The 58,035-nt window shown below is 40.9% G+C and overlaps 3 protein-coding genes across 3 annotated transcripts; 1 reads left to right on the top strand and 2 right to left on the bottom strand.

The window, feature by feature from the left end:
• Positions 1-6,317: 6,317 nt before the first annotated feature.
• Positions 6,318-11,664, bottom strand: LOC123636450 (gastrokine-1-like). The gene is made up of 6 exons (XM_045548881.1): positions 11,502-11,664; positions 9,912-9,962; positions 9,686-9,823; positions 8,253-8,363; positions 7,218-7,365; positions 6,318-6,568 (listed from the first exon to the last, which is right to left on the bottom strand). The coding sequence occupies exons 1-6, from the start codon at positions 11,511-11,513 to the stop codon at positions 6,474-6,476; spliced, it is 555 nt and encodes a 184-aa protein (XP_045404837.1). The 5' UTR covers positions 11,514-11,664; the 3' UTR covers positions 6,318-6,473.
• Positions 11,665-29,006: 17,342 nt separating this feature from the next.
• On the top strand, positions 29,007-35,486 carry GKN2 (gastrokine 2). The gene is made up of 6 exons (XM_045550622.1): positions 29,007-29,018; positions 31,029-31,082; positions 31,526-31,663; positions 33,553-33,663; positions 34,309-34,468; positions 35,404-35,486. Exons 1-6 carry the CDS (start codon positions 29,007-29,009, stop codon positions 35,484-35,486), a joined length of 558 nt encoding a protein of 185 aa, XP_045406578.1.
• Positions 35,487-43,116: 7,630 nt separating this feature from the next.
• LOC123637434 (gastrokine-3-like) lies at positions 43,117-55,449 on the bottom strand. Its single transcript, XM_045550621.1, has 8 exons — positions 55,216-55,449; positions 54,680-54,758; positions 48,903-48,994; positions 47,315-47,365; positions 47,019-47,153; positions 45,217-45,324; positions 44,099-44,240; positions 43,117-43,211 (listed from the first exon to the last, which is right to left on the bottom strand). Exons 1-8 carry the CDS (start codon positions 55,447-55,449, stop codon positions 43,117-43,119), a joined length of 936 nt encoding a protein of 311 aa, XP_045406577.1.
• Positions 55,450-58,035: the final 2,586 nt, after the last annotated feature.

Here is a 58,035-nt window from a genome sequence, read left to right as displayed (position 1 = left end):
AGGCGAAGGTCACATCACATGAGAGGATACATGGTATTAACCTGACTTAATAATAATGATGTTCACCTTATCACTTGGTTAAGGTGGTATCAGCCAGGTTGCCCCACTGTAAAGTCACTATTTTTTTCCCTTCTTATTTTCTATTTGTTAGAAGAAAGTCACTGAGGCCAACCCACATGTAAGGGGAAGGAAATAAACTCCATCTTCTGTAATTTTACATTCTACTTTGAATCTTGGAGCTGACACACATTCTTTTTAAATATCTTTGGAATGTTTTCAAGCATTGATCTGGGCTTAAAAACAAAAAGCTCTGGAAATTCCAGTTAGCAGAAATTTTATAGTCCACATTTGTTAACTACAATGAAATAAAATAATAAATTAATAATAAAGGAACAAATAACATAAAAGACATAGAAATTCAAGCCACTGTCCTACAATATTTTTTGTCAATGAGGAAATAAAACATGTAGTTATTGGCTATTTAAATAAATAATGGTAATGTCAAGAATATATGTCAAAAAGTAAGGAATGAAAAGTTATACACAAAAGAAATTATGATGGTAAATGTTTTTATTATTTAAAAAAATGGAATTACAAACACAAATTAAACAACTCAATAAACTAGAGAAAGAGTAACAAAATAACCTCAAGGAGAGTAAGAATTAATAAACAATATTAAGGACAGCATTCACTTATGAATTATAAAATAAAAAAGCAGAATTGATAAGCAAGCTCTAAAACTATTTTGTTAAAATGGTTCATTACAAATATAAATATTTTAAAGTTTATCTTATTCTTTCTCTTTTCCCAAGTTAAGGTATTCTAACAAATATTAGGTAAATTAGACAAAATAAATCTTCCAATATGTTTATAACAAACCGGTGGAATTCTGTTTAATGGTGAAAAAAAAATAGAGGTGTCTGTTGAGGGTATCTGCTATCACTTTTATGTTTTCATTGTTTTTAATTTTTTAACCAATACAATTGGACCAAAAAGAAAGTGAGAGAAAGGAAGAAAGAATATACAGCATATATTGTAGAAAGGAAGTACATGATCAAATCTGTAGACATTATTATCTCTACAGGAATCAACTGCAAGTTGAGAGTCCCCAAGCCGCCCTCCTGTCTGACCACTGGCTCCAAATTCAGCCTAGTTTGTATGTTTGGGTAGGAATCATTTAAATGTAAGGTTTGGCATACTTTCTCTTCTGCTTTAATTTGGTTGTACATCTTGATATTCTTGATGGGTTATTTCTAACTTGCGAATATTTGGGAAATGTAAAACTCAGTTAACAGTTATACGTATCCATCGATTTAAAAGCTCCTTGGAAAAATTGACTATAGATTAAAATTTATTAGTTGAATGTTCTGGAAGGATCCAACTGCTGGAGGTTTGGTTTAAACTATTTAGTTATGTCAGAAGTATAATTGGGAGGAGACCAGAAAGATACTGTCATAATGGGCAAGGACTCATCTAAAATATTTTTTGTTAACGTTTCCCTCTAAGAGTCAGGCCTGTAATGGGATATTATCTGCTCTTCTTTGGTGTCTCTTGGGGTCATGAAGTCAGTAAAACTTCTGATGACCCTGCAAGCTAGCCAACTCGGTGTGCTCTCTGCACCTCCTCTGACCACCATGGGCCAAGTGCACAAGGCGAGCCATGGCCTAGTGTTAGTTACTCAGGTTATCCCCAAAGCCAAACAAGACTCCAGCTGGGAAGCTGTGCACAGCAGGCATCCAAGCAGTGATTTAGAATCTTGCGGAGAGCAGGGCTTGGCACTGGCACAGACCAGGAACAGTGGCTTCTCTCTGCAGACCTCTCACATCCTGGTGCTGAATGAACTCATTTTCACTTACACCACTCTTCTGGGGATATGGGTCAAAGGCTGAATGTTTGGAACCACCCAACATTGAGTTGAGCCAGAGATGAGAGAGGCCTCTGCCTCACGTTGGAATGAAAGAGCAGTTTCATTCCATCCACGTAGGTTTCCTTTCTTACTGCCTTCATAACGTGTTCTTACTTATTGTGCTTTTAACTTTTTAAAATTGTAATTAAGTATTGAGTAAGTACAAAGACATTTTAAAATACAAGTGAAGTGTAATGAATAATGTTCTAGCACACAGCCTTCCCTCAAGCTAGTCTAAGAAATAGATAGAGAGAGAGAACATCACTGACACCTTGGAAGTCTTCCCTGTGTTCCCCCAGGAGTCCCTCCAACTCAGGGGCAAACAATCACACCCAATTTTGTATTACCATTACCTTCTGTTAGTCATTGTTTTACAACATATGTATGTATTTCTAAAATATATGTGTCATTTAGTTTTGCATGTTTTTGAACTTTATATAAATATAGTATGTTTTCTTCTACAATTTGCTTTTGGGACCCGACTTTATTTTCCAGAGAGTCATCCATATTGCTGTGCATGGCTGGGAGTAATTTGGTTTTCTTTCTTTTTTTTTTTTTTTGATATTTAATGTTCCTACTAATAAATATGATATATTTATCTATTACACTGTTGGCAAACTTTTGGATTGTTTCCAGTTTTTTATGCTGCTCCAAATACTATTGCTATGAACATTTTTGGACTTGCTTCTGGATGTCCATGTGCTAGAGCTTCTCTAGGATATATACCTAACAGTGCAATTGTTGGGGCATAGGATAGTCACAGCTTCAACCTTATTAGACAATGCTGAATGGTTTCCCAAAGCAGTTGTATCAATTTACACTCGCCTTGGCCATGTTTTGGCTACTGCACATCCCTGATATTAGACTTTTTCATTTGCCACTTAGATGGGTATGAAATGATTTCCATTATGGTTTCAATTTGTATTTTTGTTATTACTAATGAAGTTGAGATCTTTTCACACCTAGATTTACCACTCAGCTTTCCTCTTCTGCTAGAAACCTATACATGTCCATTTTTCCATGTACCTTTTCCTCATTGATATGTAAGAGTTCTTTATATCAATTTTGTACTAACACTTTATCCAGTTTATGTGTTGCATATATTTCTACTAATTTGTGGCTTGTCTTTTCCCTGTGCTTTTGTCGTCTTTGGATAAACACACATTCTTATTTTTAAAGTAAAGAAATTTATTAATATTTTACTTTATGGCTGAGGCTTTTTACATGAGGTTTAGCAAATCCTCTCAGTAGTAATGAAGTTATTATTTTATATTATCTTCTAGATCTTTTTTCCCCTTCATATTTTGGTTTTTAATATAGTTGGAATTGATTTTTTAATAAGGTGTGAGGTATGGATCTGTTTCATTTTTCAGTTTCTTTTTATTTCATTTGGCAACCTTATTGTTCTAACACCTTTTATTTAAAAGCCCATGTTCTCCCTAATGACCTGGAATACAACCTACATCCTATTTCAGTCATCTATAGATGTGTGAATCTATTTCTGGGCTTTCCATTTTGTTCCACTGATGCATTCGTATATCTCAAAACTCATATCACATTGTCTTAATTACTAGATGTTTATAATAACTATGATAGGTCAAGCTCACCCACTTCATTGTTCTCCAGCAGTAACTTAACTATTTTTGGCTCTTTCACGAAGGGTCTGAAATTTTACCCTACTAGAAAGCTAAAAATTTAGACTGCTATAGTTTCATGGATGTGAGACTTCTAGATCAGAGATAATGGACCTTATTTCTCATGACACAGCAAGCAGTGTGGGCAGGAGCATATTTGTGTCAGTGAACCTCGTCTGCAAGTCCCAGAGGAGTAATGCATGTGGACCCAGGTCGAAGCTTGCACATGGTGGGCTGCATTATGGAGAAGAAACCTGAGCCTAGGGAATGCTTCTAAAAACTACTAATTTTCTTCCAAAGCTCTTTGCCATGCAAAGAATCTTTGTAAAAATCATTGAAAACAAAGGGCAGTCAGTGTCTCTACTCACAAGATGTGTAGAATCATCAAGGACTCCTGAAGAACTGTCTCCCAGCTGGCCCCTTGATCTTCCATGTATATTTTAAATTTAGCTTCACACACACACACACACACACACACACACACACACACTCTCTCTCTCTCTCTCTCTCTCTCTCTCTCTCTCTCTCTCTCGGGAATTTGTTTTCAATTGTCTTGAATCTAGCATTGCTTATTTTGTGATTTATCTATTTTAATTTCTAGTCAATTTTACCTAAAGTTTGTCAATTTTATGCCTTCCCAAAGAACAAAATTTTGACTTTGTTGAGCCTTACTTCTTTGTTTTCTATTTTATTAATTTCTGATATTGTTAATATTCTTTCTTTCCCCCTACTTATTTTGGATATATTATGCTTTTCCCTCATTTTAAAAATTGAAGGCCTAACTCAATCTTCAGTCTTTCTTCTTTTATAAAATAAAGATTTTTAAGGCTATCAATTTTCCACTACACAATGCCATAGCAACCACTTACAGTGCTATGCAGAATTATATGCAGTGCTTTCATTATTGCACAGTTCTAAATGGGTTCTACTTTTAATCATGAATTTTTCTCTGGCTCTTGTGTTATTTAGAAGCATGCTACCCAATTTCAAAACAAATGGAGTTTTTTTTTGTTTTACTCAGAGGGGAATATTTATTCTATCTTTCTTAAAATGAGGTCAGAAAAATGTGTTCTTTTTAATATCAATCATTTGAAATTTTTTGAGATTTGATTTATGACTCAGCAAGTGACCAGTATTTATAAATGTCCCATACATGCTTAAGAGGAATATGTATTCTGCAGTGTTCTATATATGCTCATTAAAATAAGCTTGTTAATTGTGTTTAACGTTTCTTATACCCTTAACTTCTTCATCTATGTTATGGAAAGATATGTGTTAAAATCTTCAACTATTAATAAGAGGGTGAAATTGTTATATTATCCTTGCAAGTCTTACAATTTCTATGTCTTCTCAATACCTTTACTTTTTTTATCCTGAATTAGTGGCTGGACAAGTCTTCTAAGAAACATGAGATTTACCAGCTCCCTAAATTCAAGTACCTGACATTGTGTACAGTTTATGAGTCACAATTTTCTTCCTCACTCACAGTAGAGCAGTACCTAAGGCTGTAAATATTGATGGGTCTTTGATAAATTTCCACCTTTCATGACTTCAGAATATTTTGGCAGTTCTACTAACGTGGTAGCACTCTTCATGTGGACAGCAATGAAATTGCATCAGAATGAAGAAAATTATAACAATTTTCTCTCATAAGAACTGGTAAATATTGGCATTTTCCCAAATGGTGAGAATCAGTGTTTTTAGTTTTATTTGTGAGGACTATTTAGGGATATCTCATCTGAAGACAGGAATGGATTATATATCCTCTTATGGCACTTGAAAAAATTCAATAAAGTTGTATGGGAACAACTTTTAAAAATGAGCTGCAGTTATGTATTGTAGTACACAACATTTGGAGTCTATTTTCTCTGAGATCTTTCTCCTTCAGTGGAGACCCCTGTGCGGTACCTGTGCTATATTGTACCATGTGCCTTCACTGTCCTGGCCACCAATGACTGGGGATCATGGACTCTGGAACCCAAGAGGGTCAAGGAAAATTGGAATTGAGATTCAATGTTAGATATTACCTCTTGAACTGGAAAGATATGTAAACATGGGAGATGAGGCTAAAAATTTGGTTCAGCCATTCTCTGCCATGAGCACAGAAAAAAATCATGTGCAAGATGGAAAGAAGAGGGAAGTAGAATTCAGAGAGGAAGAGAGAAGAGATAACATGTGGCTTCCGGGAGAGAAAGAAGCAGACTTGTTTTTTTTTCTTTTTAGAGTTTCTGTTTTTTCATTTTTTTTTATATCAGCATATTATGGGGGTACAAAAGTTTAGGTTATGTATATTGCCCATGCACCTCCCCCCCCACCCCAGTCAGAGCTTCAAGCGTGTCCATTCCCCAGACGGTGTGCATCGTACTCATTAGACTTGGTTTTGGTGTCAATAGGGCTCCTGGTTCTAGTCTCTTTGATACTCAACTGCTTTTCTTGCTCTTGGATTGTTTTAGATACTCCTGTGTTTTTGTAATAACCCTCCCTCCCTTTCTGATTTAGGCTACTTTGAGTGAATTTCTTTCCTTGCTGATTTGAAACGTTACTGTGCACACCAAGTACAGAGCAGCCTTCAGAACATTAGGCTGGTCTTGGAACCATTCCCAGGGCTGTGGTTAGTAGTATCTGAAGCATCTGAAGGGGTTCTTTATGGGAGACAGGATTTGCATACAGGCGAACAGTTGGGTCTAATGCACTTCAACAACCTGCCACCACCACATTGCACTTTTAATCTTGTGCATTCCAAATGGAAATCATAAGAAATGTTAATGTAAACTGAATTCAGTGCTAAATGGGTTTATTGAAACTTAAAGAAACCAAACATAAAACAGCAGAAAAAAATTTCAGAATGATAAGATAAAAACCATTAGAACCCATATTTTTACTCATAGCATATTCTGATGACTAAATCCATAGTGGCTTTAAAAAGTTTTTTTTTAGTTCTCCACTGTTCCTCCACAGAAGGAAATGTTCAGAATCCAGAGAATATTAGCATGGAAGCACTTTCCTGATTCATAAAACAGGCTTGCCCCTGATAAAAAGAAAGGAAGTCTGTATCAATGTCTATTTAAGGACTCTTTTTGGTGAAGTGTGTCACACAAGTCCAAGCTACCTATGCACTAATTTCAAGATCTATCTATCAAGATGAAATCAATCAATTCAAAGACCTGCAAAATTGCTGTTAGCTTAAGTTTGTAGGTGGGCTCTTTGTTTTTGTGTAAGCTATTCTTTAAATGCCTAGAAATCGAGTGATTGTTTGAGCTATAGAAAGTCAATAGATTCTAGGGTATTACCCTTTCATTTAGCCATTCATGTATTCTTTTGAATATGCCTTGAGTTTACTCTAGATTCATTCTTGAAAGGCATAATCCCATAATGTTTCAAAGCACAGAATCCAGAACCAAAATGCTTGGGATAGACCCAGGCAAGGGTTTTGTGACTTCTCTCTGTGCCTCAGCTTTGTCATCCATAAAGTGGGAATAACAGTAGGACCTATAATAAAAGATTGCTGTGAAGAACAAAAGAGGTAACACACTTAAAGCAGTCAGAACAGTGCCTGGCACAGTTTTAGTCGTGGTGACCGTCCCCCATGTGATTGGTGCCCTCTGTGGACATGCCTGAGAATAGTCCGACAATTCCACCAGCACTAACTTGGAGTGCATGGTGGGGAGGCAACTCACCTTGCATCTCCTCTGCCAAGTATGTAGGAACCCCCCGGCACATGGTAGCAATGTTTTGTCCAAACTTATTCAGGTCATCAACTGGGTTAGGGTTCACTGAGTACGTCAGGCCCTTGGGAGGTGGTCCCTCTGGTCCTTTCTCCTGAAGCTGAGTGTGAAGAAGACAGGTAGAAAGGAAGAAAGAGAGAGAATGAATGCCAAGACCAGGGATTTGTTGATTAGAGGGAGTGCAAGTCCCATAGGAGGTGTTGCTTGGCTATCATTTTTCCATAATAAAGATGAAGAAAAGCCCTGTGTATCTCAGAATTTCTAAGTGTCCTAAGGGATTTAGCCAGTTTGAAACCTCAGCTTCTCATAAAAACAGAACCATGAGGCTAAATTTATTCTGAAACTTGGACCTCATTTGGTCAACGTGTATTCCTTGGGTTGAGCTACATGATAATCATCTTCTGAGAATGCAGTTTATTTATTTTCTCTACCTTGTCAATGAAAAGTACCCATTTATCTGTTACAGGAATATGAACTCAGGCAAACATTTTAAAGAACTATGGATCCCCTCTTCCTACCCATCTCAACTAGGGTGGCCAGATAAAATATAGGACACCCAGCTACATTGGAATTTTAGATAAACAATAAATCATTTTTTAGCATACATATATGCCCAAAATTGCATAGCACATTCTTGTACTAAAACTATGATCCCTTGTTTACCTAAAAGTCAAACTTAACTGGTTAAACTTAACTTATTTGCTAAATCTGATAACCCTAACTAACCCTTGCAGAAAAATGTCAGTGGAGAAGCCACTGCGGGCTCCCATTGGTGTGATCAGAGCTTTGTTCCTCTAGGTGTTCTGCTCAGCTGCTGCAGGGGTAGGTGTGAGCCATGTGATGTGGTGGAAGCTGCCTCCCCTCTCCCGTTGTGCTGCACACTACAACATACCGTGGGCGAGAGGGAATGACTGTGATCTTCTCATTATTTACTGGAGGTCTGAAAACTTCTCCCCTCACCAAAAATAGAAAGACTTTTATTTTTACCTTCTTTTCTTTGGCCAGCGCATCTAGGGCTTCAATGGAGGGCACGGCGTCCTTGTTCAATTTGTGCACAATGCATGCCTTCTTCCGAAAGAGTCTAACTGCAGCAAAGCTCTTTTAAAGAAGATGGTAGATAGTTAGGTGTGTGTTCTTCCAGGAGCTTTTCTTATCAGAAGTCAATCCCACCAGCAGAGGGAAATGGAACTTCAAGATCAGGATGGAATGGGCTGGGATAAGAGCACTGGATCTAGTCCCACCTGGCAATCATACGCATTGCTAACGTTTGCAAGGACAGACTGCAAGTGCTGTGAGGGCAGCAACTCAGTATCTAACTCATTCGCCTTATCTTCACGTTCTATTGTGATAAGAACCTCTCTACAGATATCTGTTTTACTGAAACAAACTTTAAAAAGCTATCACATTTTAGTCTTCTTTGATTTTCACATTTCAATGAGGCAGGTAAGACAGAAATCAGTGTTCTAATTGATCGGATAAAACTGAAACAATAAAGAGTTTGATATTTAAAATTTTGCTATTTAAAAATATGGAGCTGGTGGCCGGGCGCGGTGGCTCACGCCTGTAATCCTAGCACTCTGGGAGGCCAAGGTGAGCCGATCATTTGAGCTGAGGAGTTTGAGACCAGTCTGAGCAACAGTGAGACCCCCGTCTCTACTAAAAAAAAAATAGAAAGAAATTAGCTGGACAAATAAAAATATGTAGAAAAAATTAGCCGGGCATGGTGGCACATGCCTGTAGTCCCAACTGCTTGGGAGGCTGAGGCAGGAGGATTGCTTGAGCCCAGGAGTTTGAGGTTGCTGTGAGCTAGGCTGACACCACGGCACTCTAGCCCAGGCAACAGAGTGAGACTCTGCCTCAAAAAAAAAAAAAAAAAAAAATTGGAGCTGGTAATTGCAGAGTCAGGTCTCCTAAGCAGTGCCAAGTATTACTTTTCTTTTCTTTTTCTCCCTTACCAATGACTATTGTCATTTACATTTCCTTTGGTCCTTTTGAATTACAGGTGAAATGTCAACTTCTATCTCTTTAGAAGGAAATTGAAGACAGAGTGAAGTGAACTATGCTTTGGAAGCAGTGATGCTGTATAGGTCTTTGATTATGATTGAGGGTGTTTGTAGGCAAGGCAAAAAAAAAAAGGACGTTCATATTTGCTTTACGTCTCCACAATCTCTTGAACATAGTGGATCCTGATAACTGTTCACTGATTTGAATGTTAACTAATCTGGCAACACTCATTAACAGTAGTTATATATAGGGAGTGAAATTGGGAGAGCAAAACAGGTACTTTTACTTATAACTATATGCTTATGTGTAGTTAGAATCTATTTTTTAAAAATTTTTATGATTAACTTGCTCTTTTTTGTTCAAAAAGACATCATATTTATAAAGAATGGAATGGAAATGGTATAGTGGCTACCTACATTTTCGTAATCCCAGAGGGTATTCCAGGAGTTCCATCCATTGTTATTGTCAACGTTGGCCACGTTGTGTTCATTGTTGATACTCACTGACTGCTGCCCACTTCCAGCGACGTTATTGTCATCATTGACGTTGATATTCTGAAGTTGATAAGGAATTAAGAGTGATTAACTACCACATTTCTTTGCAAATGCATTTTGGTAACAAACTTTAAAAGGTGAGACTTACGTAGTTAGCAAAGGTAGGAGCTAGGACTCCAAGAAGTCCAGCGAAGACAATCTGAAATCACAAGTAACATTGGCTACTATCACATGGCAGAACGATATCCACTCCTTTTTTCCTCTATTCAAACTTATAGAAAATATTTAATATTAAATAATTTTACCAATGCGTTGTGTTCCAGTTCAATGTGTTTTCTTCTTTTACTTTGTATTTTTTTAACCACAGGAAGTTTTAATGATAAATAGAATTGTTGACTAATCACAAGTAATTACTTTAATGTGATATATAGTTTTAGAATTGTTAATATAGATCTTATGAAAAACTGCTGAAGAATAAACTTTAAAATGAATAGTGTAGTGTGAATGAATAACATGACATGAAAGTGGTTATAAGTTGTGAAACTCACATCTGAAAGTGATGTAAGTTAATTTTCCTGCTTGATGTGGGATGTTTTCCTTTTAATAAAGTACATGGTTTAGTTATTTGTCACACACATATGATTGGCTATCAGGACACAGAGCTTTATGCAGGGTGCCCCATTCTGGGTAACTATTCTCATTTCTTTTGCCCGGGACAAAATAGTTTGAGAACTACACTGGAGGTTCAAGGTAATTTTTAACATTTGTTTAATTTTTTCCCCTGAAAATTTAACAAGGTATTAAAAATTAGTCTCCTAAAAAGTCAGAGGAGGAAGAAATTTTAGAGAACAACTAGTACAATGCAATCCTTTTACAGATGAGGAAACTGAGCTTCAGAGGTTAAGCCACTTGGCCAAGGTTGTACCTCTTGTTTATGCACAACTAGAAGAGAAATCAGACCTTCTAATTTATGTCTGGAGATCCCCCAGATTTTTTTAATCTTGCTGCTATTAAGAGGACTTATTTCTAGATAATTATTTTACATTTGAAATCTTATTATAAAACAGAGTCTGCTGTAATATATTCCAGTGTGTGGTATATTGAAACTTGAAAATATTCATCTGATTCTAGCCCCTTTGCATCCTGTTATAAAAAACCTAGTGCTACACTTCCTTTGGCAGGATTTTGTGGTCCACCTCCTACCCTCTGGAGCTTCTGCCTAGAACCGCAGGTAAAATACTGCACTCACTTCTTGCTTCAGATGCTTGCCTGAATAAACGGCCATGACAGGGCCCAAGGCAAAACTTTCTTTCATGGAGATGGGATTCACAGCAAAGAATGTGACAGTAAATCTCCTACCCACTCATTCTGACAATAAGCTTTTTATCTTCCCTGAACGTACTCAGGAATTTTGGTAAAGGGAGGAATTCAAGAATGAGGAAAGATCAGGCACTTTCTAGGGCTTGCCCTGTGTAGAGACCTGAATCAGGTGATTTGGAAAGTAATTTTGTTAAAGATAACACAGTATAAGATGCTCAGGCAGCTGTCTAATCCCAGTATAATTATCTTTCTCTATAGAGATGCTTATTAAATGCCGTATTCCATGAAAAAGAAAGAGAATTTTTTAAACAAAGTTATCTGTTATAGTGCTATTGCCACAAGAAGCAGACCCCTTATCTCAGAAAGTTAACAGTCTGCAAGTATATGGTAATACATTCAAAAGGAAAAGTCTACTCACTGTGAACTTCATCTTGTCTTCACAAAAGCAAACAAGAGCTTAGGAGAAGGCAGATGTAGACTTGGACAAGAAGACTTCTCCCATTTATACCTAACCGGCGGCTTTGCTCAGATGAGGTGTGGTCAGGTGGGGTCAAAGACTTATCTTTTCTCCACTCCCCATATCTGTGCCATGACCCCGGTGTGCCAGGAAGTTCTTCAGAATATCTACCTGGTTTTGCAAGGCACTTTGACATGGAGTTGATCTGACACATCACCTGTTGAAGTTAAATGTATCACAACAAACTCAGTATGATTTATGATAACTTCTCGTCCAATGAAAGGTGTGGGCGTGGGTACTTTATACATTGATATTGCTCAGATTCAGAAAAAGAATAATCCCTAAAACCAAACAAAACCATAGATGAAAAACTGTGTGTATACCAGGCCTTCCAGATAGCAGATCCTGTACGAATGTGAAAAAGGTTTCCTCTTTTTACCTTTACCTGAGCCCATTGTTCTGGTTTTGCGTAGGCTGAACATCTTCTGTGAGCGACTCCCACTAAACCTATCCTCTTTTCTGCAATCCTGAGCACTCTTAAGGACAGCACCCTACATCTGGTACTGTCCTTTCTTCAGCGCTACATCCAGTTAGTTACTAAACCACGTCATTTTATCTCAGAAATGCCTCTCAACTTTGACCTTGCCCACAGCTCCCTCAACAGGACTTCTACAACAGCTGAATAATTAATCACTCTGGTCACCAGTTTCTTATATTCCAGTGCATTCTCTCCAATTTCCCTAAGGTTGCCTTTCTAAAGTACATACATAGCCATGACTCTACCGTGCTTAGAAACTTTCACTGTCAGCCCACAAGATAAAGTTCACACTCGTTGGAGTGGCATCCAGGGTCCTTTATAATAAAGTTTCCAAAGACTCCTTAGGTGTAGCCATCACTTTATGCCATGCACCTATATTCAAGCTACGCCAGAGTTCTCACCATTCCTATGGCTTCACGCCTTTGTGCATGTCCATTCCCTCATCTTGGAGTGCCACCCCCTGCCTTTCTCTTGGTGAACTGCTATTCATTTTTCAAGATCCAGCTCAAATATTGCTGCCTTCATCATATCTCCCCCATTTGCTTTATGGAACTTTCTTTGTTTTATTCCTGGAGCTAGAAAAGAAATCTCTGTTCTTTTGTTTGCTTCTAATAGTTTAATTTTCAGAAATTATGTTAAAATAATAAAAAATATTTTAACCAAAAGCAGAATAGAAGCTGTCAATTGGGCAAAAAAGTAAATGCTCAAAACAGTCTTGGAGATGAAATAAAGTTTTAAGTTTTTTCCGTGCTCCCACCTACAAACTGAAGCTAGTAAATCAAATTTACTCAAGAGGAAAACTGTATCCCATTGATTGTTGATCTACAAAATTTCTGTCTGGAGACTTTGTGCCCACAATTGTCCTCCTGCGTATGGATTGGAAGCATAACATGGGGTTACATGGCTACACAGCTCGAGTCACTATCAATGCCTCTTCCAAAATGTTGGTAGGAGCGGATTAGACCAACTGTAGTAGGATATTCCTTATGTTTTTAATGTATCCACTAGTTTCTTTCAAAGTCACTCTTTGCCCACAAAAGGTCAATAAGCCTGGGGTAGGGGGCAGACATGTGTGAGGAAGTCTCCATCTGCCTTAGGACCTTTACTGAGAAGTCAAAAAGTGGACAGCACTGTCTCTACCTTTAGACGCATCTTTGGGCCATCATCATGGTGCACCTGTGCAGTGTCCAGCACAGCTTTTGCGTGTCATACCAAGGACTTGAGGTTCTACAGTGGACCTGTGAAATGCGCATCTGGAAGATGTTCATGACAAATAGATAAACAGATAGATAGATAGTTAGACAGAGTTCAGGGTCCAATAATCCCACTCTTAGAGACTGACAATTCACATTCACACATCAAATGGGCTAAGAAGTCTAGAGAGGAGAAATGGATGTCACGTTGCTTTATCCAGATTATTCTAAACTTAATTCACTGCAGAACCTGATTGTTTTTCCTTTTTCTTTTATTTATTTTTCCTAACACCTATTAACGTCCCTAGGGGGCACCTTCCTTAGGGAAACAACAATCATGCTGCCTCTTAGGGTGTACCCTGGACTGGAAAATCCATTTGGGTGGCTACTTGTTAGAAATAGGAGCCAGGAAATCTAGATTTTAGTCTTCCTTCTTGCAATGAGTCATTTTTCCCCCTTTAGGCTTTAGGTTTCCTATGGGTAAAAGAGAAAGAATTCCTCCTTTATACAATATTGTTACTTCAATGGCTCCCAGACCAGAAGAACCTCTTTCTCTGTGCTGTGTGGTATGTGTGTGTGTGTGTGGGGGGGGGTGGTAAACCCTCACCTCAATCTGGGTCTCATCCAAAGCCGACCAAAGTATGAGCAAGTCTCTTGCTCCCTCTTGCCCTGAGAGCTATGTCTTACATTTCATTCTTCCCATGAGAGGAAGACAGAACATGTCAATGATTTTTGTCACCTCTGTAGAACCTAAAATGTGCTGACACACATATCATGTTCAATAGGCCTGTTTAAAAAAATTCTAGTTGCATAGAGAAGATGTTCAAGCCAGAGGATAGAAGTGTATATATTTATTCATGTCTGCTTTTTGGTGCCAGCTGGAGAGGTGCTACCCTACACTGGCTGTGGTGACACATCCAGGGAGTCACAGGTGATGGTGTGACCTCAGTGGCTTGGGGTTAATATGGGGCAAACCAGCCCATGGGTAAACAGGGCCTGCCCTGACCACAGAGGGAGATGCTGGGCCGTGCCAAGACACATGCCCCTATCACCATTTTATCTCCCAGTGCACACACCCGAGCTTCACTCTGCTCCACGTCCTGTTGGGGCTAGCTCAGTGGAAATTCCTTTTGTGTGGACCCAATGAGATGAAATATGCTCATCCCAGGCATCTGGAAGGACATCTAGAGTTTTCCCACAGAAAGAAGACTTTTCACCTTCCTTCTTTTTTTTAAACTAATCTTTAATTTTTAATTATTAGGGATACATGATAGTTTTATTCAGGCATACAGTGTGTAATGATCAAATCAGGGTAATTGGGGTACCCATCTCCTCAAGCATTTACCACTTTTTTTGTGTTAGGAACATTCCAACTCCACTCTTTAGTTTTTTAAAAATATACAATAAGTTGTTGTTAACTATAGTCACCCTCTTATGCTACCAACTACTAGATCTTATTCCTTCTATGTAATGTATTTTTGTAGCCATAAACTATCCCCTCTTTTTCCTCCCCTGCCCACTTACCCTTTCCATCCCCTGGTGACCATCATTCTACTCTCTAACTCCATGAACTCAATTTTTTTTTTTTTTTTAGCTCCCCCATGTGACTTAAAACATGCTATATCTGTCTTTCTGTGCCTGGCTAATTTCACTTAACATAATGTCCTACTAGCTAATTTCCCTTAACGTAATGTCCACCCATGTTATTGCAAATGACAGGATTTCATCATTCTCTTATTGCGTGAATAATATTCCATTGTGTATATGTACCACAGTTTCTTTATCCATTCATCCATTGGTGGACACTTACATTGATTCCATATCTTGGCTATTGTGAATAATGCTGCATTGAAAATAGAAATGCAAATATCTCCTTGACATACTGATTTCATATTTTTTGGAGTGGGATTGCCAGCTCATATGGTAGTTCTAGTGTTAGTGTTTTGAGGAAGCTCCATGCCATTCTCCACAGTGGCTGCACTAATTTACATCCCCACCAACAGTGTATGAGGGTTCCCCTTTCTCCACATCCTCGCCAGCATCTGTTATTGCCTGTCTTTTGGATAAAAGCCATTTTAACTAGGGTGAGATGATATTGTAGTTTTGATTTTTTGTCTCTGACTAGAGGGGAATGGTTACCTACAGGGCACGTTTTTATCATTAAATATTCTTATTCAAGATTCCCTCTCCTATATGGACCTGTTAATGGAATGACCTTGTAGTCATTAACGCCCATGAAGCCCCTTAGTAATCTTGGCTTCCGTTTAATTCTTATCTGATTTTCTGATATTTAGGACTCAGCTGACCTTTAGCCTATTTGCCCTCAAACTATAATTTATTTGTTTGAGTGTGGAAGTCCCTTCCTGCAGAGATTCTCTCTCAGTTTCTTTGCCTTTCTTGTTGTTTTTCTGAGCAACCTGTACACTAGTTTGATGGTAACTTGCTGTGGCTCCCAAGCCAGGTGGTTTATTGTGAAGTCCAAATATACTTCATCTCTGGGAAACTTCTGCCTCCTCCTGTGGTCTTGGTTTACCAGCCTGTAGCTCAGACTCCAGCTATGGCGCCCGTGACTACAGCCTTGGCGCTTGCAGCAGTGATGCACTCCCATCAGGTCCCCCTTAGTACTTGTGACTGGGAATGACACATATAAAATCAATAGAAACAGGAACATATAAAATAACATTTTAATAGCTATTGCTGGAAAGCTTCTAATTTCAGAAAATCCAATCTTATTACACGGTTATTTTTGCATAGGAGAGAAATTCTTTCCGAATGACAGCAAAGACGAGGGAGCACTTTCCTGAGGCATAGCTGAGCTCTTTATTTTTGCTGTTTCCTCTGGGACCGTTGCCTTCCAAAATACATATATTTCTGCCTTTCTGTTGCTGCTTGTATGTATCTGTGCAATTGCACTTGCCAAACCTTCTGGATCCCTTTGGAAGCAAGCAAAGAGATACTATCCTTCAGATTAGTTGTTACCTTGAGTGTTTGAGTGTTGTAAAAAGGGCTTTAAAAAATCTTGCTCAAAGATCACCTGAGTAATTTCATCTTGTATATGACATATGTGAAAGTAGAGATGAAGAGAATGTTGATCAATAACTTCATTTTTCATCATCATGACCAACAATTGAGCCTGGTTAAGCACTTCTGTTCTGAAAAAGATTTGGAGAAAACATGCCCAGATGAGCACAGAAATCTCAAAGTGATAGCAACTTGTCACTTTATAATTACCTCATGGCTAAATCAGAAATAACAACAGAGTACCTCGTTCAGTGTTTCTATTGAAGCAGTTTAGAGATAACTGCAAAAATCATGCATGCTCAAGGTGCATTCGTTCAATCAGAGCAGTCAGTCCTGGAAAGGACTAAGCTGTTCACTGAAAGATGAGACCCAGATCCCACATGGTTAGGACTGCTGCTAGAGCCAGCAGAGCCACGCCTGGAGCCAGGGCCTGGTGAGGACCCTGTGGTCCCCACACCACACTGTCCTCCACTGCTACCTGGCAGCAGGGGCCAAAGTAAAGGACTTGCCCTAGGGCCAATGACGATGAACCACCAAGTTTTCTGCAGGGTGACTGATTCTCCATCTCAAAAAGAACATGCACACACAGGTGGAGTCTTTTCACATCCTCAGATGAAGACATTGGATCCTCAGAGATGCCTCAGGGAACATTGAGTTTACATCTTTCTTCAATTATTCTCTCTTCCTCTTTATAATCCAGTTGCCAATTCCTGGAAATGCTTAATAAAGCTTGTCCATCAGGACTTATTCTGGAGTGTACTTTTCCTTCAAAGGTCCCACTCGGTTTGAATAAAAGCCAACTCGCCTCATCCAGGCCAGGAAATTTGTTTCACTTGCTTCTCGGCAATGGGTCAGTGGGCCTACAACCCCCTATGCATTTTCTCATGTTGAAATAATCAGTTAACAGCAATTCATCATGCTCTAGCTAATGCAAAGCCTCAGTTAAGCACGAGAGCTACAGAAGATGTGAAGATGTAAAACAACCAGTGCTCGCACTCTGAGATCCTGAAATCTATGTGAGGCAGGATGGGCTTTATGGGGGCCAGTGCATGCAGAGGGCCTATGCTGGGAAGAGAGCTCCTTACTTGGGTTTAGTGCTTGTGGTTGCCATCTTGAAATTCTTAGCAATTTTATTTTTGAATTTGTGTTTCCTAAGTGGAGCCAATGGGACAATGGAGCACATGCTGGGAGCTTGGAGCCTCAGCTCCCATGTGGTTCTGCCTCCCCACTTCCCTGGATGGGCTCTCGAGCACCACTCCTCTACCTCTCTCTACTGGTGGGGCCTGGCTGCAGGCACAGGAAGCTCAAGGTTGGACACATACACCTGCATGCTGAGCTGTGGGGTGGGGGGGCCAGGATAACTTTGAGGGTCTGCACTTGCAAATATCTCTGTGCCTAAGGGAGTGAGACAATAAATAGCAAATAAAAAACACCATCACAGGTTAAAAGAAGGAGAAAACCTATGGATGGAACGAAAAAGCTGTTTCTTCTGCTTTTTTGAATAAGGGATCCCATATTTTCTTTTTGCACTGGGCATCGCCAGTTACACAGCTGGCCCTGATGGGAGCCAAGACACGCATATAGGATAGATAAAGTAAGAGAAGAAGAAGGTGCAAGGTTCTGAGAGGATTTGTAACGTGTCCAAGGACACGTGACAGGTAATGGATGGATGAATTCATACATTGCTCCTTCCTTTATGCCTTGCAGCTTCTCCAAATGAGTAACAGAGGCAAACGTTCAGGGGAATGTGGCTTCTCCAGGCTGGGGTGGTTACGGAGGATTCATGCAGCAGTTGGACCTTGGCTGAGTCCTGTGGGACAGATTGATGTAGATATACAGGAAGTAAAGGTCAGGCCACTCCAGCCTAGGGGAGCAGCAGAGCCAGGTGGTATGAACTAGGGGTTCAGTGGCCATGAGGAGACCACCTTATAGCATTCTTTATACTCTCAGATTCACCTTTATGGTTACTACATATCTCATTTAATCACAATGAGACAAAGAAAAATTGAGTATGAATTATCTAACTTATTAAGCACCTACAACTTGCTACACACTGAGCACAAGATATTATATGGATTTAATCTTCACCAATAGCAATGTGAACCTTCCCTTTCTCTTTGGCCCAACACTTCCCTGTGTGTTTGAAGGCTCATTTTTCTTCCCCACACCCATATGTTCCAACACCCTTGAGCTCCTCCCAGTAAATTAATATTTTAGGTGGTGGCCATGGGTGTTTCTCTCTAAAGGTGTAATTGACACACCTTTAAATTTGATGTAGTCTCTTCATAAAGGAAGATCAAGCACGTATAAAGGGAGGTATATAAACAAGTATGTATGTTTTAGAAATGTAAATATTCTTTATTGTTTAGAGTATCATGACTCACCTTGAAATAGATGGAATGTATATATAGATGACATGTGATGGCCTCCCTAGATATCTATTAGGCTGCGAGTTCCTTGCACAGAATGCATGCCATTGTGTCCAGCATACTTCCTGCCTCCTGATTGGCACTCAGTAAAGGATAACCTCAACTGAAATTCAGATACAAAATAGGTTCTACTAATGTTGGCTACTTACCTCAAATCTAGAAGAGGCCAGTTTCCCAGAAGAACCCCCTGCTTCTTGGTGGGAGTTAAAATAGAAAAGAATTTAAACTCAAAATGATTTCTTCCTGGTCCTGTAGTAGCATCAGTGGAGTTCAGCTTTCCTGTTTGTAGTTAACTTCTTCCCTCTTTTTTTTCGGCAACTGTTCAAATCTTTGCCAGTTTATCTAAGTCTTCTACATCACCACTATCTTTAACCTAACTGGCTATTACACTGAGAAAATAGAAGGTATCAGGCTTCTTGAACTGTCATCCCTCCACCTCTCAATCCCTATCTTCATCCAATCTTCATTCCCCCTCTTCTTGGAGGAATGTGTTGTTAATATATTGTTTCTAAGATTTGATTCACACGTATCATTCTACTATGAAGAAATAATCACTATTAACTTTTAGCATATTTCTTTTTATTTCTCTTGAAAGTTCTTTGATTCATGTGTTATTTAGAAATGTGCTACTTAGTCTCCAAATGTTTTGGGATTTTCCGGTTATCTTCCTGTCATTGATTTGTAATTTAGTTCCATTATGGTCTGAAAACATACTTTGTATGATTTCTATTCTTTGAAATTTGTAAGGTGTGTTTTGTGGCCCAGAATGTGGTCTATTTTGGTGAATGTTTTATAGGAGCTTGAGAAAAATTTGTATACTGTTGAATGAAGTTTTCTATAAATAGCAACTAGAATCAATTTATTGATGGTACTGTTCATTTTAACAATATCCTTACTGCTTTTTGGCATACTTCATCTATTCATGATTGAAAGAAGGATATTGAAGTCTCCTCTTATAATAGTGGGCTTATCCATTTCTCTTTGCAGTTCTATCTGTTTGTTAAAAAATAGACTTTCCTTTTTAGAGCAGTTTTATGTTCATAGCAACATGGATTGAAAGGTACAGAGATTTCCCAATTCTATCAGTTTTTGCCTCACATATTTTGATAGTGTATTGTTAGGTGCATACATTGTAAGGATTGTTATATCTTCTGGGAGAATTGATTCCTTTATACTTGTGATGCCCCTCTTTATTCGTGATAATTTTCCTTATTTTGAAGTCAGCTTTCTCTGAAACTAATACAGATGCTTCAGCTTTATTTTGATTAGCATTATGTAGTGTATCTTTCTCCACTCCTTTACTTTTAAGCTATCTGTATCTTTATAGTTAAAATGAGTTTCTTGAAGATAGTATATAGTTACGTCTTGTGTTGTTTTAATCCATTGACAATCTCTGTCTTACTTGGTGTATTTAGATCATTCACATTTCATGATTATTGACATAGTTGAACTGATATTTAACATGTCTGTAACTTTTCTACTCATTGTATTTTTTTGTTTCTGTTTTTTCCCCTCTTTTTTCCTTCTTTGGTTTTAATTGAGCATTTGATATGATTCCATTTTTCTCCTCTCTTAGTATATCAACTATATTTTTTAAAGAAGTTTTTTAGTGATTGTTCTGTTTGCATTATACATTCACAACTAATCTAAGTCTACTTTCAAGTAACACTGTACTGCTTCTCAAGCAGTGCAAGTACCTTTTAACAGAGTATTCCTAATTGTTCCCTGCTATCCTTGATAACATCGTTGTCATTCATTTCACTTATACTTATACTATAATCTCACAATACATTGTTATTATTATTAATTTGAATAAATATTTATTAAGAATAATAAAATAAAAGATTTTATTTTACCATAATTTATTTCTTCTTTCATGCTTTTTCTTTATTTATGTAGATCTGGGTTTCTGACCTATATCATTTGCCTTCTGCCTAAAAAACTTCTTTTGACATTTCTTGCAGAGCTGGTTTGCTGGCGATAAATTCCCTGAGTTTTTGTTTGTTTAAGAAAGTCTTTATATCTCTTTCATTTTTAAAGGATAATTTTTCCGGATATAGAATTTTAGGTTGGCAGGGATTTTTTAACACTTAAATATTTTATGCAACTTGCTTTTTGCTTCCATGATTTCTGAAGAGAAGTCAACTGTAACTATTTTCTTTTTTCCTTTATTGGTATATTTTTCCCCCTCTGGTTTCTTTCAAGATTTTTATTTGTCTTTGGTTTTCTGCAGTTTGGATATAATATGCCTAGGTTTAGATTTTTTGGTATTTATCCAGGTTGGTTTCATTGAACTTCCTGGATCTGTGGTTTGGTGTCTGTCATTAATTTTAAAATGCTCTTGGCTATTGTTACTTCAAAATTCTTCTGCTCTTTTTACTTTTTATTCTCCTTTTGATATTTCAATTATACATATTTTGGCCATTAAAAAATGTCTGATAGTTCTTGAGTATTCTGTTCCTTTAAATTATTTTTTCTCTTTGTATTTCAATTTGGGAAGTTTCTATTGACATAGCTTCAAGTTCACTAGTTCTTTCCTCCTCCATGTCCAGCCTATGAATGAACTCATCAAAGGCATTCTTCATTTCTGTTACCATGTTTTTGATTTCTAGCATTTCCTTTTGATTCTCTCTCTCTGCTTACATTACTCATCTGCTCTTGCATGTTGTCTACTTTTTCTATTAGAGCTCTTAGCATTGTAATCATAGTTATTTTAAATTCCCTATCTGATAATTCCAACATCATTGCCATATGGGTCTAGTTCTGATGCTTGCATTGTCTCTTCAGATTGTTTTTTCTTGCCTTTTAGCATGACTTGTAATTTTTTATTGAAAGTTGGACATGACATATTGGGTGATAGGACCTGAGGTAAATAGACCTTTTGCATAAGGTCTCATGTTAATCTGTTAGGAGCTGGATTGTGTTTACCATTTGTGTATAGATGTTAGGGACTTCACTTAGCATAATGCATATGAGATTCATCTGTATCATGGTGTATCATTTTTTATTGTTCACTAGTATTCTATTATATAAATGTACCACAATTTATCTATTTATTCACGAGTTAAAGGCATTTTCATTGTTTCTAGTTTTGGGTGCTTACAAAGAAAGCCACTACAAATATTCATTTACAGGTTCTAATGAGTTATTATTTCTTGCTTTGTGCTTGATTTAAGTTTAATTTGATATTTGTTTTCAAATTTCTTAAGGTAGATGCTTAGGTCATTCATCTGAGACCTTCATTTTTTTCTAAAATAAATATTTAATGCTAGAAATTTCTCTCTAAGCGCTGCTTAAGCTGCATCCCACAAATTTTCATATGTTATCTTTTCACTTCCATTGAATTAAAAATATTTACTAATTTCTCTGTGATTTCCTCTTTAGCCCTCATTTACTTCTAAAGAAGTCATAAATAAAATTACTTCTTTAGAAGAAATTTTTAAAAAAATTACTAAATAATTGGGATTTTTCTGGATACCTTAATCCCATTTCAATTTAATTTAATAATGCTATTTGAATTTCTAATTCCCTAATAACATACGAGACTAGATATGTTTTGTTTATAATAAATAGTGATAATGTTATTAGGTAAATTTTACTAAGTGCTTATTCTGTGTCAGCAACTGTTCTATCAATAAATACTTCACATATGTGAGTTCTTCAGTGTTCAAAAGGATTCTTTGAGGAGGCTCTTTGTTATCCTTTCTTTCCAGCTGAGACTACTGAGGCACACAATGAGAAACTAGAGAACTTGGAATTCAAATCCAGGTGAGATATTCCTGCGGCCTCAACTCTTTACCACTGCCCATTATTATTGCCCCTCCCTCTAATCAGGTTATTTGACTATAAAAAAATTGTATGTGTCCATTATTTTCTTGTGGATTTATTAAAACTTTTGGTAAGTTGAAAATATTATCTTTTATCTCTTACATGTATTAAAAGTTTTAAAAGTCATGACATATCCCTCCCCCTGTTCCTCCACTTTCACAAAGTTCCACTTTGATATGGTGTGGTCAGCCTAGGAATTCATTATCGTGTCATTTTCTGCTATACCCCAAGCAAGGGCTCAAAAACTGCTGTGGGGGTGAGGGAAGACCCTGGGATGGAGATATAGTTATGTGGGAAAAGCTAATGTAGACCCTACCATAAACAAAATTAATCTCAAATTAATTTTAAAAATAAATGTAAACAGTATATATGATGTAAAAGAATCTATTTTTAAAACTAGGAGAAAATACAGGTAAACTTTGATCTGATTTTGGCAATGCAAAGGCTTTTCTAACACTAAAAGTATTGGAATAAATCATAAGAAAAAGACATAAAAGCCTAACTGCATGAAATGTAAGAGATTGTTAAATTTTTAAAGCAAAACTTAAAAGCAGATGTGTCTTCTCTGTGAAGTCTGTCTAACCCCCACCTGCCAGCTGGATGATGCCAGGATAACCATGAAGCCACACACTGAAGATGGGGAAGCCACATAAGGAAGAAGCCAAAATCAAATCATTCCTTTGCAGAGAACTACTCACTATGAACATCATCTGCATGGATTTTATGCAAGTGAGAAATAAAAATTTATTTTGTCAAATCACTGAGATTTAGGCATTGCTTGTTACAGCAATTGGTGCCAATATTCTGACTAATAAAACTCATTGTGACAGGGACAGTGTGTGGTGGTAAGAAGAAGGAGTGGAGCTTGGGCTGATGGATCGAAAAGAAAGACACAAAATGGGAGAGGCATTACGGAGGAAAAATGGCAGAAGAATCAAGGATGACTTAGAGGTGAGCTCAAAGACCTGGAGAAACTGGCAATAGAAAATAGCAATTGTCCGGACAAAGAGCTGCTTTGGGGAAAGAATGCAACTACTTTTACATTAGGCAGAGTGAGCTTGATATATTATAATAGTATATGCAGATGTAAATGCCTGGCAAATAAAAAAGAGTTACAGAAGTGAAGTGAGAGAGAGAAGGAGAGAGAGAGCACACAACAGAAAGAAATATCTTAAAAACAGAGGATTCATAATTAAAAAGGTAATAGTGAAAATGGGGCTAAAATGGGTCTAGTTGTCAAGAAAGACAACTAACCAAATCAATAGTTGGAATGGATTTTACTATTGATTTGAAAAACAAGATAGTGAGAAAAAGACATAAATAAGAATATTTAAGATCCTCAAGGATATAAATGAGGGTATTGCATGTATAAGGAAGACTGAAAAATTATTAAACAAAACAGGCTGAAATAAAACAACATATTACTGTTAAAAAGAATGAATAAGAAACATCGTAATCACACTGGTATCAGATTTTACATCAGCAACTATACGTGCCAGAAGGTAATGGAGTAGTATCTTTGCAATACTAGAAAGAAAATAACTGTCAACTTGTAACTACTATTCAAAAGTGAGGGGAAAATTAAGACGTTTTCAAACATTAAAAAACCAAGATATTTTAGCATCAATAAGCTCCCAATGAAAGAACTATTAAAAGATATACTTAAGCAAAAAATAAAGTATTTGGAATATAAAAAATAAGAATTAGCACAGAAGTTGATAAAATATCTTAGCAAATTTAATTATGTATTGATAGTAACCTTAACTACTTTTGTGTTATTTTTTAAAGGTGAAAATAAAACTACACAATTATAACAATGTTGGGATAGAAAGCATGCCCAATAATTAGTCAAAGAGTACTGAGTTCCTTGTTTCTTTTGGGAAGATCAAAATACAGGATGTGTTTTGGATTTGTAGGAAATATGAATAATTAAATATGCATGTTAAAATTTCAACATGAGCACTAAATAACAAAAAAATTACATCTTTCAGAAAGATAAGTGAAAAAAGGATACAAAATCTTTATCAATACCAAAAAAGCAGAAAAAAAAGGAAAAAATGCAAAGAAAGAAAGCAGTAAGTATACAATAAAATAAGAGAGTAGAAAAAATCTAAAATATGTCAGTAAGCACAGTTGTAGGAAACAGATGACACCTATTCAAAGAATTTTTCAGACTGTAGAATAAAAAAACTTAGTAAACTGCTATAAGCTAGAGAAACATCTAAAGCAATACCACACAGAAATGTTAGAAATAAAATGAACAGATGAGTATATCACCCAGATAGAACCAAAAGAAAGCAAACTAAAGGCAAAAGCAAACAAACACAAATAGAGGCAAAGTGGGACACAGCACAAAGAAAGGAAAGACACGGTTCTCCAGGGCAATACGCTGATGATGGACTTGCATCGCCTGAAGAACATTGCTGTGAATAGCATGAAGCAAAAACTCATAAACGTTACATAGAAACTGACAAAAGCACAATCATAAATATTTTTAAAAATCATACCTCTAGTAAAATTAGTTAGATCAGGTAGATAAAAAATTAGGAAGAATGTAGAATATTTGAAAAAGTGAAATTAACAAGCTTGATCTAATGGAAAATCCATTTTAAATGTCATCATCAGGTAGAGAATATACATTTATTTTAAACATATATGGGATATTTATAAATGAAAAAGAAAGAGTAAGAGAGAGAGAAAGAGGGAGCAATTGAAAGAGAAAGAGAGAGAGAGGAAGCAGAAAAATCTTTATTCAAGAAACTGAAAAGGCCAGGCGCGGTGGCTCACGCCTGTAATCCTAGCCCTCTGGGAGGCCGAGGAGGGTGGATAGCTCGAGGTCAGGAGTTCGAGACCAGCCTGAGCGAGACCCCGTCTCTACTAAAAATAGAAAGAAATTATATGGACAACTAAAAATATATATAGAAAAAATTAGCTGGGCATGGTGGCGCATGCCTGTAGTCCTAGTTACTCGGGAGGCTGAGGCAGTAGGATCGCTTAAGCCCAGGAGTTTGAGGTTCCTGTGAGCTAGGCTGATGCCACGGCACTCACTCTAGCCCAGGCAACAAAGTGAGACTCTGTCTCAAAAAAAAAAAAAAAAAAAAAAGAAACTGAAAAATATTCACCTTGACAACTTGTGGGTTAAAGATAAAACTACAGTGCAAATTAAGAAATATTATGAACTGATCAAAATAGTTGTGGGATGAAAATAAAATGTACTTAGAGGTAAATATATATTTTTGAATAATGTCTTTAGAAATAGCAACAGAGATTAAACATAAATAAGTGGCATTCAGCTCAAGAAGTTAGAAAAATAAGAACAGAGTAATTCTCACAGAAGTGAACAGAAAAAACTAATAAGAGTAGAAGTCAGTACAATGGAAAACATACAAGCAATACAGAAAACTCACAAGAATGGTAAGACAATTTAAAAAACTAGCAAGACTGGGGAGATTTGCTCTGCCAGATATCAAAACTTACTTAAAAAGAGAGTGAAATTGGGACTGGGACATATTGTCATTTGGTTGGACAGATAGACCAATGGAATCAAGAGACACTAAGCAGACAAACGCACACAGAAACTATATGACAGTATAAATTAGGGGAAAAAGTTTGAACCATTCAGTAATAGATGCTGGGACAACTGGATGCCCAAATGGAAAAACAAACTGGATTGCAATCTAATACTATACTTAAAAATAATAGTAAAATAAAAAAAAATAATAGTAAAATTAAGTGTAGAAAGCAGGACTTTAAGAATACGTAGGAAAATACATTAAATGCCTTGGAAACATTTCTTAAGCAAGACTAAAAAGCACAAATTATACAAGAAAATATTGCTCATTTTGATACATTAAAACTGAAAACCTCTGCATAGCAAATGACAACATAAACAAGGTTATCTGATGAATTGTGGACTAGATTATTAGAAAATTCTTATTCAGAATATGACATCCTCCTACATATCAATAAGAAATGCATACCAATTAGAAAAATGGGAAAAGGGTATGGATATGAACCAGCAAATTATAGAGGAGGAAACCTGAATGTTCCAAGTTATGAGAAGATACTTGATTTCGGTAGTCATTAGGTAAATAAAAATTTGCACCATGCAAATGGTATAACACTTCATGCCCATCAAAAATTAAAAAGTTTAGCAACACCAAGTCTTGGCAAGATGTGCTTGCAATGCCAGGGCAAGTGTAGTTCAGGTCAACCCTTTTGGAAAATGATTTGGCATTATCTAGAATAATTGGTTCTACACACCCACTGTGACCCAAGCAAGGCATACACTCCAGGGCATTCTCGAACGTGCACAAAAACGTCTGTGTCAGCACTGTTTGTACGAGCAAAGCAATGACCCATGAAGTAGAGTGGGTAAAAAATATCAATACCTTCATTCCCTGAGTATTGCTTTAAAAGTTTCAGTGTTTTACCTACTAAAAAATATTGGACTCAAAGTCAAAAGGCGTGGGGGACAGTCTTATCTTTGCCACTATCTATGTCTTCACCTGTTTGGGTCTTGATTTCCTTGTGAGAGGTTTGGAGGGGACTTGAAATGGCTTTCAACCAGAAGAACCCATGGGAGTTTTAGAAGTCCACACGCCTGGACCCCTTTTCACACCTACTGCAGCAGAGCATCCAAAGTGTGGGCATGGTCAGCACTGGGTCCTTCCAGGTTAGTGATTTCACTTCTTCAGCAGGGAGGTGGGCAGCTTAGACATGAATTTCATTCATAACAACTTTTACAAACACAGGTTCTCATTCCCTCCCTTTCAGGTTTCACCCTTAAGTTGTGGGTAGACCTGAGAATTTCCAAGTCTTTCAGTCAAGGAGCATTCTGGAAGCAGACACCTGCTTGCTAATGGCCTCAACCCTGCGAGGCAAGAAGTTACACTTACCCAGCAGCTAGTCAGAGAGGCCATACAGTTCCTGTAGCAAAGAGTGTGGACTCTGGAATCAGACTGGGTTCAAATCCTACCCTCTGCCCTTAGAAGCTGTATAACCCCAGAGCTACTTAGCTTCCCTGCACCTTGGTTTTCCCATCTGTAAAATGGAACAGGATAGAAGGTAACTTATAAGGTTGCTATGAGAGATCAAATGTCATTATATGCAAAATGTTTAGAAAGTGCTGGAACATAATAAGTGCTCCATAAATGCTAGCTATTATCATTGCTAGACCTATAGACTCAGAAGTCCTGGGGACAGGAGGAGGGGGACAAAGTAGAGCATAAGGTCTAATACTTTCATCAACCCTAATGTTTATGATCGTTGCTGGCTTGCTTTTTTGAGTCTGGGGAATCAGATAAGGGAGGTAATTTGCAGATGTGCTACAAAACTACAATCCTTTCTGCTGCTGGTATCTCAGAAAGATTTAATGAAGCTGCAAATTTTACTTTCACCCCAGCAGAACAGCTGCAGTAGGGGAATTCCAGCGAACTAGGTAACCCCCAAATCTCCTATATGTCTACTTTTTGAAAGCCCTAAATTTTTTTAAAAGCTACTAGTTATAAAGTTGTTTCATCTGTAGAACAAAGACATTATTCATGTTATCTCTTTGCTTGCCATGGTGATTCTCACTACTTTACAATTTTACAATTTACAGGGTTTTTAAAAAAATTTCTCTACCTTCTGAGTTCGTGATCCCATCCTGACACTAACTAGCCATTTATTATTGTAGTGTTAAATAATTACAAGAATTAAACTTTATTCTCTCTCTCTCTTTTTCTTAAATCTGAGAATTTCTCAACATCCCTCAAGATAGAGATATATCTCAAGATAACTAGAGACATACAACACATAGTTTTCAAGGAGTTTTGAACAAGGCTTAATGTAAAAACTTGGTTAACCCTGGAAATTGGGCAGAGTGCTTTCTGACCATTGCTGCTCTCTGGAAATTGGCACCAGATCTAAAGGGAAGAACAAATAATGTCATAAGGTTGTTTGTTTTCAAAGCAGGGCTCCTAGCCATCATCCTCCCTGCCAGTCTCATGTCCATTCCTCAGGAGGAAGAATTCAGCAAACAGAACAGTGATGGACAGACGTGGAGTGGGGCCCAACTGGGGTCTTAAGGAAGGACTTTACCTTTAGGAGGAGATATTAGGAAAATGTCCTTCTCTGTCTATAAAATGTATGCCTAGAACAAGCATCTTACAGTATTTTTAAAGGGTGGAAATTGAAATCTCAAGTGCAGCACAGAACAGATAAGCAGGAAATATTTACAGAGTGACCAAGTGGTGAATTTTCACTACTGACTAATGAACTTCATTGCTATCAGGAATGTGGTTGGGTCTCAATCCTGATAAAGGAGTTTGTTGGGGTGTGTCAGAGATATAGACATGGTCTTTCCCAAAGTGATCATTTGGACAAGAGATTTCCACACCTTAATGCCAATATAAAAGCAACAGAAGCTGCACTAAGGCAGTTTCACTTGCTCCAGCACCTTCTTCCTTCAGGCAAAATGAAAATCCTTGTGAGTATTTGTTTATGCTTCTTGATATTCTTGTGGTGGCTGTTTGCAGAGAATGCTCATATCCAATATACCACGGCTTTCAGGGGTCTTAGGCAAACACTGTACATGCTTCTAAGCATCTGTGATTGAATTAATGATGTCTTTGGCAGGAATAGTGTTGAATACATCAGATATTTATTTGTCCATTGTCTAATTTTTGAGATATTTCCTAAAAAAAAACAAAAAATTATGGAGATATCTAGAGAATTTTGATTTGGTGAATATTTAATAATAATCCCTTATTATGAGCTTTGTAGGGAATGTAGGCAATTTAAAACAATTGGCATTTACTATCTAAGAGAGAAGTGGTGATTTTAAAAATAATATTATCAATGATAGTGATAATAGCAGCTATCACTTCTCACATGCATATTAAGCCCCAGGATAAGCATTGCACATGAAGAATCTCATCTATTCATTGTAACAACCATGAGCTGAGTAGTATTACCCACATTTTACAGACAAGGAGACTGAAGCACAGAGGAATGTGGTTTTCCCAAACCTGTTAATGTGGGATTTAGAATGTAATTTATCCATTTTAGTCCCCACTTACAGGAGCAATCATGGCAAAATTTAAGCAGCCAGAGTGTCTTCAGTGGCCACCGATGGTGTCTCAATTCTCTCTTAAGACAAAGCATTCCTTCCAAGACCACCCTACTCCTCCATCTGATCCCAACCTCCATAGCTACACCTTGCAGTGCCCCACGACAGAGGACTATGTTCTGATCCAGAATGGAACCTCCTCTCCCAGTCTCTGTCCTTTATTCTCACTCAGCTGCTCAGGGAGAAAGCAAAATGTTAAGTACCTTCCTATACGGTGTTAAGGGCTGTCAGCTTAAAGAGTTCCCTCTTCCAGAGGTCTCTTGATTTTTTAAAGAAAAAATAACCTTTAAGAGGAGAACCATAAACTTTTAACTGTGGTGTATTAATCAAGATGATGGATGGGAGATTATTTTGGGGAAGAAGAACACTCCCTGCGCTCTCTCTAATCATATCATTAAGGTGGTTAGCCCTTCATCCACTTGTTTAAATCTCTGTTTTAGACCAACGAACTAGAATATATAGGAGCATCAGAGGTTATGAGAGCTGGCCTAGGGCAAGAGAAGATGTGTTTCTATGCAAGTAGGCAGGCTGACTACCCATATCTAGGTCTTTGCTAAACGCTCCACCCCCAGTCACCAGAAGAGAAATGATGGGATGGAAAGGGAAGTAGAAAAGTCCCACTGACAGTTCTTAAAAATACTGGCCCTTCCCTCTATCAGTGGTTTTCAAAGATAGTACAGTATGCTGATGTTCAGAAGAGAGGGCACAAACTGGGGTTAGCATGTTGGATCAAACTCTCACGCAATGACAGCAGACTATCAGAACTCTGTCATGACCTACTGGCCTAGCCTTGGTCTGATCGTATCACCAGGGCATGTGTTGTGGAATATGGAGGGTTTCTTTGATGTCAGCCCTAACAGTTAATCATGTTCCCAAGCATTTTGTTTTCATAGTTTCCCTTAGAAATTCATTGTGTATTTATCACCCATGAATCCATTTAAAATGTGTATTATTACTCTCTCAGTCTTAAGGAATTAATTTTTGTTTAAACCAGAGGACATAATTTGACCACCATAATTTAAAGCCAGTATGAATCATGCCAGGGTATTTCCATAGTAAATGAGTCCTTCTTCACTGCTCACCTACACCCAGATTTGATGGTTATAGTGTTGGAAGTGTTGGGAACTGGGTAGCAAAGTTAGAACCTTGTGTCTGACAAATAGTGTGAACTCAACAAATGCCCGTTAAATGAGTGAATGTGTGTGTTCACACTTTGGAAATGGACTGTTGGCCATCCATGACCACTCGCCAGTGTCTCTGGGTATATGTTTTCTGAGATATTTGTGCTTTTCCTGTCCAGTGTACCCTCCTGTCCCCACTCCCAATGACTACCCTATAGGGAGTGGATGTGGCTGGTCTGCTTTTCAGGTGGCATTTCTGGTGGTGCTGGCTGTCTTTGGAATACAATCTCATGGATATGAGGTGAGTTGGTTGCTTATGGACATTATTTCTTAGTGATGTTAGTAGAGGAAAAAGAAGCTATAAGATAATCTGAAGGACAGAGGAAAGAAAGCTCATATGTCCTATTTTGGATGGAATCTCAAAAACAATCAGTAATGGAAATAATGGGGCTGGCTATTTCTCTCCAATTGCAATAACTTCACAAATGTAACCCATTACTTTAAAATGTGGTCATTCTCATTTCTCCTGTGATGTCATTGCTTCTCCCATATACAGTATAGTAAACTGAGAGGAAAAGCTTTGCATTCTTATTGTATCATGGGCTTTTGGACTGGGATCCCAGAGGGGAGGTTTTAGCCTCCAATCCCTTGCTCATAGCAGGAAAGCTTTATTTTGTTGAAAAGGTTGCCTTTCAAATGCATAAGATTTATGGAATAACCATTATGTCTTTGTTGTCAATCTAGGTTTTTAACATCATCAGCTCAAGCAGCAACGGTGGCAATGTTCAGGAGACAGTGTCCATTGACAACGAAAAAAATTTCGCCATTGTTAACATCCATGCGGGATCATGCTCTTCTACCACAATTTTTGACTATAAACATGTAAGCAGTAAATTAATTTTCATATTTTTCAAGACTGGTTTTCTAAAGGGCAGAGGGACAGCTGTTTGTTATATGTTTGAATTCTAAGATCCATCCCTGCAATTCCTTAAGAATTTCCTCACTTCCACTTTGCCCTTTAATAATCAAGCAATCAATTAGAAAGCAAACAAACAAAACTATGTCTAAGAAAAAGGTATGACAGGAAACATAAGCCTTTGCTGGACCTTTCCAGGGGGAAATTGGAAGGAAGAGTGGTGATATTGCCCCACTGCAGGCTCGGAAAGTGCACAGAAGAGTGACCAAGGCCCAGAGTGATGCCTGGCACTCTCAAAAACATGTGCTGAATGAATAAATAAATGAATTAGGGCTTCTAATGAAAAACACCATGCAAAAAAAGAACAACCACAAAGCAACCACAAAATAGCAGAAATCCCGAGCAACTACACACATTGAATTATGTATATAGTATAGGCAATAAATCATGTTTTTTCTGTAAGAAGGAAAGTGAGTTAACTAAAAGCACTGAACTGTTTCCAAGTTTTAGTTATTGATATTAACAACAAGTCTCAGAAACCGGTGCCAAAGACTTGTCCTGCATTGATTTATTTATTTGTTTTCAATTTGTTCCATCAACACTAACTGTGAACCTGACTTTACCTAGGCTCAGAGCTATGCACTGCAGGTATAAGTAGGTTGTAACCCATCTTACTGGACATTTGAACATGGTTTTCTTTTCCTTTTCTTCTAGAAACCTCCTCACATGCTTCTTCCCTACTGTTGTTGGCAGTTCCATGACACATTTGAAAGTTTAGAGTCTTTAAAACATAAGGTTTAAAAGGAAGTGGTACTAAAATCATTTTTAAGTGGTTGACATGGAAATCCCAAAAGTGTCTTTAAAATACAGAGTGGTGAGGAGTTGCTTTAAGCTTCCTCCTTTATCAACAAGTTCAGTTTCAGTCTATTTTTGAATTTTAGGAACTGGTAATTTGTGAAAATTAAAAAATAGGAACTAGCAGGGTTTCCATTAGATACAATCTTATAGGGTATATAATTATTTGAAACTCTGCAGAGACAATTTCTACTCTGGACGAAGATTCGATGGTCTTAGGTCCCTTCTGGCCCCAAAGTGCTCACCCTCCATTGCTCTTCCAATCCTGCCTCCCTCCAATCCATCCATATCCAGCCAGTTTGGGTTTGAAGTAGAGAAAGGACAGAGAAAGCTGGAGAAGGAGAGAAGATGGTAAAGGAGTGGAGAATACATGAAACATGCATGAATGCGTGTTGGGGGGTGAAGTGGTTTTGAGGATGCTTAGGGGAGTTTCTAAAGCATCACTGTCTAACAGAACATTCCACAATGGTGGAAGTGTTCTATATCTGTACTTCCAGCAGGGAAGCCCCTAGCCACTTGTGGCTACTGAACACTCAATATGTGTGATAAAGGAAGTACATTTAAATTTTATCTAATTTGATTTTAAATTTAAATAGCCACATGTGGCTAGTAACTATCATATTGGACAGCATATTTCTAAAGAATATTGTGTTTACTCCCAATTGAGGAGAGGCAGAACGAAACCAGTGGAAAGAGAGGGTGAGCTGCTTCTTCTTAATCTTTCATACCCCAAATTGCAGACCCCGGTTCCATAACAGGAAAAGTAGAATACAAGTCATGGGTTTGCACAATTTCAAAGGGGTAGAAATGACAAGTGAAAAAGTAAAAATGCTATGTAAAAGAAGTCAAGCAGATAGAATTGATTACAGATTGGAAAACAATCTCTTCATATATTCACTGTGCAGGCACAAATCTTTCCTCCAAGGCTCAGACATCATCCTTACCAAGTTCAGAACCCAGGTAGCTGGGGAGGGCCAGTAACTGTGCTCTTGCTCCTCAGGGCTACATCGCATCCAGGGTGCTCTCCCGAAGAGCCTGCTTCATTCTGAAGATGAACCATCAAGCCATCCCTGCTCTGGACACACTCCAACGGTACATCTATGAGAAACAGGTAATTCTGGGGTATCCTTGTATATTGTTGAGCCAGGCAATACTGGTGCTTATTGAGAGATGAAGAGGATGAGGGCGGAGGTTATAATATTATACCTTACCATAAATATGGTACTCAGCTTACTAAAGAGTTTTCCCTTTTATTTACTTATTTTTTTGAGAGCAGGAGTACATCTCAGCTTGATTTACACCACATGGCCCTAAATGCAAGAACTTGTAATACATTCCAGTGTCTTTGTAGAAAGGACTGATCAGCTTCTCTTCTCAGAGCAAGGCTCTAAGAAACAGTGATTGGCAGAAAATGAGTAAAGTTCTAATATTCAATGACACAAAGATGCAAAGACACAATACAGTATAGTGAACATGTAGAAGCACTGCCCTGAGGCTAGAGACCTGGGGTTTAAGTCTCTCTCCATAACTTCCCAGATGTGCCACCCTGGACATGGGCCTTACCTTCTCTAGGGTTCATTGCCACCAGCGTAAAATCACACTGGTAATAATGAAGCTTCTCTGCAGATAGATTGGTCAGGAAGAAATGATGTCTTGAGACCTCTGGTTGTCTTCTGTTTACTAATCTGAAAGAGAAAAACAGTCACAATTTAAAGTAAGGTCCACCAGATAATGTTAACTTATTTTATTGCTCTAGGCTCTGAAAAACATGTACTCCAACAAATACACTTGGGTCAAGTACAAACCTCTGGAGTCTCTGGTCACAGATCTGGACTGGTTCCTGTTTGGGTCACCCATTGAGAATCTCTGCAAACATATCCCATTGTATAAGGGGGAAGTGGTTGAAAAACAGACAGGTGAGTACCCATAGATCATTCATTCACGAAATATTTTTTGAGAGCTACTTTGTGCCAGGCACTCCGTAGCTGCTATGTGAAATACAAATAAATGAAAACATAATTCAATTCAGTTTTCTTTGGGAATTAACTACCTACTTTGTGTGCAAATTGTGCTAAATGTTAAGGATATAGAAATGAATAAAATTCTGTCTCCAAGGGACACATAGTCTAGTGGAGAGGTTGTGAGTAAAAAGAGAGAATGAAATAAAGGATTCCTGCGTGCCAAGGAAAAATTATTGGATTCTCTTATTCTTCCACACGTAAGAATTTCAAGTAGGAAAAAGGCTTCTGGATTCTTAGAATTGCATCTTTTGGATATGGTAAGAAGGCAGTCACTAAGAAATGCTCTCAGAATCTAGAATAGAATTGGTCCAGGGAAAAGCAGGCAAAGTGCACTGACAGGGAATAAAAGCCCAGATTCATCCAGGTAACCCGTGGCACTGCAGTCATTATTGGTATTTTTATACACAGCTCCTCAATGTGGCAGAGTAGCCAGAGTGAAATAGGGCAGGGCCAACAGATGAAGAACACAACAAAAGAAATTCCTAAGAGTAGTGGAAGATAGATAAAGAAGAATTCACATTTATTACATTTCTGCTGCCCAGAAAAAAATTAAGTACTCATTAGTAAAGTAAGTAAAGGCACATAGGTATGCCATCAACACAAAATGTCATAACCTCCACTGGGATTGAACCTAGCAGCACTTCCAGGAATTGTCAGTCTTATATAAGCTAATGTATTATTAACCTTTGCAATGCAAGTATAACTAAAATCATGGGTAACATGAAGTTACGTGTGCATCCCCTATTCAAGACATTTGCAAAAAGCATTGGTTTGTTGCATTCTAATGTGTTTCTTAATGCTCTTTCTTTAAAAAATTTTCTCCTTTCCAGAAAGTACTGGTGCTGGAGGCTGTGCAAAGGTTGGGCTCCTGGGCATCCTGGGAATTTCCATCTGTGCAGATGTTCACTCTTAGGATGATCAGCCCACTGGCTTCACCTTTTCAAAGAAATACGCTGTTGGTTTCCACTCAGAAGCCAAATTAAATCCTTTCCCAATGCCTCAACTAATTTTGACATTCAGTAGTAAAACATAAATGTTATATTTACAGATATCTGTGTGTTTGTCCTTTTTGTAAGCAGCAAAGGGAAGTCAAGCAATGCTTATGTCAATACATGGAAGGGAAAAAATTGCCAGGATTTCAAATAAGGTGCATAATGTGTGGGCATTCCCAGAGAGTATAGCTCCGTCACAGGCAGAGTAGTCAGCTTGGTGCCAGTCTCCATCCTGCATCTGCCCACAGGACCAGCTGCCCATCTGTCTGTCCCAAGGCATGGGGGCAGCCTGGGTGGAGCAAGGGCTCAAGTAGCTATGGCCTTGACCTGGCAAGGAGAAGGGACACAGTATACTCCTATCAAACAACTTGACTGCTCACGTGAAGGAAACTATCCCTCTGCCAGAGCACCCAGCTTTGAGGACCATTCCTATGCTTTTTAGAAAATACCTTTTAACTCACCAAAACAGTGGAACTAAACTTAATAAACACTATTATGATATGTGTTGTCCTGAAGTAAGGAGGGAGGGAGGAAGGAACACCTAACACCCAGCAAAAGATGTACCTTACTGAAAGTCTTAACAGGAGTGAAAGCCTAACTGAGAATGCCATGTCAACATATAGCAGGAAAGCAATTTCCAAGATTTTAAATAAATTGCACATTGTGGGCAAATTCCTAGATCATGTAGCTGGGTCTCATGTAGACTGGTCAGCTGTATGGAAGTGCAGAATGAAGAAGAACTACTTTAACAAGAATTTCCACCTGCCATCGACTACTCCTATTCCTAACTCTGGATGTCTACTTTGTAATAACTGTCAATGAATATATCTTAAGCACTTACCGTGTTCTCAGCAGTGGGACAGGTTTGCCAGGGGAAGAGGCCCAAGGCACAGCTACCATAGTCAAAAAAGCTATTTTCTTATTAGGGAAATAAAGTTACATTTTTATGAAAACATTTGATAACAACAGTAAAGAGTGTATAATAAAGTGCCAAATGTATGATAGAATGTATTAGCTGGGACTTTGGTGTTGGCAAATGATACAACCCAAATCAGATTTGCTGAGGCCAAGGGGGACTTTGTTGTCTCATATATTTAACCATGGAGGGAAAGGAATATTCTGGTCTTGGGCAGCTAGAACTAGGTATGTGAAGGTGGCCACATGCTCTATTTCCATGTACCCATTCTCCTCCTCTGTACATGTCAGCCTCAGTATCTGACGCTGGTTTTCCCAAGGATAGAACCAACACCGCTGTCAACTTAGTTTCTCATCTTCCCAGCTCCATCATCAGAGAGGAACAGACTCCTCTTAGTTCTAATTTCAAATTAGTTTTAATTTAAAAATCCCTGGGTCTGACCCTAATTGGCTGACAAGGGGCACAATCCTGTGGCCCGCACTGGAGCAGGGGGGGAAGGTTGGGTGCAGGAAGAGGTGTCATGACTGGCTGCCTCCTCCGGAATCTACTGCTTAAAGATGTGTTATCCTCATTCAATTTTATAATAGTGTTCCCACGTTTAAAGCTAGAACATTGAGTTCTGCTTTTTCCTGACTCTGCTCTCCCTAAGTCAGTTAACTCTCCTCCGTGCTGTTGTCATGTTGAATACCTGTTAGGAGGCCCAGGTGGAGGGTACCAGGCCTGTGCTTAAAAGGAATGAGCCCACATGGAAGCTACAAGGAAGCTAGAGCTCCATTATCTTTTCTTCATAATTAGCCCCTTTTTAAAGGCTGAGGGAAGTAGATATCAACTGTGTTAACTTACTGGATGCTCAAGCCGTAGACCGTCTCTGGGCCACCAAGGAGGAGGAGCAAGACTGGACAGAATGTAACAAAGCATCCAGGATGCTAGAAAATCCGGTTGGGCTACAAAACCTGGCCCAAGAGAGCAGCCTGACCCAGGACAGCAGTGTGCCAAAGCAGCTTTTGCAGGAAGCTTGGCGAGGCTTGTGGATGAAGTTCTTATTTCCTATACAGTTTTGTTCCTCACAGTAAATGACGTGTCACAGGTCCCGCACACTCATCTGCCCACCTGAGATAGAACTAAATACCATTTGTTCATTCAGAGCTCCCAGGATTGGAATATATGGAGCCAAACAGATACTTTATCATAAAATTATTTGTTTGGATAACTGACTCAATGAATGAATTCAAGCACCAGTTAACGCAAACATAATAAATATAAATTGATGAACTAATAAAATATTAAGATTTCTAGCTTCTGATAGTGGTTAAGTAGCTTATATCAGACTAACCCTCCTGCCATAACAATCATAAACCTGGATAAAACATAAAAAGTAATCATTTGAAGGCACTAGAGTGACCCAAAGAAGGCAGAAACTAACGAGGATATTACCTTTGAAAGAAGGTCACTCACCTACTGTGAATCAGAGTTGTCTAATATTCTGTGGCAAAACAGTCCACTGATAACCCAATCCCCATCTCCCTCTTTCCTGATAACAGAACCCCAGTTTGTTTAAGTAGCAGCTAAAAAATCCTTAATTTGGGGAAATATATTTCTTTATTTCCAGAAAATTAATCACGACTGGTCTGAAGCAGTAGTTTCCAACTGCGGTGTGATTTTCCTTCCCTCCCCTGGGGACATTTGATGATGTTGGAGGCATTTACAGTCTTCATAAATAGAGAGTATGCTGCTGGGATCTACTGGGTAGACACCAGAGACACTGCTAAACATCCTACGATGCACAAGACAGACGCCCACAACAAAGAATGTTCTGGCCCCAAATGTCAATCATGCCACAGCTGAGAAAGGCTGGGCTAAATCACTCTTGTTTTTCTCAAGAAAATAAGGTAATGTCATTAATCAGCCTGTGATTGGTCTGTGAGTGGCCATGCGACCTGAGTTCCCATGAGTCCTAGGTGGAAGTTGGCTCAGTGGGGTGTCCAGGGAAGCCTTTTCTTTCCTGATAAAGAAGGAGGGACTCAGCTGGTGGGCAACTGTACCCTTTGCCCTCTCCTATTTCCTTCTTTTGATGAGGATATGAGATTGATGTTAGGAGATGCATTAGCCATTTTGGGATCGTGAGGTAACAATCCTAGAGAGGAAAGGTTCAGGAAAGAAAGAAAGGGCTAAGAGTGTCTGATTGCCTTGTTGCAGAGCTGCACCAGCTGGGACTGTCTTCCTTTAGACTCCTGTGATCTGGATCAATCTCTTTCTGTGTAGGTCACTGTGACCGAGTTCTCTCTATTCACAGAGGAAGGTGTTCCTTACAGGTGTATCTGAAAGAGGCTGGAGTTAGTCCCAAGAGTACACATACCCTAGGACCTGGGCCCACCCCAGCACCAGTGCTTCCCCAACCCCCAAGCCCACCACATTCCTGTACTCACGCTGCAGAAACCCAGTACAGTGGGCTACTCATAGGATGACAGAGCAGTGACTGTCACTTGAAACCCACTGTCCCACCCTGCTTGGCCTCCTGTTCCTTCTGTCAGTCCAGACAGCACCCCTGGTGCTCCCCAGCTCTTGGGGAAATGTGTGAGGTTGCAGCAACTCTGATGCAAGGGGCTCAGAACACATTCAGGAACTGAGTCAAGTGCTTCTTGGGGCTTGGGGGTCTAGGTCTACCCCACGTTAAGGGGGCAAGCCCACTTCCTCAGCTTTTAACCACTAGAGAAGGGTTCCCTGGCAGCAGCATGGGGCCCTCCTGCTCATGCAGAAGCATATGACCTTGGAAAGGGACACCCCAAGAATTCACAACCCCTCCCCCCGCCCCTAATGATACAGCCCACCCTTTAACCTTCCTCTGAAAGGTTACTTTTGCCCTGCCCATAAAGGCATGGTCACAATGCCTGGCCAATGGCCAACCATCTCGTCTTCTTGCTCATAAACTTGGTAGCTTCACTTCTCTCCTGTTTGACCCAAACTGATCACAATAATAAGGAGAATCCTAGGGGTACCTGCCAGCCCCTTACAGTCTGAAGCCAGCCCCCACCTCGAGTCCTGCTAGGGTGTGTTTTGATTTTTGCTGAAGCTCCTCAGCATATTCCATTATCATCACTCTCCACGCACTTGGGGCTGAGAGGTTGGGTGGGGAAGGGGTATTGCCTGGGAGCTGCATGAAGGAACTTTCTGGGGCATTGGGAATATGCTACATCTTCATCTGGGTGATGGCTACATGGGGTGTATATACGTAAAAACTCATTAGGCTGTGCACTTAAAATCTGCATCTTATTGTGTGTTATACCTCAATAAAAATGTTAACCTATTTTTAAAATTTAAAACACAACTGAATAAAAAGAAGGCCCACCCAGTTGTTCATGGCCACATCAGCACCCAAAGGCTCATGCTTCGGCTGCCTGGTGCTGTGGTCCTCCTTCAGCACCGAGGAGGGGGCAGCCTGCAGACAGCTCCAGCTCCACTTGCTGTGGACGGCCGGGACACTTCCTGTTGGATACCTTACATGGCCCCATGGAGATGCTCCACGGAATAGCTGCTGACACCCCAGTCAAGCTCTGGGGAAGGGCTTTCCACCACAGGCAGGCAGCACATTCCAAGCAGGATACGGGGCACTGCTGCTATCCTTTGGGAAAGAAACTAAGACCTTACAGTGGGTGGAAGGCCAGAGAATGAACATGCTGGGCAGCTGCTACCAGGGCCTGGTGAGCCGGGTCCCCCAGACACACAGACCCAAGCTTGGGGCCAGCGGTTCTTCCCCAGGCTGCAGGCAAGCAGGAGTGGCAGGGGGAGCCGGAAGTGACATTGTGTGGGGTGGAAAGGGACAGGGAAGGGAGCAGGATGTTCCCCCTAAAGGGACATCTGTTAATGGAGTGCCACTCTCTAAACAAAGAAGCCAGGAAATTTGACCTCTGTCTTGGATCTCCTCTCACGGGAAAGGATTCTTGGGCAAGAGTGGAATTTTTGAAGGAATCTCAGAGATTTAGTGGGGGAGAGTTTTGTGTGGGTCCCAACTGGGGTTTAGACATTACTTAAAGACTTCTGGGTAATCTTCCAAGTGCATATTTGCAAAAGGACTGAGAACTCTGCGAGAGGAGGCCTTCTGCTCAGGAAAGAGGGAGCTGGAACAGTCTTAACCCAGTAACAAGCCCTGGAGGGCAGAAACAACTCGGACAGCATTGTGATATCTCGTGCTCAAATGGGTCCCTGTCCAGTTGCCAGTGGACTCATGTTCCAGACCCAGGGTGGTGGGTGCGGACTTTGAGTAAAAACAACCAAAGCCACAGAAAAGAAAAGCCTTTCTCTCCCCACTGTTTCCCTAAGAAACCAGGGCATATGTGAACAATTGAGACTCCACAGGGTGGGGAGAGATGCTCCTAATTCCGCACTGGGTCCAGAGGGATTGTGATCCTCGGGCCCCCAGGGGCTCCCCTATCAGTGGCGGAGATGACAGTCTCTGCCCGAAACGCAGCGCTCAGCCGAGGGCAGCAGTGGTGGAGACGGCTCGGCTGAGGGCCGGGGGCTGGGGGCTGTGAGTTCCCTGCAGCTTTTCCCTGTTCCCAACAGCACTGGAGGTGTCAGCCTATGTCAATGGCAGGGCCTGCCCTGAGAGAGGAAGACAAGAAAACAGAAGATTTCCCTGCTTGGAAGGTCACTGGGCTAATTCTTAACCACTTTTAGGCACTCCCAGAGAGACTCAAAAATTATTACCATGGACTTTGCAAGAAGCTTTAGTTTTTCAGGCACAGGTAGAGGACACAGTCTTAGTGTTCCTGTGACCCTATTTTAAACAGAAGGCTGGTCGACTTGCTAGATATGGTATACATTTGGGTCAGGGACACTGGTTTGAGATTCAGACACGGTAAATTTCATTGAGTGCTGAATTAGATGAACTCTAAGGGTAAATGTTAACAATGGGCCTCAGTAGGGTGGTAAAATCTTGAATGATTTTTTTGTCCTCGTCACCCCAACTCCCAAAGGACCCAAATCCTGGTGCAGGTATGGAAATTTCCACGTAAGGACCCAAATCTACCTTGATGAGTCCCCCAGGTCTGGAGGACTGTGCTGCCTCCTTCTCAGGGCAGAGCTGTCACAGCCCAATCAGTGACAGCCAGGTGTGGCCATGTAGACCGGGGGCAGCAGGCCTTGCACCTAGAGTTTCTGGGAGGAAACCGTCCCAGCTGGCAGAGCTCGGATCTGCAGGGACGGATGGAGACAGATGGAGGTGAGCACAGTGGGCAGGTGGGGTTGGGGGTCTGCCTCCTGGAAGTAACAGTGATACAGTGATTGGAGGGGGTCTGAGGGTAATAGGGAATTCAGGAGCAGCTGAAGCAGAGAAGCCCAAGGAGGGGGCAGGAGACTGGCAAGAGAGTGGTCAGTAGGTCCCAGGGCCGGCCTGCAACAGCTCAGAGGGCTCGGGAGCAGGGATCCAGCAACGGGGACTCAGGCCTGTGCAACAGGACGGGCACCGGTTCCCAGAGCTCGAGTGTCAGGTGGAGGCTGGCTGTCAGGGAGAAGGTGGAGGGAGCTTGGGGGTGGACTGGCTTCGTTGGCCTTGGTTTGTGACATCTAACGCTTCCACCCAGAATGTGGTTGTGTGCGTGTCTTCACTGGCCTTACCCTCAACAAGCCGCATATGATCAATCCACAGGTTCAGAGCCTCTGGCCTGCCCAGCCACACCCCGTGTCAGCCCAGGTTGGGGTAGAGTGTGGCCTTTCCTATGTGATCAATAGCCCTTCCCTGCTGGCTGCAGGCAGCCACACCGCTCTGCTACTCCAGGCCCTCGGCAGACCGGGCTGAATATCACCCTCATCAGCCTACACAACATCCCCACCCAGCCCCACCTGATTTTAAAGGGCTCCAGACTCCAACACGACCTCCTACGGACATCTGTGTCTGAACACTCCTTCCCTGTTTATTCCCGTTCCAGCGGTGAGGGGAGCCAGGGCTGCTCCATGTGCTTTGGGTGGGCCTGGCTCCCAGCTACAGGAACGGACAGTTAATGAGCAAGTGCTGAGAATCCAGGTCCCTTATTAATTTGCAATGGGGAGAAATGCCTGGGGGTTACCACTAAGGGCTTTAAAACAGTTGGTTTCAAAGGGAGGTCCAGGTGGATCTCCAAGGCTGGGACACCACAAGGAATAGGCGTCCTTAGAATCTCAGTGCCAATTTTCAGTACATAGAGATGTGGCCTCAGACCTGAGAAGGTTAAGCCTGTGCTGTGGCTAGTGTCACTGTTTATTTTTGATTGATTGATTGCTTGCTTTGGACAAAATTTTCAAGGGATTCCTCAAGGGACATCCTAGAGAGAAGCTCTTAGGGATAAGACAACCTGGGAGAGGTGTCCTGTCCTTCACACCATGCTGGTGGGGAAGTCTGGGGCTGCACGAGGCTGGGGGTGCCGAGAGGACAGTGCAGGTGGGGCGAGCTTGTGCTGGGCCAGGGAGGCAAGAAGGTTTATTTTTCAGACCTGGAGGGAGAAGGTGTACCCACTCTCCCAGATTGCAGAGCCGGGTGTTGGGTTGGAAGGCAGAAGGTTGAGCACTGAAAAAAGCAGCTCCCCACAGGCATAGGGAGGGCCAGGTCCTAGCACCGGCCCCAGGCCAGGCGGGTCCATGCTGCACATGACCAACCCGGAGGTTCAGAGCCCAAGGATCTTGCCACAGATGGACAGTCCCATAAAGGAGAGAAGTTGGGCTTCAAAACAGGAATCAGGGTCAATTGCCAGGGCAGTACCTTTAAAAAGAAACAGAAGCATTTTACAAAAAAAGAGATCACTTTAAGACCCCAAAGTAGAATGGATGTATTAATATAATGAGCTGCATCTAAAGCAGAGGTGGTTCTCCAGGGTAGCTCTACTAGCAAGAGACCATGCGACTAAAATGGATTTCCCACTCTGCCCTGCAATAACTGGCCCCACACCTCCTCTTCCTATTTCTTTTACCGAACCCTAAGCGTCCTCCTTAATCTTCCAGATGCTCAAGTTCTCCCTGTCTTCCTGCTGTAGCCTCCCATTATGAAGAAGCCTTGCTCGCTGGGCTAACTTATACTAAGATGTAAGTGACTGGCAGCAGCCTACTGGGAAGAGGTCACTGACTATATCTGGACTAGCAGGCAGATGGTGACATCTTTTCTGGTAGCTTTTCACCACTGTCCCCCACCACAACCCCAGCAGGTGCTCCTTTCCCAGTGGAGTTTATGACCATTGGGGTCTTGCCTTCCAACCTTTAGGCAGCTTGAGAAAGGGGAGGACTGAAGACCCCAGAGCTATGGGCCTCTGGTGGAGGCTGCTGGACACCGTGTTGCTTGGGCAGAGGTGATGAGGTTTTGTGTCAGGCAAAGGTGTCCAGCAACCATGAAATCCCACTGATGAGATGACTGACTTTGACCTTCTGATTAAGCTAAGTTAACTCCGCTCCTTATTCTCAATGAGCCCTGGTATCAGCAAATCATCTCTGCCACTGAGGGGGCAGACATGCTCTGCTGCATTATTTCTATACCCAGTAACAAAGAAATAGAATAAACCTTACAACTGTCATTAAAATTTACCAGTGACCTATAATTCATACCGTAGCTTTTGAGTTACACATGGTCTTGGGTCTTTAGTTACATTGTTAACACACCTTCTTTTTGCTGCTTTGCAAAATAGGTGGGGACATCTCTGCACATGTCCTTGACGGGCATTCCATACTGGGCTAAGTTCTTGATGTGGCTGGGTACAACAATGTAGGTCAGGCCGTGGGTGGGTGGGTAAGGCGTGAAATCCTGGAAGGGGTGGCGCATCACAATGGTAAGACAGCACATGTGGATTCCTGGAGTTCTGGCCCACCGATACAATTGACAAAAATTGCCCCGAACCCAACCTTCCCTTGAGTTCCGTCTCTAACAGCAATATCCTACTGGCCACAAGGTGGCGACATTAACTCAGAAAAATCTGTATGCCTGCGTGTAAGGGTGGCACTTCCTGTCTGTTCCTTTCACCCTTTTTAACTTCACAACTTGTCCAGCCTTCAGTGCTGTCTCATCTCTAATGAGAATATAGAATAGTTTAAAAATTATGTGTTGCATTCACATTATTGTTTTTACTTGTTAAATCATATGGGTGGGATACTTGAGTCTTCTCTCTTTTAAAAAATGGTTGTTTTATTTTTATGTGACCCAAAGGGAATTGTTTCCCCCAAGAGTCAGCAAACCCTCTTCCCATGGACGTCAGTGTTGCCCAAATGTCCTGTGCAGGTTACATAAGCAAATGACAGCACATTTCAACAACTTGCCAAGGACTCTCTGCTCCGCTGGTTTTTAACTAACTAGACTACCCTTGTCATTTCAGAGGAGGGGAAGAGGCCTTCAGTGGTCCTGGGCTATTTTCAACCAAAGATAATATCTGTGGATGTGTTTGGGGAATGGGCAGGGGAGGCAAGAAGGTAGGGGTATGTGAATCCTTTATGAATTCACTCTAATATTTCTATTCCACAGTTTATATTTACTAGCATGTAGCTCAAATCCTTCTTCAATGCATCTCAGTGAGGTCATCGCATGGAATTTTTATTGATTTAATCATGATTTGACCCGAATGGGGTATCGGCTGGACCTGGAGTCCTTCGTGTGATGGTGGGATCCACGGCTTTCAGAGCAAGCAGGACCTAAGTCTCCCTGTGTGCACAGCCTTGTCCTAGGAGGTTGGATGCAGAGCTGAAAAACACCAAGCTAGGAGGGAACCAGAGTGAGTGGTCTCGCTTACTTGCTTTTTCAGGGCCTTGCTCATGTCATCCAAACTTGGGAAGACTGCTTGATCCATCTTGGCCAGGACACAGGCTCTCTTGCTAAACAGCTTAGCCACTAAGAGGGACTTAAAGCGACACAGCAGAAACATGTAATTCATTCAGTCACAATATGAATGGACACTTACTCTCCATCAAGTCCTGGCACACAGCTGTGCTTCTGGCTGTGCTGTAGAGCACCCCAGGGGAGAGCTGTCCTGGGCACCAGAGCCAAGGTCAGCGTCAGGACTGGCATCACCTGCAGAGCCCTGCTGCTCCCGAGGGCCCCATGGCTCTGTCCCCTGCTGCGGGTGAGGGCAGGAATCCTCCAGGGCATTCTGCACATCACTACTGGGCATGTGGGACAGGAGGGGTAGGGAGTTAGCCCCGATAATAAGGCTGACTTTCAGGTCCTACTCTGCCACTTAGCAGCCATCGTGGTCCTCAGTGGGCTCCATGATCCTCGGCTTCCTCATCTGTAAAGCAGGAGTAATAATAGCCCTCTCCCGTGGGTTGTCCTGAAGATAAGAGGAGGAGTTGAGATACTAATTGCTGTAGGAGCTTGTGAGAGCATTGTGCAAGTTACAGAGTGCCCTCTGAATGGGCAGGGTTGTCAGGAGCCTTGAGTCAGATTGTAGCCCTGGGTCTGCCACTGACTACCCTCTCCATGGGGCCTGTCTTTGGGCCTCTCTCCTGGATTGGATCAAAGCAGTGGTTCTGCAGCTGTGTCTGACTGAGCCCAAGGGTCACCTGCATCCCCCTAGTCCAGCCAGAGTAGTTCTGACTACTGACTACTTCTGTTCCATGTCAGAGACGACTGTGGAATATTTTGTTTGCAGAAAAATTTCCATGGGATAAAATAGAGTTGGAAATCACTAGACTGTGTAGACTGTGTGCTCTGTAGCAGGATTCAGGGGACGTCTCAGAAGCGGGTTAGGTGGAGAGCAAGGGGGGCGGTCAGGGAAGGGAGTGTGCCAGGTGCAGTGGAGCAGAGGGAAAGCCTACATCTCAGGTGTCCGGCCTGAGACGTCCAGTGTGGCTGGAGAGAATGCCATGGAGGCGGCTGGGAGACGGGCGGACAGGAGAGGGCGTTCAGGGCCAGAGCTAGGATCGTGGGCTTCATGTCAGGCAAGGGTGACTTCTAAATGAAGAAGTCACCTCACTTAATCCTCCGGAGTCCTGTCAGATAGGCAAGGCAGCTATTCATGCTGTTTTCCAGGTAAGGAAACTGAGGCCAGCAAAGGCTGGGTGATATTTCTGTGGTTAGGATGCTTTTCCATTGGAGAGCTGGGCCAAGGACCCATGTGGGCCCTTCCCGATCTTGTATCTTTTTCTGCCTGATCTTACTACTGAAAGAGATGGGCAAGTTATAGCCAGATTCCTAAAAATAAAAACCCATCATTCTTCTTCTTCGGAAATTAACACTAAAACACAAAACATCTTCTAATGTGCATACCTGTTACAAGAAATGGGGGCTCTTTAAATGGCTTTCCTAGTTCAGAGGCCTTTGGTGGCCATGTGAAACCAACACCTCACAGGAACACAGGGGATGTGGGACCCCTGTGGACCAGCCAAGGCTCCTCCCACATTCTGGGCTTGGAAAGAAGCCCCCACAGCTGTGGGAAGCTGGTCTCTTACCCAGAGACGTGCAATCCCACGGAGGGCCTACACCTAGAGAAGGCAAACGCAGACAGTGCCCTCTTTTCTCTGGAAAAACACAAAGCTACATTTTGGGCCAGACAAGACTTTCTTTGGCATTGCAATGAACGTGTTTCACTCTTACTTTCTCATAGTCCAAGATTCCATACCATTCGCTCCAAACATTGTTGTCTCGGACGCTGACTATACCTCGAGGGACATCGACATGGATGCTCTGAGTCCCGACAGATCCCTCCAGATGGTGGCTGTCACTGGGGCGCTGGCAAAAGCAACAGTGAGAAGAGTTGATATTTGCCCACACCTTGCAGGTTTAAGGGGTACCCACAAGAAATGTGAGGAGGTTACCCTTTATTATCACCCTTTAAAATACTTCTGCTAAAGAAGAACTAGACAGGTGGGACCTTCTCCACTCTCACTCACCATCAGGGCCAGAGACAGATTCAGGAAGATCACAAGGATGAAAGACGCCACCTGAAATGGAAACGCATATCAGTGCACTTCTTAGCTTCAGATGAGCTCAGAGTCCACAGCCCAAAGCCCTGCTGTGGCTGGAGGCTTCTTTAAATGATCTCCAACTCTTACCATCTCTCACGCCCTTGGGGCCCGATGTCAGGAGACTGGTGCTCAGCATGGTTGGTCTGGGGTGTGCTGGTCACTCGGGAGGCAAAGCTTTATGGCTCACGTAGGAATATCGTTTCTGTCACTCTACACCTATTGTCAATCACTAGGCTGAATATTAGGCAACCTGACTAACCACTTGATCTGCATGTGGGGAAGGACCATTCTAGGCCAAATTGTAAAATAACTGATAATTCAGGTTCTCAGTGTTCTTCCTCTGCACTTTCCTCTCCCCTCCCAACTACTGGGGACCCCTGCCTGGCACCCCTCTGGAAACTGATATCTTCCTGATTTCCTCTCTTCTAGATTCTCCCATTTTGCTTGAGAATAAAAGACCACACACCGCTTATTTACATCCTATTTTGAAATAAACTCTACTTAAATATGACTAGTTCCTGACATATTTGCTGTTAACTATTTCTTCTCTGTGTGGCCTGCTTGAGGGAATTCCCTGTTGAGGGAATTCCAGGCATCAGAGAGTTAAGTGAAAGAGAATTGGTGGGAGCTGGAACAGACCAGGGTGAGGAATGCAGCAATGATCCTCTCCCATACCCCACAGTTCATTACCTGCTCTACCGAGGGCTCACCCAGCTCAAGTGCATCCAAACACAAGCTGGGGTTGACAGGAACTCCCTTTCGCCCTCATCCCCACAATATCCCATGTAGCATCCTATATGCAATGACAGCAATAAAAGGTGAGATACATCTTCAAAGGAAAAGAAAACAGCTGCTCTATGAACACTAATTGTAGTGAGGTAAGGCTAGTTGATGAGACACATGAGATGCAGAGAACTAAAGTTGGTGCCACATATTAAATATGTCTGAAATTGTCCTTCACTGGAAATTTGTAAATAAGACAAATCTAGGAAGAGAAGACCCGAAAATATGAATATCTACCTAACTCCCAAAGCTTCTTGACCTTTAAGAAATCAGTTACTAGTTCCTTTGGGGAAGACCCTTCAATCAGATGTTCCAAAACAGAAACCTGTCAACACAGAGGTTATGTGCCAAATTAATATTTGAAAATTCTATTTGGACTTAATTTGAAGAGTCCATCGCGGTGGTTGAGGGAGGGAAGAATGAGTCCCTGGCTATTTTGGCTCTGAGAACATGATCACCTGCATTTAAAAATAGAAAATATACTTACAGGGCATTTCATGTTGTCTCTCTCTCTCACACCCCATGCAACTGCATGCATAGTAGAATTTTCTATGTCCCGTTTGTTTTCTAAATCTGGTTTATATAGTCCTAGACCTTTTAGTTATTGCCATGATAAAAAACTCTGGAATAGTTAACCATGATCTGGATATCATTCAGCGGGAAAAAAGGCAAGTTTATGTAATCACAGTTATCACTTTTCTTTAACTCTGTCCCAGTATTTTCCCTTTACCCCGATACCGCCACTGGCTCCAAGGCAAACATGGCTTGTGAACAAGTCTTTGTGGGCTGGCACGGCCATGACTGTAATAACCAAGGCGAGGACTGCAAACAGTAGATCCCACAAAATGGTCCTGATACAAAATCAATGAACTCACTGTTTCTACTTCCCCATTCCTGAAAAGTGCTGTAGTAACAGTGGGGGTGGTTGAGAAAAGCCTTATGAAGCTGAAAGGGACAGAATGAGTGGCCCGATTAGATTGATTGAAAAGCAATCCCGTCCAGCTCTTCACTGAAACCCCAAATCCCATGGCTGGCCCTGCACCACCCTCTGCACACCCACCAAGCTGACCTCGTTTCCTCTCTTCAAACATCCACTTCTGGTTGACTTTCCTGATACTCTGATATTTTGCCCCCACTCTATGGTTTGTCTCTCTCCTCCCAGCTTTCATTTCAGGCTGCTCTTTTCCACAAAGAACCTTTGGCTGGCCCCGGAACCCCTGAGACATAGGGAACGGTTGCCTTTCTATGATGAGTCAAGCACCAATTCAGGCCTTTTCATGCATTATCTTATTTCTCCTCAAGCTCTGACTGGTGATCCAGCTACCTGGATCAAATTCCAGAAGGCCAGGATATTATTTTCTGACAGAAGAGGAACTGCGTGGGTGAGCCTGGGCACCAGAGAGATGCGAGGAGGAAAGACAGGCAGCTCAGTCCTTGTGATGCTTAATGAAAACGAGCCACGGGAACATCATGTGGTTGGACTTTCATTACTATTTGGTCAGCCAGGGCTCAGATAATATCATCTCTAATTTTCTCAGAACTTCAAAAACATAATGCACAGACCACAAACTCCATAGTTATTGACTGAATAAGTAAAATGGATTAAAAGGATGACTGTCAGAGACTAACAAAATGGTAGGCTTTGTCTCTAAATAGGTGGAGGCAATAAGGAAGAAATAAAAGCTAAACTCTTTATTTTTAAGCCCAGGGAGTTTTGCGAGAAGCTGTACAGAGCCGTTGAATGTGCAAGTCAGAAGGTGTCTTAAAATGCAGTGAGAATCCTCTAATGAAAACTTTGCAGAAATCACTAGGAGAGAAACAGGAAGGATTGTGAGTTGTAGAAAATCAAAAGGAAGTGTAATTTCATATATATGTATAAATATATACATATATATGTATATATAAAATGCACTTTAAAACTTACAAATCACCTTTATAGTCATGAATTCATTTATTCCTTATTACCAACCCTATGGGTTAGGAGGAGTGGTGGTTGTTAACCCATTTTACAGATGAGGATATGCAGTCCGTAGACTAGCTCTGCACCAAGCAGGTTCAACTCCTACTTCAGCACTAACCAGATATTTCAGTGTAGAGTTAAAATTCAAACTCAAGTCTGTAGACTTCAAAGGCTCTAATTATATGCAATTTTCCCCTAAAATGAGCTGCGTTTTGGGACTTGTTAACTTCAAGCTGCAAGGGTCCTGAAGAACAAATGTCCCTGTCTGTAGTCAGGTAACTATGCCGAGCAGCTAATTCTGTTGGAGCCTCTCCATGCAAATGGAGACCAGGAATCATTCAAGCCCCAGACACTCCTCTTGCCCCAAGTCCAAGTGCAAGGAGCGAAGGAACCAAAAGTAAAGGCATCTGTGTCATAGAGGAAGAACCAGCAGATGATCCCAAATGAGTTTCTGATCATGGAAATATCTGGAAAAAAAGGGGGTGCTCAGATATGAATCCAAACAAAATGTCTGGAATCTGAGAGAGAAATGGAGATCAAGCCTCAGGCAGTCAGAAAGCCATGATGAGGCGGACAACCTCTGTCACCCCAAGGTCCCCTCTTGTCCAGCATCTGTTGTGAGAGGGGTATGTACGTCTGGAGGACAGTCATCCAACTCTTCTTCCCTCAAATGTCCTCCTGCAGGACCAGTCTCTGGTGTCACACTCTTCAGTTTATTGGGGTCCCTGGTGAGTAATGGCATCATGTTGGAATACTTTTACAATAAAATGCCTCATGTAAACGAGAGTATTATTAAACAAAGTTATTATAATGGTGTTTGAATATTTGTTCCAATACTGGTAAGTTTGCTAATAAATAACAATTCATACTCAAATATGCATTTAGTTCTGCAGAGACCAATAGCCATGTGCAAAAAGGAATAATCAATATATTCAAATCATGGAGTCTTATTAAAGAATGAGCTTGGGCCAATAGCAAGTTTGGACAGCACCTCTTTTTTGCCCTGCACTCTCTTCTCTTCCTTGAACTTCCAGTCCTACCACTTTACTTCTCAAAAGTCCTCCAACAATGTTGACTCTACCAATCCACGAGCATGATATGTTTTGCCATTTGTATGTGTCATCTTCAATTTCTTTTCCTCAGTGTTTTGTAGTTCTCTTTGCAGAAATTTTTCACCTGAAGGAGCAAATAATTAAGAAGTACCTTGAGAAAGGAAAAGAGAACCATGAAGGAGAAGAGTAATCAGGACCCAATTTGGATGTGGGGGAGTGGTGGGGAGATCCAGGTCTCTGAGAAGGGGCTGAGAGCTTCCAGGAGCATGGGCATGGAGGGCTAGGAGTGTGGGTTGGGGACAGGAAATAACCTGATCCACTGCTTTGGTTTGCAGGGCACAGAGAGGTTTCCCAGGATGTAGGACTTTCAGTGCTACAAGTAAAGTGCCAGGCAAAGCAGGACAGGTTGGTCACTCTGGGGGAAGCGGAAGAGGGTGTCTCCAGCAGAGGATGGTACAAGTACAAATGCTCTGCTGGAGAGGCTGCAGGGGCGGGGCTGGGCAAGCCTCATAGGCTGGGGCAGGGGTGTTTTCTACTATGTGTGGGATGGGAGGCCACTAAAGGGTCTTTGAAAAAACATTTCTAATTCTCCTGTGGAGAATGGGTTGGGTGCCAGTAAGAGTGAAGTGTGGGTGAGGAGGATTATGGAACGGGGTTAGAGTTCCATGAAGGTCTAGTCAGATTCACCCCAGGCCCTGGGGGGTTGGGAGGTTGAGTTATTGCTCCCTGACTCTAGGGGCTGGGCAGAGTGGGCAGGCTCTAAGTCTGCCTCATTTCAGTTAATACCAGTACTTACTGCAAATCGCTAAGTGGGTGAGAGCAGAGTGGATTCTTGATAAAGAGAGAGCTTGTCAAGGAGGATTTCTGAGTCATTTTCTACATCAAATAAATATAGGTGTTAATCCTCAATGTGGATAACAGAATAATTCAACTGCAGACTTTGGCTGTAAACTCAGCTGCAGAATTAACCAACTGTCAAGGACCCCTGCCGCCAGCAGACAGGCCTCGATGATGAAGAATGTGAGACACTCACAGCAGGGACACTGGACACTCTAGGCCTGACTCCTTCCACAGTGGGCATGGGAGCAGTGCCCACAAGCTTCTGGGTAGTCCTGGGCATCTTGTTGCTGGTTGCCATCATACCCCAACAGGGCAGGGAGAAACATGTTTTGTGCCAGATTATAGAGTAGGATTTCCTGGCTCTGACTCTTTAAGGCAAAAATTGTGATCTAGAAGGAGACTGGTGGGCAGAGGAACATCATCAAAATAGTTTTGGCATTTTAAAAATAAATTTTAAATCATTGATAACATTACTAAGCACCTTGAAAATAAAGTTGACCTTAACACTCTCACAACACTGCTGTGATTATTCTTGCATAATCTATCCTGATAGTTTCCTATGTGAATTCATCTATTAACATAGTTTCTATAAATGAAAATGTATCCCAAATATTTTATTATGTACATTTCCATTAATCATTCACAGTTTGATAGAAAAAAGTTACTTTTCCTAGTTATACATGTAACATTGCCATGAACATCTTTGTGTGAAAACAACGTTATTGTTTTGTATTTTTTCCTTAAGGTAAACTCTTAGAAGTAGCTCTAAGTCAAAATATTCAAACACAATATGATACATGTCTATCATCACTGCTAAATTGCTGTCTAAAGTATTATATTAATTTTCACTTCTACTCATAGTGTATGAGTATACAAATTTTACAGTTACAACTGTTACCATTTTTTGTGTAATTTAGTAGGTTTGGCATTATATCTCATCTTTGTTTTGATTTTATTTTCTTGATTAGTGATGAGATCAAATATTTTTCCATTAGATCTTTCTTTCTCTTCCTCTCTTTCTCCCTTACTTCCTCTTTCTTTCCTTCCTTCCTTCCCCATTTTCCCCTCTCTGTTTTCCTTCCTTCCTTCCATGTGCAATTTGTAATTTTTGTACGAGCTTTACCTTCCTCTTCTTTGCAATGGGAATATCAGTAGTATTACCTAATAGGATTATTGTGAGGATTAATTAATCAGCTCAATGTTGGATAGTAGTCATGGGCTTGAGCTTGGATGTCATCAGACTGGCTTTGGATGCTGGCTCTGACCTTTGAAAGCTAATGGGGTGTGGAAAGGTCATATTGCCAAGAGAAGATGAGATTGGAAATATTGTTGTGGCTATCTTTGGAAAATACCACCTGTCACATCAATCATATTCTTCAAGTGAATTTCTATTAATAATTACACAAATAATGCACCTTATTAAAACATTACAACCTGAAAGATAAAGCTAAAGTCCCTTTTGACCAGTGCCTCAATTGTAGTCTCCCCTGTAAAGGTTGATCACCATGTTCTGTTTGACAGTTGTCTAACAGAACCTTATATATGCATGTACACACATGCACATACATGCATGCCTACAAACGTCCATACAAAATCTGTAGTGTTTCTATGTCTCACATAAATAGTATCATTTTATTTCAACATGTTTTTCACTCAGTATGTTTAGAGATTGTACTATGTCATACATTGAGATCTATTTTACCCTTCTGCATTTGTGCAGAGTAACTGCATAGACTAGATATGACAGTTTATTGAGTAATTTCCCTATTCACCAGCAGTGAATGAAAGTGTCCTTTTCCCTAGACTCTCACTGACAGTTATAAAAACATTTTCAGTTTTTGTCAGTCACATTGATCAAAATGCCACCATTGTTTAACTTTGCATTCTCCTGATTGTTAGTGATTTATTTATATCTTTTTCACAGGTTTACCATTCACTTTTCTTACATAAATTGATTATTTTCGTACTTTACTTCTTTTTAATTGGGTCATTTAAAAACTAATTTATAGGAACTTCTTCACATATTGTTCCTCTGTTGCAAAATTTTCCTCTTAGACTTTCACTCATCTTTTAACTTTGTTATGGTCTTTTATTTCACAGAATTTTCTTGTTTTGATGTAATCAATTGTATCAATCATTTTATTTAAGGTCATTAAAAAATGTTTTGTTTAAAAGCCTTTCCTAGCCCCCAAATATGCTTCTTTAATACTTCAGTATATTTAAAGTTTAGATCTACAATTCATTTAGGTTTCAGTTTTGTGAATGTGATTTAGGTTTTAATGGATAGCTAGTTGTTTCAATCCCGTTTATTGAATTGACTTGAAATACCACCTTTATTGTATGCTAGATTCCTATCTATACAGATGTGCTTCTAGATTTTTCATTGTTTTACATTGATCTCTTTATCTAAATTTGTGACAATATCACAATTTTTATAATTATAACTTTCTAATATTGTTTTTCTCCCCCTCTTTCTTATTTATCAAACTTGTCTTGGATATTCTTGCTCATTTATTTTTCCATATGAATTTTTGAATCATCTTATCAAGGGCTTTTGATTGGCAATGCATTATGTATTAACTAATCTGGGGGAGAATGAACAGAGCATTTTCTGTTTGTAAGTTTGCCAACTCTCTTTTTCCTCCCTCTGCTTACCATGCCTTATCAGGAGCACGCCATTCACAAAGCGGCCAGGAAGGTGAAACTCAGGCCCTACAGGTGCTTTCTGACAGGCCTGAAAGGTACAGGGAAAGGAGAATGAGTTTGCTGGACACAATGAGGTGGCAATGATCTGCAGATAATCTCGTAAGCCCAATTTTGCCTCACTTACATTTCATTTTCATTATTTCCCTCGGAATAGGAGAAAAAGGTGATCTTTCCCCATTTTATGCATGACAAAGAGAAGCCCAGAGAAGTGAGATGACTTCTTTACAAGGAGGACACAGCCCACGTCCTCCCATGTCAAGATGTCCCTTTTCTATGCTATCAAAAAGGAATAAAAAAACAAGTGGAAATTAAAATCCAAAGCACAGGCAGGAAAATGTGCACAGGACCATCCATCATCCCTAGGATCAAAATCTTGGCATCAGCTTCTATGACCCTCTCATCTCCATTCACTATTCAGGTGGCCACCAAGCCTGTGCATTTTCCCTTTTGGTATATTTCATGTCTTTTCTTCCTCTCCTCCCGACATCATCATCTTCATCGCACTTCTGGACGGTGCCCATGACCCCAGGCTTCTCCAGTTCATCCAATTCCCCAGGCGCATCATGGCTGTTAGTCAGAGATGGGGAAAATGGGAACAAACAAGTGATTGTTTCCAGAATGGGGTCACTGGGGTTGAACGGGAAACTGAGGGGCTTCAAAAGCAGGCTGGACCTTCTGGGGACATTTGTGTGGGTTGATGGACAAGATGTCAAGGTCATGTCCACACCTTTCTTGGTTCCTACTGGGTCACCTGCAAGGAGCCTCCTAAAGGGGCATGCTTGCCTGTTGACCCCAGGGCAGGGGCAGAGCAGGCAAGGTGCTGGGTCCAGCCCCAGGCAGCACAGGGCAGGGACAGGCTGCTGGAGGAGGAGGACCGCCACTGGAGCTTGCTTTCCAACATGACTCTTGCTGAGTCATTGTGGAAATGTGACTGGGGCCGCCTCTCAGCACCTGCTGTTTCAACTTCCCATAGCCTTAAGAAGGGAAATTAGAAGCCCCAGTGTTGCCTTATAAGGCAAAGTGGGGCAATTCTTCAGGAAGGAAGAGCTGTGACTCAGGGAGGCCTGCAGAGGGGAGGGAGAGGTGGCTGCGCGCCAGTCAGAGGTTTGCACACACACGAATACGTGTGCACATACACAAGCAGGGGACAGGGCTCCTTCACCCACCTCATACATGTACACACTCTTTTGTCTTTTATGAATTCTTATTAAACTCACAGAACCTGGATTCACCTGCATCAGTACGGTAGTGGGGGAAATAGGGGGGATGTTTATTCCCACCCCCCAGGAAGAAGCTCTGAATGAACTGTGCCTCTAAAAGAAGACATCAGCTCTGAGGTTCGGGGATGCTGCCTGTGACACATTAAAGCTCTGCTGTCATTCGTCATCCAGCTCCCCGCACCATCCCTCAGCAAACTACCTCAGTGATCCAAAACGGGACGCAAATATGTGATCGAAGAGGTCCTGGACCTCCAGAGCTACAATTGCCGGCTTCTCAGAAGCACCCCAGAGTTTATCAGGGTCTGCTGCAGCTGGGGGAAGCTCTGGGCCTGCCCTCGACGCCCAGCATGGCTGCTGCCCAGGGCTGCTCTGCTAAGCTCCCGTCCAGCCCCCGCCCTCAGAAGCAGGAACTGGGACGGCCAAAATTCTCTAGCTACTGTGTTGAAGTGTCAGGACTCACTCCAGGCCCTGCACTCCATGTGCTTCCAACCTTTCATCTTGGATACATGCCCTGCTTCTGTCTGGCTTCATTCAGTATCTGGTCTGTACCTCTTTGTCCCGCTCCAGTCACTTAGGGATGGCGTCTAATGCTTCCCTGCCTCGGAGCAAGTGGCCCAGGAAGACTGAGGAGAAAGTGATGGTGAGAATAGACCACTCCATCATACCCTCAACTCAAGCTACTGAGGTGATCAGTTTAGCCACTTCCATCAGGAAACGACAGTGGCTTTTGACAGAATATTAAATATGTTTTTTTGGGTAGAGAAAAGAATTCAAGAGGTTATATAACTTACTGAAGGCCACATGGCTAGTATTTCTGTGTCCCCCTTCAAGCCAAATAATAATCTTTAGCAGTGACAATTTATTGATTGTTTCCTATGAATCTTGCCATATAACATCTCATTTAATTTTCCTTATTGTTGTTAATGCTTTGAGGATGAGGAAACTGAGACTCAGATACATTTTTTAACTTGCTCAAAGTCTAATTTCATGATCGATTCTATTACCCATTCTATACAGTTGTATTATAAAATTCAGTATTATGAAATTATAAGATTGTGTTATAAAACTCAGAAATTGAGCCTGAGAATTGCTCTGTCTGTATCTTACACGTGGGAATTCGGATCTTACTCCGGAAAAAAATCGAGGGTGAGAATGTTAGAGGTAGAAGACATTATCAAATGCCTGCCCTTGCTGGGCCCCCACAACACCCTTTCCTCCCCTACCCCCATCCTGCACATGCACACCCTCCACACACACACACATACACACACACACACACACACACACACACACACACACACACACACACACACCACAGAGATTTCAATGTTGGCTGCCATAGAAAAAAAGACTCTCAGGGGGCCAGCAGCAGTTCCAGCCTGTTCCCATATCAATGCTGACACCTGGATCATGAGGTCTATTTCAATTTTCTCACTGAATTAAGACAAAAACTGAACAGCAGAGGTGGTTAGCATCTTTTTAAAAACGAAACAGTAGGCCGGGCACGGTGGCTCACGCCTGTAATCCTAGCCCTCTGAGAGGCCGAGGCGGGTGGATCGCTTGAGGTCAGGAGTTCGAGACCAGCCTGAGGGAGACCCTGTCTCTACTAAAAATAGAAATAAATTATCTGGCCAACTAAAAATATATATAGAAAAAATTAGCTGGGCATGGTGGCGCATGCCTGTAGTCCCAGTTACTCGGGAGGCTGAGGCAGTAGGATCCCTTAAGCCCAGGAGTCTGAGGTTGCTGTGAGCTAGGCTGATGCCACGGCACTCATTCTAGCCTGGGCGACAAAGCGAGACTCTGTCTCAAAAACAACAACAACAACAACAAAAAAACGAAACAGTATGCTGGTCAAATTAAGTCATCCCTTTTCCTGCCATTGTTGACAAGATTAGTGTTGGAATGCTTACCAATTAGAGACTTTTATTGTTCGGAGTCACAACACAATATCAATTAAATAAATTAACATTCCATGTTAATGATCTCATTTGGTGGGAACCTGGTAGTCACATGCCAATATAGGTAAGGAAGAATATATTGTACATTCTATCAACAAATGAGCACCAGTTATATAATGTTTAT

Source organism: Lemur catta, chromosome 4 (assembly GCF_020740605.2).
Source record: "Lemur catta isolate mLemCat1 chromosome 4, mLemCat1.pri, whole genome shotgun sequence".
Taxonomy (NCBI): domain Eukaryota; kingdom Metazoa; phylum Chordata; class Mammalia; order Primates; family Lemuridae; genus Lemur; species Lemur catta.
Note: the sequence above shows the minus strand (reverse complement) of the source record. Positions and strands in the feature narration are given on the sequence as shown.

What these genes read in the sequence shown, in the direction of transcription:
- LOC123637434 (XM_045550621.1), bottom strand. Translation starts at nt 55,449, where the DNA reads ATGACCTTGACATCTTGTCCATCAACCCACACAAATGTCCCCAGAAGG. An exon ending in CGTGCTCCTGATAAGGCATG is followed by an intron (nt 48,995 to 54,679) that starts GTAAGCAGAGGG and finishes TACTGTTTGCAG; the next exon opens with TCCTCGCCTTGGTTATTACA. An exon ending in GCAAGGCCCTGAAAAAGCAA is followed by an intron (nt 44,241 to 45,216) that starts GTAAGCGAGACC and finishes CACCCCTTCCAG; the next exon opens with GATTTCACGCCTTACCCACC.
- GKN2 (XM_045550622.1), top strand. An exon ending in GGTACATCTATGAGAAACAG is followed by an intron (nt 33,664 to 34,308) that starts GTAATTCTGGGG and finishes TTATTGCTCTAG; the next exon opens with GCTCTGAAAAACATGTACTC. An exon ending in AGTGGTTGAAAAACAGACAG is followed by an intron (nt 34,469 to 35,403) that starts GTGAGTACCCAT and finishes TCTCCTTTCCAG; the next exon opens with AAAGTACTGGTGCTGGAGGC.
- LOC123636450 (XM_045548881.1), bottom strand. An exon ending in CTCCTACCTTTGCTAACTAC is followed by an intron (nt 9,824 to 9,911) that starts GTAAGTCTCACC and finishes TATCAACTTCAG; the next exon opens with AATATCAACGTCAATGATGA. An exon ending in CGCTGGCCAAAGAAAAGAAG is followed by an intron (nt 7,366 to 8,252) that starts GTAAAAATAAAA and finishes CTTCACACTCAG; the next exon opens with CTTCAGGAGAAAGGACCAGA.